We start from the raw sequence: 72,089 nt of genomic DNA, 5'->3' as shown, positions 1-72,089 counted from the left end.
GGAATTTATCTCGAGTGATCGTGAGACGGTAATATCATATAAGTCTTCAAACCTAGATATATGATTTGTTACTTATGAGTTGGTTATACATTTATTGTACGAAAACGCATTGGTAACTCGATGTTATAAAACGTGCTCTTGTGTATAGTTCAATGAGTAGTAGAACAAACATATGAGTCGAAGTTTATCTGTTCCTTCTTGGATTAGAAGCTGATATCTGGGCCCCTCGATGATTTTGTTTTGACCTATGTACCGGGCCCGGTCAAAACTAAGTTGATGTGTTCAATTGAGTTCTATGTCAAACAAATCGAAAATCGGGAAACAAACTGCTGGACACAAAGTAAGACACTGTTCCATGTATTTGCCCGGCTGATATCTAGAACAGAGGATTATATGATCACTTATCTTAAATGGCGTATCATCATCTTCTCAGTTCCGAGAGACCTTGAAAGAGCTACGATTGCCGATCGGTTCCTGAAGTATTGCAGTTATAGTTATTAGACTTTTCCAAGTGGGAGACTGTTGGATAAGGTGTCTAAGTCCATAACTATTTCTGGTATGTACTTGACCCGAACCGACATGGTCCATTTGGGTTGCATGGCACCATGCAATTGGATAAACTAAAATGAGAGAAATAACACTTATGGTTTATTAATATATTATAAGTTCTAATATATTAATAATATTATTTAATTAGTTTGATCAAGAGTTAATTAAGTGATCAAAAGATAACTAATTAAATATATGGGTAGATTATGTAAATCTTCCATATCTTATATAGTGGGCTAAGAGGCTCCATGGATTATCAAGTTGGGTTCCACCCATAGGATGCTCCATGGATGCTCCATGGGAGTTACAAACCCATGGGTCATGGAAATGAAGAGTCATGAGACATTAGGGTTTACATGGTGTAACCCTAGATGTGTCAACACTATATAAGAAACCCATTCTCCACCAAAAAATAGGCTACACATAAGAAACAAGAGGGCTAGAGCCGATTTTGCAAGTGTAAGATTCTCTCAAAGTTTACTCCTTTGCATTTGGTGTTGTGTGAAGCATTTGAGGCATCACACTTGGGGTGCTAGGCTCACAAGGTTTCAAGGATCATAATCAACAACAAGGTAAGTTATTCTATCTTTCATTCAAGTTAAAAATGTTCCCCATGTATGCTAGATAGGAATATAACCTTGGAATTCAACTTTGCATGATTATTAGACAAACATAGATCCAAGGTTATTAGGGTTGCATGTACACTTAGGAAGTGTTAGAATGCTCAAAACCCATCAATATGGGCCTTGGACTTATCGGGACCCACATTTGGGCCATTGGAATGGAATTGTAAATTACACCCAATCACACCATATGACTTATCTAGTAGAGTGATGGACTTAATGGATTAAGTACTTAATGGGTTAAGTGAGAAACACTTAACCCTAATTGTCATTTAATGTGAAACCCTAATTTTACTTGGGCCTTAAGTTGGGCATTTCTATTGGGCTTTGGTGATTGGGCCAATAATGGGCCATCCAAGAACAAGAAAATGGACTAGAATAATTTAATGGGCTTTAGGGTAAGGCCCATGTAAGGGGTTTGAACCCAATTTGGAAAATTGGGCCATAGATGGGCCATAGTTTGGGCCTTAATGATTATATAATATTAGGCCATTAGAGTGTCGAATGTTTGGACCGGACTAAATGGTTGGGCCTTGTGGTAAGACCTTCTAAAGGTCCAAATTGGGCCATATGTTGGGCTTTGACTCATAGTTGACTTTTGGGCCTTTGGATTGGGCCTTCGGCTTGAATAAAGCTAAGTTAGGGGTAAAGTAGTATTTACCCCAAGTATATACTTATGATTTTCGTGTTGGAACCCAATTATCAATTGGGTATTGTTTTGATATTGACAGTTCGGGAAGTTATCATCCAATATCCAGGGTTTTGTCTGCGGGACTTCAGCAGTGTGAGGTGAGTTACCTTCCAGTAGAAGTGGGTCTACGGCCACAATGCCAGCCCACTAGTAGGAGTTGGTTGATAGATGATTGTGTTTGTGATAATTATCTAGGTTTGCAACTACCTGATATGTTTTATGTTCTAGCATGATATGATGTTATGTGATAGTGGTAGTAGGGAATAGTCCCCGGTTACCGGTCGATAGGGCCGAAGGGTAGTTTAGTACCCAGCTATGCTAGACAGATTATGATATATGTGATTTGATATTATGTGGTAGTAGTAGGGGGTGAAATAGTCCCCGGTTACCGGTCGACATGACCGCTGGGCACCCCGGTATGCCTAACAGGGGTAGGTTGAGCACACCGGTATGCTCAACAGGATAGATCGGGCACCCAGATATGCCTGACATGGGGTAGGTCGGGCACCCCGGTGTGCCTGACAGTATGTGATTTGTATGGTATGTGGTATGATGGGGGAACTCACTAAGCTTCGTGCTTACGGTTTACAATTTTGGTTTCAGGTACTCGTTTTCAAAGGAAAGGAGTCGGCTTGATTGCAGCGCATCACACTATGTTTTCCACACATCAGATCTTTGGGATTACACTTTGATATGGTTTTACGATAATATGATTTGATTATTGACACTTTGGTTTTGACATGAGATATTATTATGAATGTTTTTATACTGTTGGTTTTATTAAATAACTTAATTAAAATGAAATTTTTGGTCTTGAATTTTGGGATGTTACAAGTTGGTATCAGAGCCTTGGTTTGAGGGATTCGGGCACACTCTCGGTTGTGTCTGAACTCAAACTAAGGACTTGGTATGAAAATTTTCAAAACTAAAATCATTTTATAAAAAGGAGTTTGAAAAGAATTTGAAAAGAGAAAAGAACTTTGAAAAGAACAAGATGTGTGATGCGTGCAATCAGCCGAGCTCAAGTAAGTTTTCCCCAAGATACCCAAACATGTTATGATATGTTATGTTATGATATGATTATAAGAACTGCATGCTAGATTAGGGTTGAGGATCTAGGACGATGCCTTATATGTCTATTGTATGTGCTTGTAGACTTGCATGCTAGTACTGATCAGTCTGTAGTAGGATATCCTGTTTCGATTATGCCTGATTTTATGAGCCTTTGAATTGCATGTACAGATTCCTGATTAGAGGATATAATGGTTTGATTGGAGTATGATGGTTAGATTTTCCATTGTCCGAATGTTGTTCGCTTTGTGCTTTGTGGGACTCTTAGTGATGTGAGTTAGCTACTAAGTGAATATGCTAAGTCACATGGGATACAGGCTGAATAATCTCAGAGTGGTGGACTTGACCCTATTGCGCAACTCTTGTTTGAGTCCAACCATTCTAGGGATGGGTCTTTTACTCGAAGGATTATATGATCTCTGTTGCATGTGGCTATATTCATGAGGTAGCTAGTTGACATTACTGGGAATATTTCAGCAGCTGAGGACTGGGTCGATTCGGGAACCTAGGAAAGCCTAGGATATGTTTCAGTGGGTTAGTAGTGAGGTTTAGTGAGACTTGGATGTATTAGTTTGAGGAAGTGACTTGGAGGATTCAGGAGGATTACAAAGAGAAAGTATGGATAGGTGTGGAAGGTAGTATTGGGCCCATACTACTGAAAGCACAGGATCCATACTCGAATCGGTGAGAGTCTTGGAGAATATGAGAAGCTTCGGGGAGGAGTTTATGACCCGGTTTGGGGACAGAGGATGTTCCAGCTGTTGCAGCTCAGCCATTGGCAAGTGAGCTAATGAGCGTGTCAGACCCTGGAGGATATGACTTCCAAAGTCTGAGGATGCGAGATCGATTTGGAGCACTATGATAAGAGAGGGTCGTTCCAGGTGCATATAGTAGAGGGTCCCGGGTAGAGACCCAAGACTTCTGATCATCGGGTGAAAGGCCAGCAAGGCCGGAGTCAGTGCAACATATGCGGGAAAGTACACAAGGGAGTTTGACATTCCAGGGGTTTAGGCTGCTACAAGTGTACCGGGGTTGGTCATGTCAGCAGACGGAGTCAGGTCCTGCAGTGTCAGACAGGAGAAGTCAAAACTCTAGCAGGCAATGTTGTGGGTATGTAACCTTGCCTTCTTTCAGTTTTATCTGCACATTGTTGTGGGAATTGAGATGTGGTTTGGGATACTGTAGCAGGATGAGTTAGTGTATTCCTGGTTTTTTTCTTTGCTCCTGTTGGGTTAGATCATCAAATATGGTCATATGCCAATTGCATACCGTGGAATTATCGGTGGTCAGTGTAAGATCGTTTCCTTTTTGATGGTTTGGGGTGTTCAGTGTTCTCTCGTTTCATAGTACAGATTTGTCACAGGGCAGTTAGGGGCTCATCTAAAGCCCAAAGCCTGTGAATCCTTAGAGTCCTTCAGGAAGGAGGGTCCTATTGTCAGTTCCTGTCATCAAGATCGGGAGGGAGTTTTGCACCATGATCTCAGGAGGGTTGAGTATCTCTGGAGAAGGTAATCAGGATTTCTCCAGATGTTGCGGGTATGTCATCTTCTACTATTGCTAGGTGGATGTCAGGAATTTGTACCACATGGGAATATTGATTGAGTTTGGACAAGTTAGGACTCGGGTCGGTTTCTACTATTGTCTGGGTTGTCAAGGATTTTTATATGCCATTCTGCATGCCGCACAGTCCTTGATGAACCTACAGAGGGACGTATCTTACGGAGTGGGTTCCGCGTGTACCGTTATCATTCCGGATCTTCGTCGGGATCTGTGCGGGGTATTATTTAGAGGATATTCGGTCAGGGTTAGAGCGATAGTTCTCTAGTGAAGTCAGCGTTTTGTGGTTCTACCATGGTTCTGGTATGGTCGACAATTGTTTATGGATGAACTTTGGAGTTCAAGGCACTACCGTTGCTAGGGAAGGACTAGTAGCATGAAGATAGCGGAGTTAGTTGCGAGTGTTAGATGCATGGGTGTTCGGTCATTTGATGTTCAAGAGAATTGCATTTCTCGCATGGGTTGTGTTCGGTCATAGTTCAGTAGTGCTGCGAGATTGGGAGTGGGAACGAGGATTCGTCAGCCAGAGTGAAGATTAAGGCCTTCAGTTGACAGCATGGGAGATGGATTGAGGTGTCAGACTGGACCAGATCTCAAGGGTACTCTGCAGGATTTCATAGGATGGGCGATCTCTGGGTTTAACTGGTAATTGATCGCTAGCATTGGTAAGCACAGATTTTCATCAGCAGGTTATTGGAAAGCAAGAAGGACCGGGGATCCTTCAATTCTCACGTGCTGTGAAGACTTAGCTGAAACTAAGTGGGGAAGAATCGATCAGGTACTCAAGAACAGAAATGGGTGTGAAACTAGGAGAGTTTCGCATCCCTGTTAGGGAGAAAGGCGGCTGAGTGGTCGTTCGGATTGAGGATTGTGAGTTGGGAGTTCGGAACACGTTCCAACATTTGGTTCATGCTTTTCCATGGCATCAGATAGCAGGTTTTGGGTACCAGGTTAGAGCTTCAGTTAGGACTCAAGTTCAGTTGAGTGTTAGGTCGAGTGCGTGTTCGACCCAGTATGGAAATTGTTGTAAGACTACGGGGGTAGATATAGCATTCACTAATAGTCAGATAGTATGGAAAGTGTTGTAAGACTACGGGGGTAGCCATAACATTCACTAACAGTCAGATAGTATGGGAAGTGTTGTAAGACTACGGGGGTAGCCATAGCTTTCACTAACAGACAGTTAGCATGGAAAGTTTTGTAAGACTACGGGGTTAGCCGTAGCATTCAATAGCGGTCAGATAGTGATAGAGTGTTGTAAGTCTGCGGGTGCAGCCGTAGCATTCACTAGGTCGGTAGATAGCATGAGCACGTTGTTAGGACGCGGAAGGAACAGTAGTACCCACCAGTTCGGGTGCAGCAGTGAGGGCGTGGCAAATCCACGTATCGAATTTCGGAATTACCCAGATGGACTAGATCTGGTTGATCCAGCGATAAGACTGTAGGTGCGCCAATACGTTATGGGATCAGGGAAGCAATGGACCGTATAAGGTCGTTTGTGATATAAGGCTACCATCGGTCAGGTAGCAATCACTTTTAGCCTTGGATTTGGTGACGTCAGGATTCGACGCATGGACGTGATCAGTTGGAGACGCGGGAGGTATCGGTAGATTTTGGAAAGCAGCCATGTAGCAACATACCGCTTCAGGCAGTTCAGTGTTCGGGCAGTTTCAGCGTTTGGGCAGTGTTAGTGATTGTGTTTTAGGTTGCAAGTACGAACATAATAGCTGGTTCATTGGGAAGTGACAAGTCACTCACAGCGGGATTAGCTGAGCCTTAGCCAAGTATAAGTGATCTGTAGGGATAATTAGATATGTGATCCTGTTTTATAGTGGGAACCTCGAGCTATTAGAAGTTGAGTAGCCAGTTGAAGGATAAGTGGACTGGGTTCAACAATGATGATCCGGTATGAGCGGTCTGCCAAGGAGTCAGATCACCTCGAGACTGCAGATTTCAGATGGACTAGACGCAATTTTGTTGCAAGGAATTTGTTCATCTGTGGATTTTAGGGCCTTGCAAAGGTTAGTCAATGTTACCCTTGGAAGGCTAGGGCGTGTAAGGAAGGGTGAGAAATGATTTCGAGGATGAAATCTAATTTAAGTGGGGGAGAGTTGTAACACCCCGTTTATTAAATAAATAAATAAATAAATTAATGAATGTATAGTAGCCTTCAAATCAAGAATTATATAACAAGGGATGGTCTCGAGGAGTTAATTGGCACAATTTATAAGTTGGGGGCTAAAAGTGTAAGTTTCAGATTGGTTTTGTAAATATTTATGGAGGTAAGGACTACTTGGTAAATTATTGGGACTTAACTTGAAAGGATTTAGAAGAATAAGGGCTATTTGGGTAATTTCAGATTTAATTTGAAAGGAAAAGAGGTGGAGGGGCTGAATATGTCATAATTGAGATATTGGGGGCTAAAAGGGTAACTTCTGGACTGGCTTTGAAAAAAACTCAAAAACGGAGGGCTGTTTGGTAAGTATTGTACGTGATTTATAATGACTTCTATTGCTGAGGGTTAAAAAGGTAAAATATGGATTTATTTTTAAAGAAATGGGGGAAGAAGGGACCATTTTGGTCATTATGGAAACTAGTTAAGGGGATCGGGTATATAAACCCCCCGTCCAAACCCTAACCCTAAGGGAGTGCAGCCGCCATCCTACCACCGACCGCCACCCTCCTTCTTCATCTCCGACGCCGTTACCACCTGACCCCCCCTCTTGTTCTCCGATCTGGTGAAGCTCTAGGCGACCGCCGACGTCCATGCCACTGTCCAGAGTTGTTGCTACTCCAGTCGCCGACAAGGACACGAACCGGCGCCTCCTTCTCCTGCCACTGCTGCTGCCGTCATGGGTTCAGCTCTCGTCCTCCGTCCTCGCTCGCTACGCTTAGCCACGATCGTCGACACCGTAGCTCCAAGCGACGCCATTCTTCAGCGCTCCGATTACCCTCCACCGCTTCTCTTCTACTGTTACATTGCTGCCTCCGACGACGCCGGCTGTAAGCGCAGCTGTTGCCGCCGCTCGTGCCCCGTCGTCCACCATATGTCGTACATGAGTGTATTGATATGTTGTCAGGCAGAATACGAAAAGAAACCACCGCCACCACGATGAGGTGGTTGTTGTCATCGCAAATCTCGCCGCCTGCCGCCATTCCTTCTACTTTCTGACGTCGCTGCTGTATCTTGACACCACCAGCCACCGTGAGAGGTGGCTGTGAGTTGTGTGGATGTGTGATTCTGCTTCTAATGTGTGATGTGTGTGTTTTGTCTAGCCGGAAAAACCGAGAACAACCACCTCCACCACCGTGAGGTGGTGGCTGCCACCACGTGCCGCCGCCAGCCACCGCAAGGGTGGTTGTGTGTTTATTTTAGTGAGTGTGTATGTGTCCATTTGGTATTTTCATTGTAATATTGTAACCGGAGCTAGAATAATAAAATGGAACTCAAAACCACCACCGTAGGGTGGTGGCTGCCGCCTCCTGCCGCCACGAGCCGCCGTGTTGGGTGGCGGTGTGCTTGTTGTGTTTGATTCGTTTGGGATGCTTGGACAAATGGACTAAAACCCTAATGGGCCTAATAAACCCTAATGGGCCTAATAAACCCTAATTGATCTAAGGACTTGGTTTTGGGCCTATTGGGCTATGAATGGGTTGGAAACCCTAATTAGGGTTTAGAAAACCCTAATTTTGGATATATGGGCCTTGGACTTATCGGGACCAACATTTGGTCCATTGGAATGGAATTGTGAATTACACCCAATCACACCATATGACTTATCTAGTAGAGTGATGGACTTAATGGATTAAGTCCTTAATGGGTTAAGTGAGAAACACTTAACCCTAATTGTCATTTTATGTGAAACCCTAATTTCACTTGGGCCTTAAGTTGGGCCCTTCTATTGGGCTTTGGTGATTGGGCCAATAATGGGCCATCCAAGAACAAGCAAATGGACTAGAATAATTTAATGGGCTTTAGGGTAAGGCCCATGTAAGGGGTTTGGGCCGAATTTGGAAAATTAGGCCATAGATGGCCCATAGTTTGGGCCATAATGATTATATAATATTGGATCATTAGAATGTCGAATGTTTGGACTGGACTAAATGGTTGGGCCTTATGGTAAGACCTTCTAAAGGTCCAAATTGGGCCATATGTTGGGCTTTGACTCATAGTTTACTTTTGGGCCTTTGGATTGGGCCTTGGGCTTGAATAAAGCTAAGTTAGGGGTAAAATAGTATTTACCCCAAGTATTAATTGGGTGTTGTATTGATATTGACAGTTCGGGAAGCTGTCATCCAGTATCCACGGTTTTGTCTACCGAACTTCAGCAGTGTGAGGTGAGTTACCTTCCAGTAGAAGTGGGTCTACGACCACAATGCCGACCCACTAGTAGGAGTTGGTTAATAGATTATTGTCTTTGTGATAATTATCTAGGTTTGTAACTACCTGATATGTTTTATGTGCTAGCATGATATGATGTTATGTGATAGTGGTAGTAGGGGGAATAGTCTCCGGTTACCGGTCGATATGGTCGAAGGGTAGTTTTGTACCCAGCTATGCTAGACAGATTATGATATATGTGATATGATATTATGTGCAGTAGTAGGAGGTGAAATAGTCCCCGGTTACCGGTCGACATGATCGAAGGGGTAGGTTGGGAACCCCGGTATGCCTAACATGGGTAGGTTGAGCACCCCGGTATGCTCTGCAGGGTAGGTCGGGCACCCAGATATGCGTGACATAGGGTAGGTCGGGCACCCTGGTATGCCTGACCGTATGTGATTTGTATGGTATGTGGTATGATGGGGGAACTCACTAAGCGTCGTGCTTACAGTTTACAATTTTGGTTTCAGGTACTCGTTTTCAAAGGAAAGGAGCCGGCTTGATTGTAGCGCATCACACTAGGTTTTCCGCACATGAGATCTTTGGGATTACACTCTGATATGGTTTTGTGATAATATGATTTGATTATTGACACTTTAGTTTTGACATGAGATATTATTATGAATGTTTTTATACCATTGGTTTTATATAATAACTTAATTAAAATGAAATTTTTGGTCTTGAATTTTGGGATGTTACAGATCACCATGACGTGACACACATTGGCTATGACGTAGCGATTCCCCATGTATAAAAATGAGTGCTTTGTATCATTTGGGGAGTTTTTGGGACGTGATCGGAGATGCTGCTCGGGAGCCGTTCTAGGGAGATTATACTAGAGATGTTATACTATTGTACAGTCGATACGAGGCTGAGTACGAGATGCGTTGAGATATCTTTTACACCGTTGATTAGTAATTTTGATATTAGATTATTTTTAAGATTTGATAAACCCGTTAGTAAGACTAGTGCGTCGAGGTGTCTTTTACCCCGTTATTTAATTATTAATGAGTAATGGATTGATATTACAAGGATTGATTATGATGAGAGCTTGATATATAATTGAAATATTAATCTTGATTGAGATATGAATCATATTAAAAGATAGGTCATGCCTGAGTAATTGTTGTAATTGATTTGTAATATTTATGATATATGTGATATGCGAAGTATGAATTATACAGAGATTTAAATAATTGATTATTGTTAAAAATTATTTGTTTTTATGAGTTAAATCATTATCGAGAATTACATTATATATGATAGATTAATTATGATTAATAGATAGATCATGATTATTATTCATGAACAAGGGATAGATTAGAATAGAGAGATAAATTTTCATTGAAAGAGTTATATCTTAATAGATAGATTTATTTAATATTGAGAAAGATAAATTATGATAGCGAGGGACATAGATAGATTAACTGTAAATTGAGAAATAGATCATGATATATATATATATATATATATATATATATATATATATATATATATATATATATATATATATATATATAGAGAGAGAGAGAGAGAGATAGAGAGATAAAGAAAGAGGAAAAAAGAGAAAAATAGAGAGAGATAGAGATACAGATGGATGGAGAGAGAGAGAGAGAGAGAGAGAGAAGGAGAGAGAGAAAGATATAAAGAGAGAGAAATAAAGGGAGAGATCAATGATTAGGAGAATAATCACGATTGAGAAATAGGTTAATGATAGAGAGATAGATTATTAATTGAGGATTAGATTCTGAATAAGAATTAGATTATCACGGAGAGGTTGGTTATGATAACACCCTTAATTAAATAAACTAATTGTTATCTTAGTGAGAAATCAACTATACTGTGATTTACAAGATTTATCTGATTATGTTTTAGTAGTTTTTATTCATTAAACCATGAGGCTTATGTTATTATGATGATTTGTTTTGCAGGTTCATATTTGTGACGCCCGGCTTGATCCTGTACTTGAGGAAGTACGTTCCTTGTGATAACTACTTGTGTAATGCCCGTGTTTCGAGGCTAAGCATTGATTCGATGATGTAATAGTAACAAAAGGAATTATTTGAGTATTATGTGCTTTATACTTGTTTATAATGATATAATAAATTAGGAATGAAAATAAGCATCATAAATAAAATGTTAGATAAACCCGGTATTTATGAAGAAAGTTGTAGTGGCCGTGACAAAGATTCTGGAGATATAAAGAATGCCGAAATCCAAGTTATAACGAAGAAGTTATGACATGTCGAAGTTTCTCGACAAAACCGACACGACGCTGTGTGACATAAAAAGTGAGTTTACGATAAAGTGCTTCTTAGCCTTAGCGATCTAAATGAAAGTCGTAATATACATTAAACCGAGAGCACGCATAAAAAGAACGTCCAAATCTGACTTCGTATGAGGAAGTTATGATTTTTCTAAGATTTGGCATAGCAGTGTACACGTCATCGTACGAACCCGCTCCTACGTGCTGCGTTGCAGGAGCGCCCTGTGCTCCGGAACGCGCTGCGCTCCTAGCAGGAACGCCCTGCATAGACCGAGGCTTCGGCCTATAACTAAAGGTGTGAGGTCAGCCAATTTCTCACATATTCCACTCATTCTTTCTCTCTCTACTCTCTCTCTCTAAACCTCCCAAACACCCCCAAGCCTAGGAAAGCTCCCTAGCACAAGAAGAAAACCCCGGAGTGCCCCAAGACTCCGAGAAAAAGAGCTTTTCAGTTCGGAAATCCCTGCCCCCGCAGAGCCCGATTTTCAAGCAAACCTCCCGGTTTCGTCGAAGCGAAGTGTTGTCCAAGTTGGAATCACTACCTTATCAAGTGAGTGCATAGTCACTTTCATCTTACACATAAGTATGAAGTATTGTATATAAATTACGTACTATGTGTGCATACTATCTGTTTAATTGAGATCTATGCTGGATGAAAGATTTAAACTTTTTTTTTAGATCTAAACAGTATATGTATTTTATATCTCGAAATCTGTGCTGGAAAAAAGATTTAAACTTCTTTTTTTTCATATCTAAACTATATATGTATTTTATAACTACAAATATGTTGGGTAAAACACGGGTAGATGAAATAGTTGATGTGTGATGAAATAAAATGATGAAAGGCCTCAGTTTAACGATGATCCAGTCATCTAGCGGAGTATGGATGACGACCACGGACTTTCCTAGACAGTCCAGTGGAACGCTAGCAGGCTCGCAACCTGTAGGTGTTTATTTGAACTACGTGCTCACCAGAAGTACTCCATCCCCCTCATGGTTGCCTTATTTGACATAAATTACTAAGGTATGCCTAAGCAGTGTTGTCGCCCCGATGAAAATCCTTAGCCTAGGTCCCTTATAATAGATGCCTTAGGGACGTAAAGAGAGGATAACGGGAACGGTTAATCGGGTTTAACGATTTAATGAGAATAATAACCTTATTTATTGTGGGTTGAAAACCCATGTGCTCACCAAGCTCCCCAGCCTGACGCACACAGTTTCTTATATTACAGGTAGTGACCCAAGAGCATAGATGCGATGATCTGATGAGAGATTATGGATTATAGGCCAGTAGAAATAAATAGAATGTTGAAAGGCCTATGTTGTTTTTGAGGCCAATTTTGTTTTGTGGCCTACGTTATTTTGTTTATGCTTTTGATCTGTATTGACAATGACATCCCGAGGTTCTGGTAATGTAATGAAAACACATTTCTTTGGAAATGCTTTGAGAAAATCTTTATCATATTTTCTTTTGTAAACAAATTCCGCAACATTTTTTTTAAAAGTATACTCTGATTTTCAAATAAAGCATAAACAAATCGGTCTTTTCTGGCCGTAAAATTGGGGATGTCACAGTTGGTATCAGAGCATTAATTTAAGCAAACTAGGAATTTGTAGGATTTCTAGACTTAAACTTAGAATGCTAAGTGATGATTGTGAGATGAGTGTCTTCCATATTTTAGACACGAGCACGAGTTTATTTTAGGAAAGATGCCTAAAATTCTTATATGTGCTTAATGCTTTATGTTTTCCTTATATGAATTTATTTGTTCAGATCTATGGTCTATTGCCGACTGGATCTGGAAACCTTATGTGTTCAGGATTCTAAGCGTTCGATTACGATATTAGAACTAGCATGTAACGTTTCGGAGTGATAAGGAGGATTTAAACGTCTATAGTAAGTAAAGATCTAAATTCACCTACTTTGGTGTATAGATCTACATGGTGGGAACCCGAAGTGAAGCCGGAAATGCGAATGGAAACAGGAATCAGCGACCTCAACCCCAAGTGATTGAGCAAGTGCCGATAGTGGAAGCTGCACCTGAGCCAGCCACGAGATCTGGAGTACAAGCCTTGATTCAGGCTATGATGGCCGAACAGAGGGAAGAAATGAGGCAACTATTGCTGAATAACAGGGATGAACCTTCGATGGCTATTGAACAACCAGAATTGAATGACGGACAGTCAGAAGAAGGGAACGATAGTAGGACCGTTGGTCAAGCCGACCTGCCAGTGATTCGGAGGAACAACCATGATGAAGGAGTCGAGAGGAACGAATGCAAGTATAAGGACTTCACAACTTGCAATCCATCAACTTTCACTGGTAAAGAAGATCCAATTGGAGTCATGGACTGGATATCGGAGATGGAGTTTGCCTTCATAACATGTGGTTGCATGGGCAAGCTACAAACCACATATGCAGTACATCAGTTCAGAGGTGGCGTTGTTCGCTAGTGGAACACTTTGGGGATGGCCATAAGCGCCATTGAGCCTCTGCAAGTGACTTAGGCAAAGTTTTTGGTGCACTTCAAGCGCAAGTACTGCTCGACCCAAAATCTGCTTGAGCTAGAGAACCAATTCCTGACATTGAAAAAGGGAAGTATGTCCATTGATGAATACACCAATGCCTTCACTGACAAAATGGAGTTTTCTTTGCGCATCGTTCTAGACGAGCTGATGAAAGTTGATAAGTATGCAAAGGGACTTCCATCGGAGTACGCTGTGCCAGTCTGCCAGGCACCTACTCTAGAGGCAGCTATCGGGGCTGCCAAGTCTGTTGAAGAGATGATCAAGGGAAGAGCCGCTAGTGAGGTTAAGGTTGGCGAAAAGAGGAGGTTTGAGGGATCTGCAAGGTCCAACAAGAAGAACAAGTCTGGTTCGAGGAAGTTTGGAGGAGGAGGAAACGAAGCAAAGTGGTGCGAGAAGGGGAAAAATAAACACTTCGGGAAATGTTGCGAGGAGGTGACCTGCTACAAGTATGGAAAGACAGGTCATTACGCTAACGAGTGCACCTCCAGCAAAAGGGTGTGCTATGGGTGTAACGAGGAAGGGCACATTTCGAAAGACTGCCCGAAAAAGAAGGAGGGTACAAAGCCCAATGTCCCACCGAAGCCGAAGGTGAGAGCTTTCCAAATGACCCTGGAAGCCGCAAAGGATGGAGCAGATGTCGCTTCAGGTACCTTTCTTGCAAATGGATTGGCTGCCAATATACTGTTTGATTCGGGAGCAAATTACTCCTTTATGTCGCATAAATTTGGTGGAAGACTAGCATTGTCTATAGAAAAACTTGATAATGCTCTAGTTGTATAAGTTTCCAGTGGCAAATTCATACATGTTAGTGATTGCATTAAAAACATCGTCATTGAATTGAACGGAAACGAATTCCACGAGGAGATATTACCCATTGAGTTGAATGGTTTCGACATCGTGCTGGGAATGGATTGGCTTAGCGCCAACGATGCCAAGATACTGTGCAAGAAGAATATAGTAAGAGTGAACCCGCCTGGAAAAGAGTCATTTATGGTGTACGGGGACAAACGCAGAGTAAATTCTGGAATCATTTCTCTGATGAAAGCTAAAAAATGTTTGTCTAAAGGATGCACATCATACATGGCATTTGTGATAGATGCAAAGAAGGAGAAGAAGGAGATGCAAAGGATACCAGTGGTGTGTGACTATCCAGAAGTCTTTCCTGAAGATCTTCTTGGATTTCCCCGTGATAGACAAGAAGAGTTTCGAATAAACTTGTTGCCAGGATCAATGCCAATAGCGAAAGCACCATACCGATTAGCATCGAAAGAGATAAAGGAGCTTATGATGCAACTTCAGGAGTTGTTGGACAACAGTTTCATTGGACCTAGTTCATCACCCCGGGGAGCTCTGGTGTTATTCGTAAAGAAGAAAGATGGAAGCATGAGGATGTGCATAGATTATAGAGAGCTGAACAAGGAAACGGTAAAGAACAAGTACCCGTTGCCAAGGATTGATGACCTGTTCGACCAACTGCAAGGTTCGAGCTATTTCTCAAAGGTCGATCCCAGGTCAGGATATAATCATCTGAAGGTGAGAGAGCAAGATATTGAGAAAACCGCATTCAGAACAAGAGACGGACACTATAAGTTCTTGGTTATGTCATTTGGACTAACCAATGTTCCAGCAGCATTCATGGATTTGATGAACAGGGTTTGTAAATCATTCCTCAATAAATCTGTGATAGTGTTCATAAACAACATTCTGGTTTACTCAATGAGCCAGCAGGAGCATGGAAAGCACGTACGAGAAGTGTTAGAAGTTCTGAAGAAGGAGAAATTGTACGCAAAGTTCTCCAAATGTGATTTTTGGATTCGAGAAGTCCAATTCTAAGGTTATGTTGTTAACCAAGAAGGAATAATGGTTGACCCAGCAAAGATTGAAGCTGTGATGAAGTGGGAACGACCAAAGAGTCCATAGAGATTTGAAGCTTTCTAGGATTAGGTGGATATTACAGAAGATTTATCCAAGGCTTTTCTTCAATAGCTGCTCCATTGACAGCTTTGACCCATAAAAGGAGCTACTTATACTTGGAGTGAGAAACACGAAGAAGCATTCGAGAAGTTAAAGAAAAAGTTGTGTGAAGCACCAATTCTTTCTTTACCTGACGGAGTTGAAGACTTTGCAGTTTATAGCGATGCATCTGGAGTTGGGTTAGGTTGTGTTCTGACCCAAAGGGATAATGTGATAGCATATGCATCAAGACAACTGAAAGAGCATGAAAAGAACTACCCCACTCATGATTTGGAGTTGGCAGCGGTGGTATTCACATTAAAGATATGGATGCATTATCTTTACGGCACGAAGTGAAAACTCTTCACTGATCATAAAAGTCTCCAGTATCTCTTTGATAAAAAAGAATTGAATATGAGGCAACGACGCTGGCTAGAGTTACTCAAGGATTACGAATGTGAGATACTTTACCACCCTGGTAAAGCAAATGTCGTAGCTGATGCTTTAAGCCGAAAAGTGAGCCTGGAAAGGATAAGGCCAAGAGCGTTAAGAATTGAAGTTGTCTTAACGATTGTGGAAAGCATCAAGAAAGCTTAGGAAGAAGCTTTGGAGAAAAATGACTGAAAGGAAGAACGTTTAGGCAAAACGTTGGTGTTCGGTAGAAATAATCAAGGATTGAAGGTATTCCAAGATAGGATTTGGGTGCCTAAGACGGGAGGAGTAAGAGATCTTCTGATGGAAGAAGCTCACAAGACCATGTACTCGATTCATCCCGGCAGCACTAAAATTTATAGGGATTTAAAACCCTATTACTGGTGGCCGATGATGAAGCTCGATGTTGCAAAGTATGTGGCAGATTGTGTAACCTGTGCGAGGGTTAAGGCACAACATCAGAAACCATATGGGAGTTTAGAACCTTTACCTGTACCCATGGGTAAATGGGAAGACATTACCATGGATTTTGTCACTAAACTGCCCAGAACGAAGGATGGTCACGACATGCTTTGGGTGGTCGTTGATCGGTTCACTCAGAGTGCACACTTCATATCAGCTAATGAGAAATGTTCAATGGATAAGCTCGCAAATGCTGATGTGAAGGAAGTAGTAAGACTTCACGATGTTCCTTTAACGATTGTATCATATCGTGATAGTCGTTTCACATCAAGGTTTTGGAGAAGCCTACAAGAGGAGATGGATACGAAATTTTGTTTAAGTACAACTTACCATCCACAGACCGATGGTCAGAGAGAAAGGATGATTCAAACACTGGAAGATATGCTAAGAGTATGTACCCTAGATTTCCAAGGTAACTGGGATGAGCACTTACTTCTGGTAGAGTTTTCCTACAACAATAGTTACCATTCGAGCATCAAGATGGCACCTTACCAAGCATTGTATGGACATAAGTGTCGTATGCCGTCATGTTGGCTTGAAGCAGGAGAAAAGCATTTTATGGTCCCCGGGATAGTCCATCAGACTGCTGAAAAGATGAAAGTGATTAGGGAAAGAATGTTAGCAGCTCAGGATCGTCAAAAGAGCTATGCTGACAAGAAGAGGCGACCGATGACATTCGAAGTTGGATATTCGGTTTTGCTTAAAGTCTCATCGTGGAAGGAACATATAATATTTGGGAAAAGAGGAAAGTTGAGTCCAAGGTTTATTGGACCATTCAAAGTTCTTCTGAGGATTGGGAACCAAACTTAAAAGCTAGAACTACCAGAAGAACTAGATGGTATTCATAACACTTTCCATGTGTGTTATTTGAGGAAATTCACTGGAGAAGTTCCCGACATAATTCCAATTTCTGAGTTAAGGATGGATGAAAATAAGAGGCTAATTAAAGAGTCGGAGGCGATTGTTGACCGTAAGACTAACAAGTTGCAACGCAAGATGGTCGACTTAGTGCTTGTGCCATGGAAACATACGAATGGGCCAAACCTCACCTGCGAAATAGAGAGTGACATGATGAGTCGCTATCCGCATCTGTTTGCTGATGCATGATTCCAGGACGGAATCATCCTAACGGGGAGAGAATTGTAACGCCCGTGTTTCGAGGCTAAGCATTGATTCGATGATGTAATAGTTAGGCTCAACAAATGTAACTCATTTTGAGGTAATAAAAAGGAATTATTTGAGTATTATGTGAATTATGTGAATTTATGTGCTTTATACTTGTTTATAATGATATAATAAATTAGTAATGAAAATAAGCGTCAAAAATAAAATGTTAGATAAACCCAATATTTATGAAGAAAGTTTTAGTGGTCGTGACAAGGATTCCGGAGATATAAAGAACGCCGAAATCCGAGTTATAATGAAGAAGTTATGACTTGTCGAAGTTTCACGAAAAAACTGGCACGACGCTGTGTGACGTAAAAAGTGAGTTTACGATAAAGTGCTTTTTAGCCTTAGCAATCTAAATGAAAGTCGTAGTGTACGTTAACCGAGAGCGCGCATAAAAAGAATGTCCAAATCTGACTTTATATGAGGAAGTTATGAATTTTCTAAGATTTGGCATAGCAGTGTGCAGCCCGGAGTTCAAATTTTAGATCGAGCGATTTTTAGCCGACACAACCTAAACGAGAATTGAAGATCGAGTTAATAGGAGCTCAACGATAAAAGGACAGACGAAAACGGACGTCAGATGACGAAGTTATGAATTTTTAACGGACTTTTCTTGTCCCGGCCTGTTAAAAATATAACTTTAAAAATAAATTCAAAATTAGCTGACGGAGTCTAAACGAAAATTGTAGAGCATGTCTCTACCTACGCGTGGATATAAATAACGTCGAAAACAGAGCTTGTATGCGAAAGTTATGAATTTTAGAAGTCGAGGGTGTAACTTGCGAAGCTGTGTCCGAGGGAACGCCCCACGCAAGAAAAGGGAACGCCCCGCGTTTGCAAAGACTTGGTCTGAAGAAAGCCACGTCGCACCATCCGGAGGTTGACACACTATCGTATGAACTCGATCCTACACGCTGCGTTGTAGGAACGCCCTGCGCTCCGGAACGCGCTACGCTCCTCTCAGGAACGTCCTGCGTAGACCGAGGCTTCGGCCTATAAATAAAGGTGCGAGGTCAGCCAATTTTCTCACATATTCCACTCGTTCTTTCTCTCTCTACTCTCTCTCTCTCTCTCTCTTAAAACCTCCTAAACACCCCCAAGCCTAGGAAACCTCCCTAGCACTAGAAGAAAACCCCAGAGTGCCCCAAGACTCCGAGAAAAAGAGTTTTTCGGTTCGGAAGGCCCTGTCCCCACACAGCCCGATTTTCAAGCAAACCTCCCGGTATCGTCGAAGCGAAGCGTTATCCAAGTTGGAATCACCAACTTATGAAGTGAGTGCAGAGTCACTTTCATCTTACACATAGATATGAAGTATTTGATATAAATTATGTGCTATGTGTGCATACTATCTGTTTACTTGAGATCTATGCTGGATGAAAGATTTAAACTTCTTTTTTATCAGCTCTAAACTGTATATGTATTTTATATCTCGAGATCTGTACTGGAAGAAAGATTTAAAGTTCTTTTTTCAGATCTAAACTATATATGTATTTTATAACTACAAATATGTTGGGTAAAACGTGGGTAGATGAAATAGTTGATGTGTGTTGAAATAAAATGATGAGAGGCCTAAGTTTGAAAATGATCCAGTCATCTAGCGGAGTATGGATGATGACCACAAACCTTTCTAGACAGTCCAGTGGAACGCTAGCAGGCTCGCAGCCTGTAGGTGTTTATTTGAACTACGTGCTCACCGTCAGTACTCTATCCCCCTCGTGGTTGCCTTATTTGACATAAATTGCTGAGGTATCCCCTAAGCAGCGTTGTCGCCCCAATGAAAATCCTTAGGCTAAGTCCCTTATAATAGATGCCTTAGGGACGTAAAGTGAGGATAAAGGGAACGGGTAATCAGGTTTAATGATTTAATGATAATAATAAACTTATTTATTGTGGGTTGAAAACCCTATGTGCTCGCCAGGCTCCCTAGCCTGACCCACTCATTTTTTTGTATTACAAGCAGTGACCCAAGAGCATAGATGCGATGATCTGATGAGAAATTATGGATTATAGGCCAGTAGAAATAAATAGAATGTTGTAAGGCCTATTTTGTTTTTTAGGCCAATTTTGTTTTGTGGCCTATGTTTTTTTGTTTATGATTTTGATCTTTATTGACAATGACATCCAGAGGTTTTGGTAATGTAATGAAAACACATTTCTTCGGAAATGCTTTGAAAAAATCTTTATCATATTTTCTTTTGGGAACAAATTCCGCAACATTTTTTTTTAAAAATATACTCTGCTTTCAAATAAAGCATAAACAAATTGGTCTTTTCTGGCCGTAAAATTAGGAATGTCACAACTTGTATTCCAAATTACAAATGTATACCAAAATTATTGCAAACTTTTAAATGATAAATGAAAATTTTTGGGTGTACTTGGTATGAAATCCTGGGCATTACAAGTTGGTTGCCCAGGGTTTCATACCAAGTACACCCAAATATTATCATTTATCATTTAAAAGTGTACAATAATTTTGGTGTACATTAGTACTCTGGAATACAAGTAGTTATCACAAAGATCGTACTGTCGTCAAGTACCGGATCGAGCCGGGCATGAAAAATATAAACCTGCCAAACAAATCATCATAAGAATAAATAATTTCTTAACAATAATAAATGATCTAAATCTCTGTATAATGCATACATCGCATATCATATATATCATAAATATACAAATCAATTACAGTAATTACTCATGGATGATATATCTTTTAATATGATTCATCTCTCAATTAAGATTAATATTTCAATCAGATATCAATCTCTCATAATAATCAATCTTTCTGATATCAATCCATTACTCATTAATAACTAATCATTTTAAATCATATAAAGTATATCACAGATAACACATTAATGGATGTCAGAGTAGTGTTACTCACCTGGTTAGTCAGCAGACTTATTCTAGTTCCGAGTTCAATCCTTTACTACCTATTAGCTCATCATATGGTAGCACCTAATCAATATATAACAAGTTTCTCAAAACTTGTCATAAATCACTACTATCTACCCTTGGGGGACCTCTTGTCACCAAACTAATCAAATCTCATAATATTATCAGAATAGGCTTAACCCATAAGCCATTAGCTAAATCTATCATAACACGTATTTCACAAATATTAGGGTATATAACCCTTACATCTTGACTAAATCTTTTAATTGTAATATTTAGTCACTGGTCTTACTAACGGGTTGGTAACAACACAATATCACGGATACCCATAATTCACTCGGGTTTATCAAATCTTATAAATAATCTAATATCGAAATTAATAATTAACGGATTAAAAGATACCTCAGCGCATCTCGTACTCGTCCCCGTACCGCCCTTACAAATAGTATAACATCTCTAGTATAATCTCCTGAGAACGATTCCCAAGCAGCATCTCCGATCACGTGCCAAAAACTCCCCAAATGATACAAAGTAATCGTTTTTATACCTGGGGCATCGCCACGTCCTGGCCAATGTGTGCCATGTCGTGGTGATTAAATGTAGTCTACTTTCTCCATGTGTCACACTCTCCCGCCACGTGTCTTGGTGACTCGACTTGTGCTATGTCGTGGTGACTCTGTTACCGCGTTGTGGGGATCAAATTGCCACGTGGCGCTCTCCGATTGACACATGTTGCGATAACTCACTCATTTCCACGTTGTGGCAAGTGTACCACCATGTCGTTGTGGTCAAGAGTTGACCGTTGACTTGACTTTCGTTGACTTTCTCGAAATAGCAACGTACTTTCATCTAAACTTCAAACGGCCATGACTTTCTCATACGAACTCCGTTTTCGATGATCTTTATATCCACAAAATGCTCTCAACGACATCTACAACATTTCTCAATTATATTTTTCTAAATAGCATTTCTCAACTTAAAGTAACTCCACACTCTATTTCTCCTACTTGCCTCATATCATTTTATATCGTTTGAAATGATACTTGGTTACGAAAGACAAGTATTACAAATTCTCTCCCCCTTAACATATTTCTTCCTCGGAATCTCCCTAAGTAAGGGTATATCAACTAATTCTCTTTTATTATATCATGAAATACTCGTAAGTATTTTAAATTAGTTTTTCTCTTAAATCTTTTACAATAACTCATCAGTCAAAGTTTCAAAATATTATTATTTATTCATTTCAACTCATCATATATTTGGACACTTCTTCCGTATTTAATTTACTCTCCATTTTCTCTATCACTTTGGTAATGATCGATTTGAATTACTAGGGAAAATAGTTCGACCATTACAAATCGATACTCCTTTTAATCATTAACATTTTTCTCAATTATCAAGATCAATCAATATTCCTATTAGTATTCGAAATATTAATCATATTATTCTCAACCAGTAATAGTTCTTGTATTTTTTTTACACGACTTACAACTCATTTCTAAGCTACGCGGGTATCACTAATTATCAAACATGTAAATTCAAAATTTTTTAAGTCTATCACATAATGAATCTCGATTAAACACTTCACATATTGATCCTTAGTGAATCACATATCAACTGCTATCACTCACTTCTCAATAGTTCTACTAGTTCTCATAATACTCAAATTAATCTTGTTATCCCCTACAGTACCTACAATGTAGTTAATTCACTCGAATATATATATATATATATATATATATATATATATATATATATATATATTATGTGATAATAATAATAGAAGTATTATTATAAAGAAAGATAAAAGTATATTAATACCTAAATACACTGTGTTAGATATATACACTAAATTAGGATAATGTTGTCTAAACAAAGTTGGTATTGGGAACCTAGTAGTTTTGCCCGTTAATGAGATAAGACTTATTGTAGATGCCTAGTTCAATTAAGTTTAATATTAGGTAGTGTAATTTGGAGTATGTATGTGTTGGTTAGGAATGGAGAGTAGAGTTCTATTTTGTGACGCTTTCGGGTGTTGATGGTACAAAAATATGTACTAGAGTACAAATAGTATTCCTTTTTGGATGACCAAAAATGGTGGGTCCAAATCACGCAACTGTAATAATATGTTTGGTCATCTCCCAGAGTAAGATGACAAAAATTGATCATTCTAGACGGTCTTGTGAATTATGTTGCTATTGTGGGTTCATCAAATACTCTGATGGCTCGAGTGCCTTTATACTTTCACTAGCCAAGGATGCCCTTAGCCGTGTAGTGAAACCCTTACTTTGAAGCGATTTATCGTCATTATAATCATGGACTAAGATCTATGAGGATCGATTGGGAGTGAGTATGTATATGTATGAGGTTTTATAGATATCCAAGTCGGAGATATATCTAGATGGTGTTTGGTAACAGTTCGTTTTGCAGGATTAAGATATATATATATATATATATATATATATATATATATATATATATATATATAATAATAATAATAATAATAATAATAATAATAATAATAACATTGTGGGATTGAAATCCATATGTATCTTACCAGGTTTTCCAACCTGACTCACTTAGTTTGTATGCATCACATGTATCAAGATTTAAGCTACTGAAACTTGATTAGGATGTTGAGTGATTAAGAGAAATCATATAATGGTGTTTAGGACCATTAGGTGTTTACGCTATAACTTATGTATCTGTATTGATTATGACATCCTTAGGATTTTATTTGAGACAATCTTGTACTCAAAAGATTTTTGTATACTGAGATTTTCCACAAATGAATTATCATGATTTTTAAAGCATAAAAAAGTTCTTTTTGGTTCTGAAAATTAGAAGATGTCACAATTGATATAACTTTGTCCGGAAAGAAGACATGGTGTTAACATAAAATAGCAATATTTATAAATTTTTTTAATACGATCTTCTATCTTAAAGAAATCCAATATTCTTGATAGTTATATTAATATCTAAATAGATTATGTTGAAAAAGAGTCGGAATATAGTCATTTTATTTCGAAAAAAGAGAAAAACATCTATATAAAAAAATTCAATAAAGATCAAAAATGCAAATTCAGTTGTATTGTAGGACGAAAAATGCAATTTGTTACAAAAAAAAGGCTTACTTGATCAACATGGATATATGAAAAAAAAACGAGCTCCATTATAAAAAGGACACGTACTACTTCGTTTGATTTGCATTACAATGTGATCGTGCCAAATGTTATCAAGACAAAATGTATAAGTATTTATCACATCCATAAAAGTGGGACAAGTACTCGATGTCAATCCCTTGTACGTACAAATGACATAAAATTTATATTTATCTTAAAAAAACATAGCTCCACAAAAATTGTCTACTTCAGTCTTGTACCGTATGATAAATGCAATGACGGGAGCACAAAAACAAACCGATATTCTAATTAGAATATAAGCTCGACTCAACGTCGTCGTGTATTATGTAAGAAGACAATGTTTAGATGAAGTTGTTATGGTTGTTTAGATTAAACAAACTATAATTTCATAAAGAGGAAGAAAAGAAAATAAGAATATATAATGCTTAAACATGCAAACATGTGTTGCTATAAAACATTTAGTATATATCCTAAAGTGTAATGCCCTAGTTACAAATAAATGGAAGTACAATGATAATGCTCTATCATAAGAAAAAAAATGTAAGATGATATCATAAAATATGAAAAATACATTCTTATTTCTTGCATTATTTTTTCTTTGCGACTCTCATGTTTTTAGTTCGCTTAGCAACTTCGTCATGTTCTTCAACAAGTCTTCCCAACCATTGCTTTGTAAACCATCTAATAACACAATGCTCGATTGAACTATTTTTATGTACAAGATGTCAGAGTTTATTGTAACAAAATACTACTTAGACCAACAACAAAAGCAAGGAACTAGGCCAAACAACAAAAGCAAGGAACTAGGATGGATAATAGGTTTTCCATAGCACACGGTGTGTGGGTGTGTGTACTCCAACTTTTAAGTCCTTGAGAATACATACGTTTTATAATACGTCAAAAATAATGTTGGTGAGTCCCGCAGGTTTTGACTCTGTGCTATTTTTATAACCAAAAGTATGTTCTATATAAATATGATTGATTATCAGCTTATATAAAAAGAGTGTAATTTTTCTAACCAAAATGTATAAAAAATAATAGTACAAGTATTTACCTTACTTATATGTATACATACTTGTAACCCCGTACAAGTGTGTGTATTGTTTATATTAATTAACTTATGAAATTTAAGGTTTTAAACAATAAAAGTTCATGTCGTATCATTATTAAGTATTTATTTTACTTTAATAATTTACCGACATTTATTTTGTCTTTCCAAGTGTTCATGCTATGGGGCTATCATGAGCCTATAACCGAGCTAAATGACGTGTAAGCCTCTGTATGCACTGTAAAGGGTCATACTGAGAACATCACCAATGCTATCAACGTCATGAAAAAGTTATAGAGAATGAAGATTATCATTTGTTTCGACTCGTCAGACATAGGTTGTAGCTAGCAGCCACAGGCAGGGAGGTCACCACGTATAGATCTATACAAAACATTCCAAGCTCCTTACAAATTAATGGTTATATCACAGATGGATTTACTCAGTTTTTATGTTCTGGTTGATAAAGAGTACAACTTATATAGAAATCCATGACATCCCCTATTTTTCAGAACAAAAAATTTTTTTACGCTTTAAAATCATATATCATTTTTGTTTGCGGAAAATCCAGTATAATAAAACATTTTGAGGAAATTGTTTCGTTTTTTTTAAATATATTTGAGTAAAGATATTGTTTCAAAATACAAAAAAAACTCTAGGGATGTCATAATCAATACATAACATTATTATAACGTAAAGACCTAATGGTCTTGAACACTATTGCAAGTTGTCTCTTAATCACTCGACATCCTAAATAAGTTTCAGCATCTTTAACCCTGTTACATGTGATGCATTTAAATTGAGTGGGTCATATTGGGAGACCTGGTGAGACACATAGGGTTTTCAATCCCAAAATATTATTATGATAATAATTTATAATTATCAAACCTGCAAAACCAACTGTTACCAAAAGCATATAGATATATCCCACAACTTAGATATATATGAAACATTACACCCATACATACCCATCCTAACCGGTTCTGACAAATCCTAGACCACGATTATCAGGAAGAATCAACTCACATGATGAATCATTTAGAGAAATGGCTTGAATACATAACTAGGGCTCCCTTGGCTGGTATAAGTCATAAAGACACTTAAGTCATCAGAGTATTTGATGAATATGGTATCTCATTTCATCTACGTTTATGTGTAATGAGCCCACACTAGCAACGTAATTTAGAAGACTATCTATAATGTCAAGTGTTGTCATCCTACTATGTTAGATGACCAGACATACCCTTTGGTTGCCTGATCGGACCCACCATATCTGGATATCAAAAGGAACACTATTTCAAACTCTGGTACGTAAACTGTAGATCAACAGGTTTCATTGAACAAAGTTCTACTCTCCATTCATATCGCGTACGCCCTTAATATGATGCTACCCATATCCAAACTTAATTGAGCTAAGCATTCCCTTAAGTCCTAGTATATGGCTAGACAATTGAACTAAGCATTCCCTTAAGTCCTAGTATATGACTAGACAATACTACAAAGCCTCTAATCAACACAATTTCCTGTCTATGTAATATTTTTACAATACAGGGTGTAACTAAACACTCTTTTCATTTAACTCGAACTAAGCATCCTTTGTAAATCTTATTTTATTACCAGGTAAGACTATAATGCTTAAAATGGATTTTCAAACCATTTTCATATTTATGCCATACTATCGCAATACAGTATATGACTATTCTTTTATCCAACTTAACTAGATCTAAATATTATTTATATGGCGTAGTTTAGAACTTAGACGAAACTACAATACTTGTAATCGACTTTCAATATTAACCCTTGTTTTAACGACACTTCTCGTAACCTAGTGTATATTTTTAACACATAGTATACTTTTAAGTAATAGTACTTATTTTTAAGATTATCACGTAATAATATCATATAAACATTTTAACAAATAATTAAAAACAACTGGTTCACACAATGCATGTTGTCAAATACAAATTTAACGAATAGTCCAGATAATAAACATTAAACTCACATATAAACTTTCAACAAATATTTAATACTTTTTAATAACTACTATTATTATATTATGTTCATGAAAGTAACTATACATTCACCTGATGTAGGGGGAAGACTCCTGGGAAAGTTAGATCTTTGACCGACACTTCAGATTTCCCTTTAAAACGACCTAAATATGAATATTACTTAGCCTTAGTGTTTGTATTTATAAATTTTAAGCGTATAAGTTTTTATCAGATTTATCTATAATCCCAAATGAAACACAAACATATAGATGATAAGAAACAACCAGGTAAGATCATATCGGGGGTAGTATCCGTTTGGTATATAAAGATATATTGTTTGGAAAAGCCACTTGAAACAACTCACTGATCTAGTCTTGTCATCATTTCCGTAAGTAGATTGGTCAGTGTAACGACTGGTATTACCGATAGATCTTATTTATATGGACATAATAACAATTATGAACATAAATATAAGTTATACTTAAAGCATGGTAAGCATAATTCAACTTACAGGATGTTTGACGAAAAATCGGACATTACACAGACATAACTTCAAAACTAAAAGCTCCATTTCTCGGGGCTCTCTGGCACTCTAGAGTTTTGCTACTAAGATCTAAGAACTACTAGAGTTGGGCATCGATGCCTCGGGAAAGTTTGAGAGAGTTTGGAAGAGAATTGAACAAGAAATATGCAAGAATTCGAAACTATATATAGACTTTTTCAGGGGGCGCGTCGCGGCTAGGCGTGTCGCACCCTTCCACATGTCTTCCACAGCTTGTCCATGTCGCTCAGCTTGGGGAGGAAGGGTCTTACCAGATTACCCCACGTGTCGGTCATACGGTGGAGCCACATGTCGTTCGCCGGTGGTCCGAATTTTACCTATTTTTTAAAATACATAACTTTCGCATACGGGCTCTGTTTTCGATGTTTTTTATATCCACGAATAACTATTGACGAGTACTACAACTTTAATTTAGACATCGACGACTACTTTTCATTTTATTTTTCATTTTACGTTCCGAGAAGGATTAGACTATAAATAATACTGTGAAAACCATAACTTCTTTATACGAGCTTGATTTTTGACGTTTTTTATATCGTCAGTTTTATATTGAAGAGTACTACAATTTTCCTTTAGATTGTTTTGGCTAACAATCAAACGATTTCCATTATGATTTCTGTGGCGTACACTATTGTACTATGTCGCACTCGAAAATTTGAAATATCATAACTTCCTTATACGAAGTCAGATTTTGGTGTTCTTTATAACGATGTATTCGTATCGACTATTACTACTATGAATTTCCTTTAGATGACTTAGGCTAATAAGCAAGCTATCTCCGATTCACTTTTTATGACATATACACCGTATCGTGTCGACACGAAGCTTAGATGAATCATAACTTCTTATATGAAGTCAGATTTAAGTGTTCTTTATATACACAAGTTAATGGTCATGACTACTACAACTTTTATTAAAATTATTTATTCTAAATAATCTTTTATTTTTAATCTTTATTTTATCGTTAACGGTAATTTTAATATTAAGATTTTATACAAATATTATATAATCATAATATTTGTCCATTTAACGTGTACATTATAATTATTTATTATCTGATAACACATATGAAGAACAATTACTTTAATCAAGGATTTAATTGTTCGTTAAAAATTACAATAATCATTATTATACTCTAAACGTCTAGCCCAAATTTGTGGGCGTTACAAAATCCCAAGTTTAACAGATCTAAAAGTGTGTGCATTCGTGTCGTAAAATTTGGTTAATTTTTTTTTACTAGAATACTATTTTTTCACTGAGTTCAAATTGTTCAAAATGTAAGTCTGTGTCATAAACCTTAAACCATAAAGTTTACTAGACTTTAATGTTTTAAAAACAATATTAACGTTTTCTAACAAAAATCGGGTTGCATAATAACTACGTTTTGACAGAACCAGATTTCACCAATTGAGATACCAACAAAAAACATAGCAAATATACAAGTCATTAAAGCAGTAAATAATATATATCAAAACGACATTTTAACAACTTTCTTTTACCCGTTACGTTAATAAACAAATAAATGATTATTAATGTTTATAAATATAAAAATACTATAATTTTACTTTTTTAAGACATAAAAAATGTAGATCTTTACGTTTTGTTCGTGATAAGTTTATATTTAATCTAGTCGTTTTTAACAACACAAAAAATAAACTTGACGTAAATAAGAAACCTATAATCTTTTAACAACGATAAACAGTCTATAAAGACGTAAAGTCGATATGTGCATGTAAAACCTCCCAAAAACATAAAAAACTTAAAAGGGGTTGTAGAACTCTCCCAGTATATGGAGATTTCATTGGTGAGATCAGGTTTTGTTTCACATTTTCCAACTTTTTATCGGAAAACGTTTTAGATGAACCGACATCATAGGCTTGTAGATCTACTCATTGGGAACAAAGAAATGTACTTTTCAAGCCGATCGGACCTTGTCTGGATTTTCGCCGAAATCCGACAGGAGTGAAGAAATGAGAAAAATTCAGTAAACCTAGACTAGAATAGTCCACATGTTGAAAATACTGAAACAGAGTTTCAGAATCGTCAAGTGGCAAGTAATGCTAGAAAATAAAGAGTTGTGAATCACCAAACTAATGATAAAAACGTTTTTTATATGTTCAAGATCAGTGATTCAAAAGTGTCTCATATTCATCAAGATTCAGTTACAAGTGTTTGAATGGTAGACAAGCTAAAACACTCAAGTGGCTCTCTAAGAACTAGTCTAAACAACAATTGTGCAAAATTAGCAGGAATGAGCAATGAAGAGCAACTTTATAATGGATCCTAAGGGGCCTATTTATAGACTTTGGAAAAGCCCATGACATGGCTTGACCAATCAGGTGTTGACACGTCATCATGAATTAGTCATTAGTTGACACCTTTGCCCTACTTAACTGAGAATGGATGGAATATTCCAATTCTGTTAGTATTCCGTTAGGGTTCCATCCAAGTTATGAGTCTTCATAATTCTTGAGCCTTCTTGATCAACATTGAAAATATGATGAGAAACATGAGCATCATGTTGCTGAATTGTCTTCTGAGATGTCATCAACTTCTAGAAGTATCGTTGATCAAGTTGAGTTGTTTCTTGAATGTTGGAATTTGTCTTGAACTTGAAGATGTACAGCTACGTGTTCATGATGGACCATGGACGAAATTCATGTGCCTTTGAGCATTTGGACGTGCCTCCATGGTACATGATGTGCCATGTGAAACCTTGTTGAGCTATCAATGTGATCACGTTGATCCATTGACTTGAGTTGAGCCACCAAGTATTCATGTTGATCCATCAATGCCTTGTTGGGCCATAAAGTTGTGGATGAGCCAACAATGTTTTTGATGAGTTATCAATATTCCAAATGATCCACCAATATCTTGATGCTCCATACATGATCTAGATGTGCCATCTGAGATCATGATGCTCCAACTTGCTTTCAACAAGTGCTCCATGTAAACTGCAAGTGCTCCATGTTCAACAAGTGCTCCATGTTCAGAAAGTGCTCTATTTTAACTTCAAGTGCTTCATGTGTACATCAAGTGATCCATGTTCACTTCAAGTGTTCCAACATCCAATTCTTCAAACACTTGTTGAATCTTCAGGATCTTTTCAACCTAAAACATTCTGATAATGTTTGTTAGAAAATGTAAATCAATACTCAACTTATTTCAAGTGACAATCACAAAAAAATATTTCCAATAGTTCCCCCCTATGTGATGGTTACTGAAATAAGGAGTTGTAAAAAGTGTGCAAAAGGAAAAATATTGATTTAACATTTTCCCCCTCTACTTCAAAAGAATTTTCTGTTGAAGCAGACACACAAAAAAAACTTTAAAAATTATTCGAGAGAATGTGTTCCTCGAACTTGAAAGATTTTGTTAAAGAAAATTTTAACTGTCAAAATGAAAAATGAAAAAAAAGTTGGAATTGGTTAAAAAAATGTTCGAATTTGCGCGATCTAGACAAAAATTTGTTTTGTCAAGATAGGAAAGTAAAGTGACAGATATGAATAACTTGCAAACTCGTGTTGTGTTTTATGTAGGCCGGAAGTTTGAAAAAATATCAAGTGTTGAATAAGAGTGAAAGACTTGATCTTTTTCTACAAACTGAAAAATAAATAAAAACTTTGATACTTTGTTAACTCATATCAACGAGTGTTATGATACAACAAAGTTGCTTAGTCTTGACCTTAAAAGACTTGTAACATATAGTTTTTTTTTATCACAAATGATATTTTCGAAATATGTTTGGAAAAAAAATTATGAATATCCCTTGAATATCAGATTAAACGCTAAGAATCCGATAAAGATGAGAAATTTAAACTAGGATATTGTTCGTTGATGCCTTATATAAGAGTTAGCAAAAAAATAAATAAATAAATAAATAAAAAGAAAAAAATAGTAATAAACAAAATTGAAATAAAAGAAAAATATAAAAAAAATAAAAGAAAAAGAAAAAAAAATCATGCATGTGTGTGAGAGTGTGTGAACAAAAAAAAATTGTATGAGTTGTTTGTTGGAACATGCTTTGCTTATGATCAAACATACATGAACATTCACAGTAAAAGCAAAACAAAAGATCTCAAGGTGGGACAATTTTTTTGTGTATCACTCATTCATTATAAAACAGAAAATACATACATACACGTCCTAAGAAAACAGAAAAAAAATTCTAGGAGATAAACCCTACTCTATTTATACTAATTAACATCCTAAGAAGAAGAATAACTATCAGCTAAGAAACCTTAAAGATAGGACTACTAAGTCCACGTTAGTAAACCCCACCAAACCAGGTCTTCTTTAGACTAAGTCTTTATTATTAAGGCTGTGCATAAAGAACTTGGACTGGCCCACTAAAACCCATAACCGTGATCCAGCTTAACTTGACTTGAACCATCAAGATTAACCCAACATTCACCCCCTTAATCTTGATGATCATGATCTTGCTGCTCTTGCTATAAGAATCTTTTCAATTCAATCTTGGTACTTTCTTTAAGAATACAAAGTTCTTATCTCTTGCTCTTGCTAAACTTTCTATTTTCTTGCTCATACTTCTCATGCCTCTTGCTTCTTGCATTTTGTTTTTAATTTGCTACTTGCTACAAACCCGAAACTTTCTTCTTGCTATGATTGTCTTGCCTACTACTTGCTACAGACTATGTGACAACCCTTCTTGCTTGTTACAGTACTTGCAATTGTTCATATAGAAAAATTATGCTGCTTCTTTCTTCTGATCACCAAACGTGACCTGACTTGCTGCTTGCTTTCATTCTTTCTTCGTTCTTTCTTTCTTTATTTCTTTCTTTATTTCTTTCTTCTTTCTTTCTTTCTTTCTTTCTTTCTTTCTTTCTAATTTGCTGCTGTGCAGGCTTTCTTCATGCTTTCTGCTTGCTTTCTTCCTCTCCATTTGATTACATACGGTTGTAATCAGCCCTTTCTTTCTTGCTATGAACCAGGTATGAACCTGGAGGCTCTTGCTTACGAGCCAAAACTTCTTTTGATCTCCCTACCACAATTCTTCTCCTGCGGCATTCTTTCCACCGGTCATTCTTGCTAAAGTCTCTTTCGGGTCTTGCTATCATCCTCCGAATCATGTTGTCTCCTTCATCGATTTTTTCTCTCTTGCTTCTTTTCTTTCTTTCTTGATCAAATATGTTTGCTTGCTGCATGCTTCTTTCTGCCAATCACAACTTGATTAGCCTTTCTACTTGCTTTCTGCTTATCATAAACTTGTTGCTTTCATGAACATTTGATCAACCCTTCTTCTACAACCCACACTATGAGCCTAGGGCTCTGATACCAATTGTTGGAACATGCTTTGCTTATGATCAAACATACATGAACATTCACAGTAAAAGCAAAACAAAAGATCTTAAGGTGGGGCAATTTTTCTGTGTATCACTCATTCATTAGAAAACATAAAATACATACATACACGTCCCACTACAGCTAGGAGATAAAACCTACTCTATTTATACTAATTAACATCCTAAGAAGAAGGATAACTATCAGCTAAGAAACCTTAAAGATATGATTACTAAGTCCACGTTAGTAAACCCCACCAAACCAGGTCTTCATTAGACTAAGTCTTTATTATTAAGGTTGTGCATAAAGAACTTGGACTGGCCCATTAAAACCCATAACCATGATCCAACTTAACTTGACTTGAACCATCAAGATTAACCCAACATTGTTATCACACCACCACTTGGGTGTACCTTTTGTGACACCAAAACTGTCAGAAAAGCTTCATGCAAGGGTCACGAAATTTTTTTTTGTAAAAAATGTGAATTCTACTTTCTTTCACGGCACTTTGCTGGGTGTATGTATGATTAAGAAAGATCAAGAGTGAAAGTATTGTGGGTTTAAAATACTCTCATGAATGATCTCGAAAGTAGGTCTTGATCAAGAACAGTTTATTGAGGATTATTGAATACCCACAAATGTCACACAACATTTTTGAAGCCTTGTTTGTTCACAGCAAGGGCTGCTTTGTGTTTGGCTTCAATGATCACTTCCACATAATGTTTTGTGACCAAGAGAAGCTGCATGTGAATGGCTTTGGTGAGAAGGGACACATTGTGCATGCACTACAAATAAAATGACATTTAGTGGCACAAACCTTTAGTGACACTTTTTTTTGTGCCACTATAATACATTTTTAGTGGCACTTTTTATGTGTCACTATAAAAATTAGGGATTTAATGGCACTTAATATTTAATGCCACTAATGTTTCAATTTAATACTAGTAAACCTTTTAAAATATAATTACTAAAATATATTTCTATAAATATTGTATTTATTGTTTTTAATAAATATAAATCATAATAAAAATTAATTGGCTTTTCGCTCCTGATCTAAATGAAAATTACTCGAATTCCGTGTCTAAAATTTTTCCCTCTATGCCTTGGAAAAGTTCCCACCATAAGCTGAAAAGTGAAAAATCCTTTCTCACTTCCTCTTCGTTCCTGGCACTACAACAACATAGATATATAATTTTCTTCTCTGTTCATTTCCGAGTTTCCATCTCCATCGCCATCACCATCTTACCTCCTACACCAAGTTTCTTCCACGATTCTTGATCATTTTAGGGTTTAATAGGTTGGTTTTTATTTCCCCCTAATCTTCTCTTCTCCCATCCCCTGTGCAATTAAAGTTATGTATGCTATTTTACATGTGCTTATTACTCGATAAGTGTTTATTTAGGTTTAGATTTCTTAGTTTCTTGGTTAATTGATGTTGTGGATGTTTTCTCATATGTCATTATTCAATAACAACTTATTAGTCGGCCTCTCTTCATTCTAAAGTTGTGTGCGGCTAGTTAATTACATCAGGTTCCTTTGGTTTGGTTGCAAATGGGTTTAAATATTTAGTATATGGAATTGGATTATTGGCTTGTAATTATACTGATACTACTACCAAAAAATTTATATTTATGAAATCAATGTTAGACCAGGTGCTTACTAAAAGTGGATACAACATAATCAAATTTTAAACTTTTGATTTCTTGGTCATCGATTGGTTGTGATAGTAGTTAAAACATAACTTAATTGTAAAAAAATATCTTAATATTTTAAATAACTTAATATTTAAGTACTTAACTAAGAAAACAACCTACTAGTTGACTAGAAAAAATAGCTATAAAAACAGCTTAATATTTAACAGAAAAAATAGCTATATTTCTTCAAACATTCTAACAGTTAAGTGCTTAACAGAAAAATTAGCTTAATATTTGAATATGTATTAGTTACTAACCTATGCATCTGACACTTTTTGTTAGGATTAAATATGGATAGATCTTGGATGTATCTTGCACCTAGATCTAGTGAATTATTCATTAGTGGGGTGCAATTTTTTTTTAAATTTTGCATTTGAGAAATCAAGTGTTGAAGGAAAAATATTATGCCCGTGTTCACATTGTCTGAATATGTATTATTTAACAAGAAGAGATATTGTTGATCATCTTATATGTTGGGGCTTTCGTATATGACACAGATGGAGGAAGGTTCATCGAATGCATCTTCATATATGACGCAGATGGAGGAAGAAGTGATATTTCTGCATGACATGCATGGATTGTTGAATGAGGTAGTTGGTGGAGACCAAGTAGAACCAAGCGAGGATAATATGAAAAATGGTCAAGAGGCGAACAATGTAAGAAGTAAATTTCATGATCTATTTAAGGAACCCGAAGAAAAGGTTTATCCGAATTCCAAATACAACAAATTATCATGTGTTGTTCATTTATACCATCTGAAGTGTCTTAATGGGTGGAGTAATAAATCCTTTTCCATGCTGCTAGTGTTTTTAACAGATTTGTTACCTAAAGGAAACTTGTTGCCTAAAACAACTCAACAAGTGAAAAAAAAATTGATGTCAAGACTAGGACTTGGATATGAAAGAATCCATTCATGTCCTGATGGTTGCATGTTGTTCTGGGAGGATAAAGAGAAAGATGAATATTGTTCTATTTGTGGATCGTCTAGATGGATAGTTCCTGAAGATAATTCATCTAACGAAATGAGTCCAACAAAGAAGAAGGCATCAAAAATATTACGTTGGTTTCCTTTAAAGCCTAGACTTCAGAGATTATTCATTTCATCGAAGACAGCTAACTTTATGAAGTGGCATCATGTAGAATGTGTTAACGATGGAAAACTACGACATCCTGCTGATGCTTTAGCTTGGAAAGATTTTGATAGGAAGTTTCCTGAATTTGAAAGTGATCCTCGCAATGTTCGTTTAGCACTTGCAAGTGATGGTTTCAATCCATTTAGGACAATGAACACAACACATAGTATTTGGCCAGTCATCCTTATTCCTTATAATTTACCACCATGGTTGGTTATGAAACAACCTAACTTCATTCTTTCTTTAATCATACCTGGTCCATCAAGTCTTGGAAACAAGATAGATGTCTACATGCAACCTTTAATAAAAAAATTGAAGGAGTTGTGGGAGGTGGGAGTTGATACATTTGATGCCTCAACGAAAGAAAATTTTCAATTAAAGGCATCAATTTTTTGTACAATATATGACTTTCCTGGTTATGCTAACTTGTCTGGGTGGAGTACCAAGGGAAAATGTGCTTTTCCTGTGTGTGGATTTGAAACTAATTCTAGATGGCTATCCGAAGGAAAAAAGTGGTGTTATATGTGTCATAGAAGATGGCTTCCGGTTGATCACCATTGGCGTAAAGACACTAGATCCTTTGTTGAAAAAACAGAGGTAAGAGAAACTCCTAATCCTGTTACTGGTGAGGATGTTTTCCAACAATTAGGTGATAATGAATTTCTTGTCCATTGTGTTGATGATGGTCCTTGGAAAAAGAAAAGTATTTTCTTTATGTTGCCATATTGGAAACATTTGTTGTTACGTAACAATCTTGATCCGATGCACATAGAAAAGAATGTTTCTGAAAATTTTACGGGCACTTTTTTGGATCAAGATAAGAAATCGAAAGATAATTATAAAGCAAGACTTGATCTAAAACTACTTGGCATAAGAAAAGAATTGCATCCAAAGAAGCGACCAAGAAGCAATACTACTTTCTTGCCGAAAGCATGTTATCAAATGACTCGGACTGAGAAATCTAGGTTCCTGAAAACCCTTAAGTCAATTAAGCCTCCAGATGAATTTTCATCGAACATATCTCGATGTGTGCAACTTAAAGACAATAAACTAATTGGGCTAAAAAGCTATGACTGCCATATGTTGAGCAAGAGTACTTACCTATTGCATTACGTGGAAGCTTGCCAGATCATGTAGTCTCAGTTATAATTGAGTTGTGTGATTTTTTTAGGATCCTTTGTTATAAAGACCTATCTCCATTTGATCTTGAGTTTCTCCATGCTAAAGTTGTTGTCACTTTATGCAAATTAGAGAAGATATTCCCTCCTTCCTTCTTCACGGTGATGGTACACTTGATAATCCACTTAGTTAGAGAGGTTGAGCTTGGAGGCCCTGTTGCTTTTCGATGGATGTATCCTATCGAAAGGTAAAGCAGTTTTTTCTTTTAATATTTCAATTTACCTATACTTTTGTAAGTATTTTATGATGTTCGGTTATCTATGAATACACAGGAGCCTTTCAACATTTAAGTCGTATGTAAACAATAGAGCTCATCCTGAAGGCTCAATTGCTGAAGGTTATTTAGCTCAAGAAAGTATAACATTTTGCTCTAGATATTTCACGAGAGTAGAAACAATTTTCACTAGACCAATTAGGAATGATGATGAAGGCCACCAGAATGAGATTGAAGAATCTAACAATCTTTGTCCTGGTCGTCCACTGGGTCGTAACGTCTATTCAGGATCTTCGTTTAAAAAACGAAGAACAAACTCAAATATTGTCTTGGATGAGATGTCGCTTGCTCAAGCACATCGCTATGTGTTATTTAATGTCGAATCAGTTACTTCTTTTCGAGAGTAAGATCAACTATGTTTCTTTATGTTTTTTATAGACTTCATGTTTGGCCTGTAGTTTAAAAAAAGTATGCTTTTATGTTTGAAGGGAACACGAAAGGCTAATCAAGGGACATAATCAGTCTCGTCGAATACCTGAGTATGAAATTGATAAGATTCATTGTCAACAATTTAGTGATTGGTTTAAAAAAAGGGTAAGATAGGAAAAAAAGATTGTGTGTATTATATCTTGATCTTTGAAATTCTAACCTAAACTGAAAAAATAGGTTGCACGCATGGAAGAGCAACGAGATGAAGCTGTTATCGAAGAAATAAATTGGCTTGCTCGTGGTCCATTGAATATTGTACAACGATACTCAGGTTACCTTGTTAAGGGATACCGGTTTCATACTATAAAACGTGAGGAATTTCTAAGAACACAAAATAGTGGAGTAGTTGTTACTGAACATGGTGCAGAGTTATGCCAATAGTCGAGATAGAAGGCCTGTCGAAGGTGTGGTTAACTACTATGGTAGATTGAATGACATTATTGAGTTAAACTACGCTGGTTTCATACGAGTAGTTTTATTCAAATGTGATTGGGTTGACGTCAATAGGGGTTGCAAGAAAGATAATGGTGTAACTCTGGTGAATTTCTCATACAAGACAGATACAGGTGCTAATTTAATGGATGATCCATTTATTTTGGCCTCACAAGCTGACAAGGTGTTCTATGCAACTGATCCTAAGAATGTAGATTGGGAGGTCGTGAGACATGTAAAAGTAAGAGATCTATTTGACATGGGTGGAGTTGATGATCAAGCCGCTGGAAATCCATATGATGACACATTTGATGTGCCAAGCTTACATAGAGTAGGAGATGATGGAGATGATGGAATGGATGTTACACCAGAAATGGAAGTTGAAGGCGAAGATAGTGAAGAAATTGAAGATGACTAGATTATTTTTATGGAATATAACGTATATTCTTCATTGTAGTTGTTTTTGATATTATGCATATGATAACACATTTGATGTACCAAACTTTTTTTTTGATACCGACTATAATATATGATGGTGGCTGAATTCTCAAATTTATCTATCATTGATAATTTAAGTTACATTGTTTTGTAAATCATAGGATGGCTAGGCGTAAAAGACTACGCATGACATCTACTGAGGACCATGTTGAAGCACAACATCACAACAAAATTCTCAAGGTCCAGACGAGACTGTCGATCAACAGCAAAATTCTCAAGGAGAAAATCAGACTATCAATCAACAATCTGTCCAAAATGAGATATCTGCTAATATTGATCAACATTATGTTCAACAAAATTCTGAACATGGATCTGATCCAGGTATATTGTAAAAGTACATGAATCTGAGTTTTTAGTTAGCACATTTTTGCTGCATTCAAAATATTCCTTTTAAAAAATGGTTGGTTAGTAGATTATGATGAAAGTCCCTTGTTCTAAATAACATTTTACTTCTAGTTTTTTCTTATAAAGGCATCATACTTTGAAAGTGAAACTAGGATTAATATAACTGCTGAATTTTGAAACAGTCCCGGTGGCAGTAGATTATTTGGTCTATTTAACTTCAATACACATCATGCTCACTATTAATTAGTAAAATTTAAATTCATAAAACTGAGAAAAATCAAATAGAAGTCAAAAGAGGGAAAATGGCCCTGTGGCAGTAGATTATTCAGACACGTTGCCCATGAGTGCATATTTCAGCTTTTATTTTCTTGGACAAGCATGCCTTTGTGGCAGCTAACAGTTACAAAAGTGGCCATGTTGCAGGAAAAACATGGAAAAATGCTCCCTTAAAAGAGCTGTTACAGATATGGTCCCTATGACAGTAATATATTACATAAATGGTCATGTGACAGGAAAAACATCAAAAAATGGTCCCTTAAGGATTTGTTAGAGAAATGGTTCATATGGTAGCAATATATAACAGAAATGATCCTTATAGCATATAATAATTACGAAAATGATCATTGTTGCAGGAAAACATGGAAAAATGGTCTCTTAAATAGTTGTTATAGAAATGGTCCTTGTAACAGATAATTGTTACAAACTTGGTCCCTTCAAAATCTATTACATGTATACTCACTATTTCCTTTTATTTTTTTGTATCTGTTTTTTAGAAGGAATTCAAAAGAAGGTTAGAGGTCATACTGTAAAATCTGCTACGTGGAAAATGAGTGGCGATACAAAAATAGTAGTGACATTTAACAAGTTTGGAAAACCAGTTGGAGAAGAAGGAAATGAGCTAACGTAATTCCTTGGGACACTTGTGAGGATGTCTGATCATGTTGGAATACAATATGATGACCGGAGAAAGGTTCCCATACAAAAAAAGGAGGATATGTATTCAATTGTTAAGGTAAGTGCAAATTACATTATTCGAAGTTCTTTTATTATTATGTGTATTTGTAAATATATTTAAGTTTAATTTGTCGTCAAAATTTGTTATTCATCCTACCGAAACAACTTCTATAAAAAAATGAATATTTTTTATCATGGGGAAAAAATGGAGTCATTGGAAAGATTTACTAAAAGCACGTGCATATGATCCAAGCCTTACGGTTGATGAAATTGTGGCACGACAAACAGATAATGATAGTCGAGTGAACAAATATCAATTTAAAGAACTGGTGACTCGTTGGTTCACTCCAAAGTATCAGGTAGCAATTTTTCTTAACTTATATTTAATGCTCAAAGTATAAAAACAATTGTTTAAATCTAATTTCTCAATATTTGTAATTACAAAGACGACATGTGATGTAAAAAGAGTTAGTCGCGCAAAGATGCAAGAGCCTCATGTTACGGGAACAAAATCATTTGCCCGACTTGCTCAAGAAGAGGTATTATTCTGGCTATTACATCGTATATGGAAAGTTTTTTTATTTACCAATTATTAAATACACTTAATTTTTGTTTTAGGCAATGGAAAATGATGGTGCATACCCATCACGAGGAGAATATACCGGATAACTCGTACTCCTAAAGATGGAAGCATTGTTAATGACAATGTTGCCCAAATTATGGTAATGTGTTTTATCACTAATAATAAGTTTGTATAGTAACAATAACTTGTATTATAGCATGTTTTATTTTGTAGTATATTGATAATAACTTGTATTGTAACATGTTTCATTTTGTAGTCTTCCCTACAAGCTGTTTCAAGTAACTCGACAAACACACAACATAATGAAGATGATTATTTAAATGATGACTATTCGAGAGTTAAGGGTCCAGAGAAACAAGGGTACATTCGATGTGTAGGTAGGATGCCGGCTGTAAAAGACAATGGTGCTTCATCTTCTACTGATCCAGAAACTGTTCAACAACTAAACGATGGGTTGAGTCGCACACAAAATGCATTAAGCATTCTCATCAATCTCGTCAATGATCATATTCCAAATGTAAACATATCAGGAATGCTTAACAATTTGAACTTACAGGTAATTATATATAAATTATTGATTCTTATATTAGTACTCTACGTGTTAATGTAAATATTATTCTATATTTTATTCAGGTTCCTGATAGCTTTTCTGTGGTTCCTGATCACTCTCCTCTAGGAAATCAAAGATCCTCATTTGAAAGTCATCATAACAATGGTAAGTACTTTGAACTAGTATAACGACGTGATCCATGATTTATTTATGTGTTGTGATTATTGGTGATATGCTTACATATTTTTATGTGATTTATTATGGTTTATATCATAGGGAATCATTCGTAAGTTGGATAAAAAAGAGAAGCAAGTATGCAAAGTTTATCTTCAAGTCAACTTTCGTGTTTCTTCCCGAACTAATATCTAGTTTGATAGTTTAATGTTTCGAGTAATTACTAGCACAATGTTTAGACTTATTAATCATTTTGGAATATTTTGTTTTAAATGTCAAGAATATTGTTGTAAGACAAGTTAAATTTTAATTTAATTTTGCTTTTGTGTTTTGCACTTATTATCTTAATTGGATTTTTTATTATTTTATTTTCCATTAAATTTATTAAAAAAATCGGAAGATGCGCCAGTGAGATGAACGAGAGCATAAAAGCTGTTTTTATTTAAACAAGTATATAGTGGCATAAAAAATAGTGCCACAAAAGCCAACGGTGTTGTAGTGGCATAAAAAAAAGTGTCACTAAACCAAAAGGGCTGCAGCGACACAATCGAAAAGTGCCACTAAAAGCCTTTAATGGCAGTGCTTCTAGTGACACTTTTTTTTTTGTGTCGCTGATTTCCGGGGGTCTTTAGTGACACTTTTTTGGTTTTTAGTGGCATTTTTTTATGCCACTAAACCTCATTTTATTTGTAGTGATGTGTGTGTACAACGTGATCAAGGCATCAAACCAACAATTTGTTCACTTGTAATTTTGAATTTCTCTGTGACATCAGATCCTACAGAAAGATAATCCACCGCCAGTGGATGCTTTAACATGGGTCCCAATGCAAGTTCGTCAAACACAAAACGCTCCATGTGAATGTACATGGGTGAGTAAGGATGTGTTTCCAACTTCCACGTACTGAGCAGAAGATGCGCCAGTGAGATGAACGAGAGCATGGATTGAAGACCAGCCAAAAAACTTGACAACTGATCTATCAAGCTGTGATGGTCAATAGGTGGATGTTCACTTGGTGGGTTTGGCAAATCTGATCATGCGCACAGGATATTTCACCAAGTGATGTTGCTCCAAGGGAGAAAAACAACACTAGATAAAAAACATGATGCTGAGAGATGGAGCAGCAGGTTTACACTAAAAAGAATTAAACATAAGATCATGCTCATGGATCGGAGACCAACAACTAGGGTTAAAAAAACTTGATACTCCCCAGGCCTTAGGTATGAAGGATCGATCTTGCCACAAAAATTCAATATAACACACTTGATTATCAGGCTAGGTTCAAGAGTAATGATCCAAAAAAAATCATGATTTGAGTGCTCACAGTGAACATATGATTCTTGTAGACAAGATGCACAATCACTGATCCCACCGGAAACCTGATCTATCAAAGCGTGATGCTTACAAATCGTGGATGGTGATGAAGTGGCACACTTGGAGTAGTACTTCGATGATCCAATGGGAGGATTTTGTCGATGTTCAGTTGATGTTCCAAGGTGGCGCTGTAGGTTTGAGAGTGGCGCTAGGGTTGAGTAGGGATGGCGCAAGTAGAGATGGATGATGAAATTAGAACTTGCGCAAGATATAGAGGGAGATGGTTGATTAGGGTTGATGCACTAGAGACAGGAGATGCGCCTGGTACTTACCAAACAGATGATGCGATGGAGAGGAGCCAGAGTGAAGACAGAAGCGCCAAGTGATAACCCGTAAAGCGCCAAAGGTTTTATTCACGATGGAAGTTGCAAGCACAGAAGATGCGCCAAGGACTTTTGTATATGTGGCGCAAGAAGGTGTTGGCGCAAGAAGTAAATGGCGCAAGTGGTGATATGATGCTCACAAAAAAAACTTTGGATGATCAATAGGAAGTTCATAATGCGCCAAAGAGATCTAACTGAAGAGAAAATGGTGTGTGATTTTGTGATCTTGTGGCTCAAGGAGAAGTGTGGCGCAAGTAGTAGATGTGGAAAATTAGGGTACAAATGCGCCAAAGAGATGATCTATTGGAGGATCTTGAGCCAGGATGTGTTTGGGCTAGAGGATCTTGCGCCACTAGGAGTGGTACCAAAGTTGTACAAATATCGTTTGATCTTAGATGGGCCAAGGTTCTGATGTTGTGCCATGATGAATATGTTATAAGTGGCGCAGGTAGGTATGTTTGTATGGATTATATGATGGCGCAAGATGTTTGAACCTTATTTTGGCGCAAGAAGGGAGGATGGCGCAAAAAGAGGGTGTGGCGCAAGAGTGGATGCATTGAGAAGAAGAAAAAAAGAACGTGGTGTTGCGCCAAGTGGGATTTGAATCACGAACAGATATGCCGGACCCAAAAAAATTGTGTCGATCTTGCACCAAACAAAATTTTGTTGATACACCAATCTCCGAAGTTGCGCCGATTGTGTCGATCAGATGATGCTCAGGATGAGGTTTTTTTTAATGCTCCAATAAAAAAATTTCTAATGTTGCTCCAAAAAAAATTGTTGCTCACGTGGCTGTTGATGGTCACGAGGGTTGTTGCTCACGAGGGCTGTTGATGGAGCAAGAGAAGGATCAGGTTAAAGGTGTATGGCGTACAAGGAGTTGTGGAGCAAGAAGGGTTTGTGTATGCTTGGTTCTTGCTTGATGATCACAATAAAAAGATGATGGCGCAAGAGGAGATCAGGGTTGAGTGGGGTGCAAGAGGAAAATATTGAGTGAGAGGCAAGGGAGGCTTGTGGTGCAAGAGAAGAAGAAAAGAAGAAGGATGGCACAAGAGGGGACTTGTGGCGCAAGAGAAGAAAAAAAAGGAGGATGACACAAGAGTGTGATGGGTTAGCGCAAGAAGGGAGCGAGGCAAAGGTTTATGTTGCACCAAAACGATATGCGAGGCCGAAGTGCTCCAAAGTCTTGATCACCAAACGAAGTGCGCAAGAGGAAGTTGAGATTTGAGAGTTGGTGCGAGAGGGGTGGAGTTGGATGACGCAAGAGTGAGTGGAAGGTTGGATGGCGCAAGAGGAAGTTACACAAGAAGAAGGCGAGACCAAAAGCGGTTGTTGCACCAAGGGAATGTGTGAGGCCTCAGTTGCGCCAACCGATGGTTGAAGCTTTCGCGCCAAGGAGTTGCGAAGGGGATGCATGGTAAAGATACATGTAATGCGCTTTTGCTAATTGATCTGGAATGTGGTCTCATGAACTCACATGCATTAAAAAACAAGTTGTTCCCATGAATGTACTTAACAAAAAAATCTGGAATATCCTTGAACTGTGAAAGGATGTATGTGAGTGTCGCACCTGATATGTGAGAGGATGCACCAAGGTGGGATGATGATGCATTTGTTGGAGATCGTCAAGCACATGTAGACGCACACAAGAGATGATAATCGATGTTGCGCCAACATTGAGTGTGATTGATATCGATGTTGCTCCAAGGGATTGATATAAGATGCGCCAAAGCAAAAAACAAAAGGCTTGATGTTTTGCCAAATGAACAAACAGAAAAAGGAACTTGATGTTGCGCCAAGGACTTGATGGAGGAGATGTGCCAAAGAAAAATCTAGTCACGTGAGCAAGTATCTGATGAGCACAAGTGGCTCAAGAATTAGGGTTGGCGCAAATAGGGTTTGTTCACCTGATGGAAGTTGCAAGCACAGAAGATGCGCCAAGGACTTTTGTATCCGGCGCAAGTAAGTGCTGTGTCGATGATGCGAGATAGTCAAAGGTATTGCAAGTTACGGCAAGAAATCATCAGTTGGTCGAGGTTGCACTACGAAATCGTAGCAGATGGCGCACGATGATCTCATGGTTATCAGACTTAATTGAAAAAAATGTGGGCAAGACCTGTTGATCACGAGTCAATGCTTGATGATGTTGCAATGACTCATTGTGCCAAAGGAAAGAGGCGGCACTAGGTTTGGCGCAAGAGCTATGGCTTCAGAATTAAAGGCGTAATAGGAGTTGTATCTGGGTTGGGGAGATGCATCAAAAGAGGAGATGGCGCAAGTAGAGTTTTTCCTGGGAGAAGTTGCGCCAAAAGAGATTTTTTAACAGAAGCAAGTTGCGCCAAAGATAAATCAATGAAGCATGGTGTATCTGAGTGTGTGTCGCATGATGGGAATGGAGCAAGAGGGGAATGGCGCAAGAAGTTATCGTGCCAAACATATGATGCGCCAAGGGTATGTTGGGCAAAAAAATGATGAACGAGGTTGCGCCAGATGCTAATGTTGCGCATATATATATATATATATATATATATATATATATATATATATATATATATATATATATATATATATATTAATGATTCTAAAAAAAATCTTTGATGCTAAAAAAAAATTATGACGTTGCACACAAGGGTTGTTGATGGGCAAGAGAAGCTTGTTGCTCACGAAGACGGTTTCTCACAAGGGTGTTGCTCACGAGGCTGTTGCTCACAAAGACTGTTGCTCATGAGGCTGTTGCTCATGAAGACTGTTGCTCACAAGGTTGTTACTCATGAAGACTGTTGCTCACGAGGTTGTTGCTCATGAAGACTATTACTCACGAGGCTATTGTTCATGAGGTTGTTGCTCATGAAGATTGTTGCTCACAAGGCTGTTGCTCATGAAGACTATTGCTCATGAGAATGTTGCTCATGAAGACTATTGCTCATGAGGCTGTTGCTCATGAAGACTGTTACTCATGAGACTGTTGCTCGTGAAGACTGTTGCTCATGAGGCTATTGCTCACGAAGCCTTGTTGCTCTCAAGGCTGTTGCTCACGAAGCTGTTGCTCACGAAGACTTGTTGCTCATGAAGCCTTTTTGCTTACGAAGCCTTGTTGCTCACGAGGCTGTTGCTCATGAAGCCTTGTTCATGAAGACTGTTGCTCATGAGGCTGCTGCTCATGATGACTGTTGCTCACAAGGTTGTTGCTCACGAAGCCTTGTTGCTCACGAGGCCTTGTTGCTCACGAATAAAATTCGATGTTGCTCCAAGCGAGTATGAGAGTAAGAATTTGTGAGAGAGTGAAAAACAATGAGAAATAGAAGTAAAGTATTTATTGGTGAAGGTTGCTAGGGTTTCTCAATGGGCCAAGATAGGGCTTGCATGGGCCAACTTGTGGGCCCAGAAGACTTGCATGGTACTTAAGTATAAAGAGGAGAATGTCAACTTGAGTCGCGAGTGCGAGAATGATACCTTGAGAATCAAGAAAGAAAAGGTGGTGCATGCATGGATGTTATCTTAGAGACGTGCATGGCACCTTAGGAATGTTCATGACCTATTCGAGACGTGCATGATCTACTTGAGACGTGTAAGTCCCTAATCTGCTTGTGTATCAATCAGATCCGTTTGATGGTGTGGAATCCCGATCAAACGGATGATGCCAGATCAAAATAGAAGAGAAGGAGAAGAAGAATAACTTGAATCTATGATGTATTCAAGATTGGAATGATGAACAATACACATAAGATTCTCTCACACACACTATTTTTCTCTCTAAGTTTCTCTCTCTACAATATGCTCTCTCTCACTAGCCTCTGCCACTCCTCACCAACCTAACATCTATTTATATACTTATGGGGAACATGGGCCTTAGATGGGTTCACGGCCGCAAATATATATTACATTACAGAAAAATATATTTTCCTAGAAAAGTAAAGTATAAACCAATATGTTAGACCCAACAATCTCCCCCTTGGTTTATAACTTTCTTTTCTAATTGACCCAATAAGCTCCCACTAAAAAGTACCTGGCTTTTCTTGTCAATCTTCATTTGGAGTTTGGCTTCAGCTTTAATCTTCGATATCTTCACGACTTCAAGATGAACATATGAATCTTCAATGAATGACTTCATCTTGAGCAGTTGGGCTTTCAAAATTTGACTCTGAAAGCACGTTGGGTTAGGAGGCTTCTTTAAAAAGATTTGAAAGATGACGCTTTCAGCTTGAGAATCTTTAGAGAGAATATCAGAGAGAAATAATCTTCTTGATCACTTCAGCAGGTTCAAGAATAGCAGCAAATTGATTGAGGAGGCTTCAATGCAATTTGTCACATAATCTTCAAGTCAGCTTCACCTTGCTTCTGGGGTTGAAAGATTGAATGTTGGAAGAATAATCTTCATTTCTTGCTCCTTCGAATGAGAATTCTTCGATGATCATGGATGAAGCCTTGGCTTGGAAATTTTCGATTCAGTCTCCATGAGTCTCATCTACATCTGAATTTACTTTTCAAGACAAAACAAAACTAAAAGAAACTTAGCACACAATATTTTTGTATTTTTCATATTTCTAAAACAGAAACAAAAATATTTTTGGATTTTTGATTTTTCTGAACAAGAAATAAAACAGAAATAACACTATTTTTGGATTTTTGATTTTCTGATTTTTGTTTGATTTTTGAATTTTCTGATTGTTGTTTGATTTTTTTTTTAATTTTTCTGATTTTGGTTTGATTTTTTGATTTTTTGATTTTTTTTAATTCTCCCCCTAAATTTGTGCATACAGGAAAACTATGAACAAATTTAACAAAAACAAAAATATTTGGGATCAAAGTTGTCAAGCAATCCAAGATCGTTTATCAGCACACGTCTGCATGTCTAGATCTGGTCAATCACCAGTATTGTGGTCCACTTAAACACAAACGATGTTGACAATTTGGACGGATTATAAGTGACAAGTCATTGTGATATATATTCCTAAATGGACATTTAGCTGACGACGACCAAGGATATTGTTGTACACTTAAATTAAGCAGCAAGATCTACAGACAACCTATTAAATGGTTCAATTTTAGATGTACTAGAACATGTTTCCCACTTCCCGATATACCCCGGTAATCAAGAACTTCCAAAGAACTCCTTACTTTAGGTGAGTATTCAATCATTAAGAAAGAAGTCAGATATAGAAGTGCGTATGTTGTATCCCAGGTCGGATGTCTTCCAATCACACAGAGGGAACAACATATGATTAACATAGATAGGGGTTTAGAGAGATAGTAGAGTGCATACGCTGTGTCCCAGGTCGGATCTTCCGATCACGTAGAGGGAACAACATATAGCTAACAGATAGAATGAATTTCATAGATATGGAAATGCATAGAGATAGAGTTGCATATGCTGCATTCCAGGTCGGATATGTTCCAATCACGCAAAGGAAGCAACATATGACTGACAGATAGAAAGCAAGAAAATAATTTCCTACAGACCTACTTTATCAGAACCCCCCAGTTGCCCTATCAATACCGGAATTAAGGACATGAGTCCATACATCAAGGAAATGTTCAGCCACAGTTCTAGATAATTAACTTTTAGTGTATCTCGTGGGTTCCCATGTTTATCTCACTGCTCAATCTACCCGAGCGTCGTATGGTCAGTCCAAATGAAACTATCTAAGTTCATATTAGTCAAGTCCTTTCAATTTTTCAAACTGAGTCTAGTCCTTTTGAATCCTTTGTGCCTACCAGCACATTGAATACCGAGTCTAGACAATTCGGCTTTACTGCATTACAGGCATCATAAATTGCCCTTTAGCACTATACTTCATATCACTTCCCAAAACTACCTACTAAAGAAAGACATATAAGGAAATTAAAGAAAAATGTCTTTGAAATGAAACAATGTAAGATAAACTCAGGAGTATCGAGAAGAAAAATCAAACCGTAAGTCACCGATTGAATTTGCGTCCAGAAGGTCTGAGAACAACACGCATAGTCTCAGAACAGATCCGAAAATTCTTCATGTCATTAAGCACAAACCCCATGTGTGATCCCTTCCTTTCTTTCTTTTTTCCCGCAAAGAACACAAACTCTCAAACAAAGTTCTGAGTGTTGTACAGTTGAGAGATGCCTCCTATCATGTGCTTGGAACAGCCACTACCAACAAACCGAAGTCTGATGACGAAATATTAGAATCATTAGAATCATTAGAAGATTTGGGAGTATGAACCTTTGGTACCCATCTGTAGTCGGGTTTAACCCATTTCTTGATCGCTCCGATGGGTGCCTTGGTACTTGTTTTTGAGCTTGATGTCGGCCGTTGAGATGACTTTGACCTAGCCGGTCTTGGTTTCACTGGAGAATCTCTTGGATTGGACTTTTTGGCCGACTTTTCCTTCTTGTCCTTGGGATTTTGATTTTTCGCCTTCTGCGCGTTCCAATTACCCTTGCGTGATTGTGACCTTGAAGGGATGATTTTGGCGTATCTCCCTCTTGGCGTATTCTACTAGCCTTGTGCGTAGTAGGGAACATATGCGCGATTTGGACAGTTTCGGGCAATGTGTCCAGGTGTTCCACAGTGAAAACATGTCTTTTTCTTCACTAGGAAGTTATTTCTCCCTACCCCTGGTGGCGTGTCTTTGCCTTGTCGCTGGTTGTTCCCACATGCACACTTGCAACAGGCACTCTGTTTCACTGGAATTGGTGGCCTGTATTTCTCAAACGCAGGTTTGTTAGGAGTAAGTGAGTTAGAAGCAATAGATTCAGAGTCTAAGGAGTCATTGGATTGTTCAAAAGTGTTCTCTTTGTTCTCTTCTTCCACTACTTTACCTGCACAAGAAGTAGAAACATCAGTATTTTTCATCTCAGCACCCTCAGTTGACCCTGATTGTTCAGTCTTAACTGAAGCTGAAGCAGGGGTTGGCCATACTTAAGGTGTGCTTCATTTTCAATTTCTTCTTTGGTTAAAGGGTTAAACTGATAAGTGTGATTAAAAGGAGGAGGAACTTTATCATACCCTTGACCCTTTTGTTGGTTATCCTTAAATTTCATACTATGTTCTATCATGGACGCAACCACCTCACTTGACACATCAAATTTCTTGAAATTAAAATCAACATTTTGAAAACGGGTTTTCAATATGTCAAGTTCTTTGGTTACAACAATAAGTTTGTTTTTTATGTGATCATAATTCTCATACTTGTTGCTGTAATCTTCTTGCAGTTTACTAAAATCATTTGTTTTGGCTTCTAATTTTTCTTGTAATGGTTTTTGTCCTTTTCTGAGTTGATATCCTTCGTATTTTAGGTCCTCATTTTCTCTCTTAATCAACTCGATTTGGTCACGCAAAAATTTGACAGTTTTAATGCAAGATTGAGAACAAGAAACTTCATTGACCGGGATGTTTGAGGAACTCATTTTTTATAAAAAATATGCCCTTTGACTTAAAACTCAAAAGTCAACCTTAAAAGTAAAATTTAAAAAGTCAAACTTAAAAGTCAAACCGAAAAGCTAAATTTGAAAATTTAAAACTTAAACGAAAAAGTCAAAGTTTAAAGTCAAAGGTCAAACATTAAAGACAAAGTCAAAATTCTAGGAAAAAGTCAAAATTAAAAGTCAAAAATTAAAAACTAAAATTTTTGGGTCGAAAATGGAATTTAAAATTAAAAGAAAATTGATTTTGGGGTTAAAAGTGTTAAAAATGTGAAAGTAGGAACCGGAGGTATAATATTTGAGTTAAGAAGGGAAGGAAAGAAACATCTAGCAAGGTAGATCAATCGGAAAAAGTCGCTGGGGTGTTAAACCGAGGCACCGAGGTTCGAATCCTGGCAGCCCCAAAATCGTTTCCTATTTTTTCAGATGCGCATGCGAGATGCGAAGATGCGAGGCCGAGATTGCTATGCGAGGACGAGGCTGAGCCGTGAACTCCAAAGTGTGGCTGGCCGTGAACCGCGGGCCGTACACATGACCGAACACGCCTTGACCGAACATGTGCGAGGCTGGCCACACACCGAGGACCGTGAACTTCCAGCCGTACACGGGTCTACGGCCGTACACCTCGCAGATACGAAAAAAAACAACGATTTTTGCCCCTTTTTGCTCCAAAACTCGATCCAAAACTCGTTTTTATCAAAAATGCAAAGAACAAACCCCCACTAATTTTCAGAGATCTATCCAAAAACGCAAAAATCCTTTAAAAATAAGATCAAATAAGCTCCGGATCTGGAAAAATTGATTGATACAATCGAAGCTCTGATACCACTTGTAAGTCCCCAATCTGCTTGTGTATCAATCAGATCCGTTTGATGGTGCAGAATCCCGATCAAACGGATGATGCCAGATCAAAATAGAAGAGAATGAGAAGAAGAATAACTTGAATCTATGATGTATTCAAGATTGGAATGATGAACAATACACATAAGATTCTCTCTCACACACTATTCTTCTCTCTAACTTTCTCTCTCTACAATATGCTCTCTCTCACTAGCCTCTGCCACTGCTCACCCACCTAACATCTATTTATATACTTATGGGGAACATGGGCCTTAGATGGGTTCACGGCCGTGAACAGGTTTACGGCCGTGAACACTCACTTGGTCGTGAACACAGCCGCATATATATACTACATTACAGAAAAATATATTTTCCTAGAAAAGTAAAGTATAAACCAATATTTTAGACCCAACAAGACGAGCATGGCCTACTTGAGACGAGCATGGCCTACTTGAGACGTGCATGGCCTACTTGAGACGTTCATGGCCTACTTAAAATGTGCATGGCTCATTAAAACGTGCATGGCTCATTAAAACGTGCATGACCTATTCAAAACGTGCATGACGCATTTATTATTCTCTATGTGGACACAATGATCCATATGGAGGTGATGCACCAAGTGGTTGAAGATGCTTCAAGTTCTTGATCATGCTCCAATGTTCTTGAACTTGCTCCAAGTAAATGAAGATGCTCCAAGATGGTCCAAGATGCCTCAAGATGATCAAGGTGAATGAAGATGCTTCATTCATTCATGTAGTTGGTCCAAAGCAAAGGAGATGGTCCAAGATGGTCCAAGAGCATGCAGTTGCTCCAAGTTGGTTGAAGATGGTCCAAGTGATCAAGATCATCAAGTTGGTCCAAAGAAGAGCAGATGGTCCAAGATGGTCCAAGAGCATGCAGTTGCTCCAAGTTGGTTGAGGATGGTCCAAATGATCAAGATCATCTAGTTGCTCCAAAGTACTTCTAGTTGGTCCAAGTTGATGAAGTTGCTACAAGAGAATTTAAGATGCTCCAAGTTGAATGCAGTTGCTCCAAATTTGGTCATTGTACTTGAAGTTGTTCCATGTTGGTCCAAGAGCATGAAGTTGCTCCAAGATGCTTCCAGTTGGTCCAAGATGGTCCTTTAAAGCTTTTGATCTTTTCCTTCTACACTACATATAAGAATGCTCCATGAACCAAGACAAGCACATATGGTTTTCTTGAAGAGGATGGTTCACTTGTCATAAGATGATCCACTTGGCTAAGGATGTTCCATGATCAAGTAAGTGATATTTTCTATCTAACTTAGATGCTTTACCTAGATTCTAAGGCATGATGTAAACAGAAAGTGTGCAAATGCAAACACTAAATAATCTATCTTTAGGTGTGATGTGTGTGCATGTGGATAGAGAATCTGAGATGGGAATAGTGAAATCCAGTGAAGTGTGTGCATGTGAAAAAAAAAACGTTTAAGGAAACACTAGAACTTAGAAGGATGAGTGATTTAGAAGCAAATTGTGGATTATCTTGCTGTCACTTACAGATTTATCAAGAAACTAAATTATGTGTATGATCCTTCACTTCACATTATAAAGAATTTCCTTTGTTGATTATTACTTTTGAATTCCTTAACATCACACAGAATAACCCGATTTATTGTAACATCCCAAAATTCAAGACCAAAAATTCCATTTTTGATTTAACGATTCATAAAACAATTTATAGAAAACAACATCAAGTTATCTTATTTCATAAAAACCATAGATCATATGTCTCAAAAGCATGTCATCAGATAGTAATAATGTCAGAGTACAAATCCCACGAATCTCATATGCGAAAAATCGTGTGTGTGATGCGCTGCTACCGTGCCGGCTCCTTTCCCTTCGAGAAAGAAGGACCTAAAACAAAAACTAAACACCGTAAGCACAAAGCTTAGAGAGTTCCCCCATCATACCACATACCATACATAACATCATAGCATACTATCACATAAACATAACAGATAGCGACATACCAGATAATTATCACAAAAACAATCATCCCTACTATAACACTTACTAGTGGGCCGTCCTTGGAGCCTGAGACCCACTTCTACTGGAAGATAACTCACAACAATGTCGTGCAGTAGCTGAACTGTCCTCGGCTCTGGAACCAACTCTCCTCAAACTCCTACACATAACATATCTTTTATTTACTCTTTCATACTCATAACCCCTTTAAGGGTGAACTCTGGTCAATGGTCAAGGTCAAAGGTCAACTCTCTGGTCAAAGACAACCTTCTGGTCCAAGTCAACCTTCTGGTTGACTCAACTCCCCGAGTTGCTCCATCAACTCGTCGAGTTCTTCCATGAACTCTTCGAGTTCACTTTCATACAAGTCGAGGCATTTCACTCATAACTCCCCGAGTTCGTCCTTGAACTCGTCGAGTTCTTCTTCAAGTCCATAAACACATCCAACTCGCTGAGTCATCTTCTAGACTCAACGAGTTTTCTCAGTAATAGAAAGGGGAACCACGACCCAACTCGCCAAGTCGTATGAACGACTCGTCGAGTCCCTCAAATTCCAAATCCATACAGTCGTTCTTTGTCGGGCTTAATGCATCCAAAACATAGATCTGGCCTCCTAGGGTCGATATAACACGTAAAGTTACAAACTTTAGGTTCATGTATGGGCTATTTAGTGCAAAAAGCCCTAAAAAGTGGTTCATAGGATGCATGCGACTCCCGTGGCCATAAAGTGGTTCTTGCATCCATGAAGGGTTCCATATTATGCTCCAAAAAGCCCAAAAATACCCCATCAAAAGATCTAGTAAACTAATAGACAAGGTATAGACTTTATACCTCAATTGAACTAGAAATGAAGCACAAACTCTAGATCTACTCACTTCCTCTTGAACCCCCAAGCTTCCTCTTCCTTCTCAAGCTTTAAAATCACTAAGAACACACAACAATGGCTCAAGAACACTCACAATGGGTTAGGGTTTCGTGACTAAGGTCTGTAGGTGATGGAGACTGTAGTGGAGGCCAGATTCAGTGTTTAAATAGGGTGCAAACCCTAAAAATTAGGGTTTCACTCTGGTAGACCTACTCATCGATTCGAGGCCTCTCGACTCGTCGAGTAGACTTCAAGTCTCGCGTCCCAAAAATCCCATTCCTACTTGATGAGTTTGGGGCCTCTAACTCGTCGAGTCCCTTTGCAAAAATGAATAATTCTTATTAAGATATATACCAGTAATCGAGCGTTACAAATCTCCCCCACTTATTTTAGACTTTGTCCACGAAGTCTGTTGTATCTGGGAATAGCTCGGGGTAGTGCTCCCTCATCTCGTCCTCCGGCTCCCAAGTCCATTCTGAGCGCTTAGGGTGCTGCCATTGCACCTCCACCAACTCGACCTTCTTGTTCCTCAGATACTTCGTCTTCCTGTCGAGGATAGCTATCGACCGCTCGATGTAGATCAGGCTGTCGTCCACCTGAATAACCTCTAAAGGTACTACCGCGGAGTCATCTACCAGGTACTTCTGTAGCTGGGAGACATGAAAGGTACTGTGGATCTGACTAAGCTCGGCTGGCAGATCCAGCCTATACGCCACCTTGCCCACCCGGGCTGCAACCCTGAAAGGACCAATGTACATGGGGCCCAATTTTCCCTGCTTCCTGAACCGGATGACACCTTTACAAGGTGACACCTTCAGAAGAACCATATCCCCGACCTGGAACTCCAGGTTCGAACGGCGGTTGTCGGCGTAGCTCTTCTGCCGACTCTGAGGAGTCAGGAAGCCTAATCCTGACCTGTTGTATCCTCTCCGTCGTCTTGAGTACCACTTCGGTACTCCCCATCACCCTCTGTCCAACCTCACCCCAACATATCAGGGTTCTAGATTTCCTCCCGCATAACATCTCGAAGGGAGGACGGTCGATACTCGCGTGGTAGCTATTATTGTAGGAAAACTCTGCCAAGGGAAGGTAGGTATCCTAGCTACCACCAAAGTCTAAAACGCACGCTCGTAGCATATCCTCCAAGGTATGGATGGTCCGCTCGCTCTGACCATCAGTCTGTGGGTGAAAAGCCGTGCTAAAGTGTAGACGAGTACCCAACTCGTCATGAAATTTCTGTTGGGTTTTAGTATACTACAACATCCTATGGTGCACATACAACCCTAAATACCTTGGATCTATGTTTTCTCTATTATACATGCAAATATGAAGTTTCCAAGATATTACCCTATACTAGCATACAAATATCATATACTTGGGTAATAAAATAGATAGAATACATACCTTTTTTTTTATGTAACTTGTCTTCATGAAGCTTGAGTGCCTAGTGCCCCAAGTGTGACACCTCAAATGGTTCACACAACACCATGAACACTTGGAATAACCTTGAGAATAAGGATACTTTGGTTCTCTCTAGTGAAATCGGCCTTGCCCTTTTTGTGTACACACACTAGTTCCATTTCACCAACCAAGGACATCTTTATATAGTGTGGAGATTAGGGTTAAACCCTAATACCCATGACCTTTCATTTCATATGATCCATGGGTTAAACACTCAATGGAATATCCATGGAAGCTTAGCCCAACCTAAATGAACTTGGCCCATCACACACATATATCTTAGAGTCCATATTTAATTAGTTCCTTTTGATCACTTAATTAATTATAAATTAATTCTTGATCAATACTAATTAAATAATATGATTATATATTAATATATTAGAACTTATAATATATTAATATAAATCACTAGTATCCTTTTTCCTCATCTTGTCAATCCAATTGTCCCGATGCCATGCAACCCAAATGGACCATGCCGGGTCGGGTCAAGTCTTACCAATTATAGTTATGGACTTAGACATTAATCCAACAGTCTCCCACTTGGATAAGTCTAAAACTATTATTGAGTATGACTTCAAACCCTGACTAGCAATCGTAGCTCTCAAAAGCTTCTGTCGAACTCTAACCTTTGTCAATGACTTGTCCATTAGATAAGGGATCATATATTCCTCCATTCTAGATATCATATGGACTTATACATGGATTATAAATCATTCTCTCTGTCCATTTGTTGTTTCCCAATTTCTGATTCATGATGACTGACTGATTGAACAAATCAAATCAGTCCTGTCTTGGCCAAACACTCACATGTCTCATCACTAAATCATCGAGGGGCCCACATATATCGCTTTTATCCCGAAGGTAAAAGGAATGGATAAACTTCGACTCATATGGCTTGTTCTACTACTTGTTGAATCATACACAAAGGCACGTTTTATAACATCGAGTTACCAAATGCGTTTTCATGCAATCAATGTATAACCAACTCATAGTAACAACTCATATCTCTAGGTTTGAAGAATATAAGATATTATCGTCTCATGATCACTCGTGATAAAATCCATGAAGTGATTCAAATGAGCGCGGGTTGAATCCAATACTCAGAACTTATGAGCACTCATGAGTGTTGTAGCACCACTTTGTCCACCAACTTGGACCTCTACAAACCAACCCATGACAGTCTTGATTCATATCTACTTCCAACATATGACCGACTGTGGATGGTTTGAATAACTTAATCATTCAGGAAGAGCGACTTAGTTATTCTGGAAGTCAAAACATGCAAAGTGAAACACAAGAATAAATGAATCAAATATGGTATCAAACCCTATGAATATAAATAAACACTTTTATTTATCACCATACTGATTGCTCATTATTCATTGTTTCGGTTTTATCAAATTTATACTAGAATTAAAAACACTAGTTGTCCCATGCTCCAAGCATGTACACTATGTTTTTCTTAAACAATAGCTTTGCCATACACCAAGTATGCACTCTATGTTTGTCTATGATCCTTACTTTGTGAAATAAACCAATTGAACATAATTTCAATGATTCTAATTTCACACTCCCAAATCCTTATCGAAAAATATGAGAATTTCAAATTCCTATCATTTATTGAAATCTGTTTAGATTTTAAACTTATATGCACTGACCCTCCTGTAATGAATATGTACAAAGTCACAAAGACTTGTCAACAGTCATTATAAGGTATTCCAATGGAGATCAACTCCATGGAAACTAAGTCTCATATTCAAAGTACATTGCTTTGGACATGCTTCTTGCATTAAGTTTTCTAATCTTACACAGATAACTTCCACCTATGGAGACAACTCCATATTCTCATTTTGACTATCACTTCTGAATAAGAGATGCCTCTTTTCAGAATATGTCAATATGGTCCTTCCAAAATTAGCACTATACTTCCAACTGTCCCTGAGCAACCAATCTTTGGTAAACCTCAGATTGTCCTCAACAATTGCTTAATCATTTTAGTCATATCCAATTCTAGACCTTTTCCCTTCTTAATGCCTCTGGGCATTTGGAAAAGTTTAGAAATGAAAAATATTATAGCACATGCAATCGATCCTGTACCCAAAGCAAATGGTACACGATTCATGATGTCTCACATAAAGACATGATTCTAGACCAGTCTTTTGCTACAATATTTTTATTTGCCATGTTTTCAAAATTTGACTATGAAGAGGGATGCCGTAATCATAATCGAATTTTGAGAACGCAATATATAGAATTTCCTTAAGTTGAACCAATCCAACATGAAATTCATATATATATATATATATATATATATATATATATATATATATATATATATATATATATATATATATATATTCTTGAGTAAAGATGATTAAGGTCTCAATCTAAGCCTTTAGAATTGAAATGAAGTATATCCTCTCCCTTAATTATAGCAAAACAACTTTTTCAATCCCTGCGGCCTCACGAATTGAAACTTTTGTTTTCTATAATTAACATTGCTAACTTGCAACACTAACAATAATTATCATGCTCCCACTAACATGATGATTATTAGCATAACACTTATGCTCCCACTAGCTTTGACATGTACTCAGAAATCAGCTGGACTTCTAGAAATCAATACTTTATTGACTTTCTTACCAAAGTTCAGATTTCTAATACGAGATGCTTTGATAAAACTTTATCAAAATCATACACCTTACCTTAGATAGCAGGCATGTGTGTCTAAACAATTTCAGGACTATGAAAAGGGATGCCGTAATCATAGTCTCAATTGTTTAGACCTTTTTCCATCTGCTTCAAATCTACTTGGTGGAAGTGTTTCCTCACCATCATTTTCATGAATCAGAGAGAAACCTTATGACCCTTAGATTTTATGGTGTATGTGTTCTTATCCATGTGAATCGTCAAAACCATAGTCACAAGACAAGGATAATGACAAATCCATACTCATATGGACTGAACTTATGCAATCTTAACTTCTTGCCACCTGGCAGTACAGGGCCTGTCATTGCTTCCAAGTTGTTATGCAACCAATTGAGAACTTTCAGAACTCCTATGCAAAGCCAACTTTAACTGGAATGGGCACAGAAATAGAAGTATGTCAACACAATAGGTTATAAACCTCAAGTCGTGTGCTAGTGAAGAACCTCAGGTTTTACTCTTGATTAGTTTTTGAGACTTTCAAGACCTTTAAGACTCCCACTGTCCTCTTGACATATAAGACTCTCTTGTCAAATATTCAAGGGATAGTGCGGATTCTATATCAAGACAAACACTTCACACAATTGGCCTTAGTTGGTCTTTGTTTAATCCAAAACATCACAACTTACCAACTTCAAATGTACAAGAGTAGGACACTTTTACTCTTACATTTGACAAGTGTTATAAACCTTTCTTTAAGATATGTCACTCAATTTATAGTCTTGGAGTATGACTCTAAGACTTGTTTTGAAACGAAGTATGACTTATCTTCTTGATTTAACCATTTCAACAATTCATGACTCCTCTTCTTAGTCATAAGAATGCACTAAGATGTCCTTAGAAGACCAATTGTGATGTGGTTCTTAAATCATTAAGATTATCACAAAACATGATACTAAAGTACTCTCCCATCTTTTCAGATTTGAGAAAACTTTTATCTTTCTGCCTAATTTGATTCTTCTCATTCGTTCTGCCATACATTGAGACTTTTCCAATGTTTCAGAATTATACTTAATCTTGTAAGTATAACTATATTTACTAAACTTTAGTAAATCATGACAAATAGTCTTATCGATCTTTGTGGTGGACTTGAACAGTGCACAAGAATGTGTACTCGATCCCTTTAGTCCTTTACTTGATTCAAACATCCATGTGAACAAGTCTTAATTTTCCAATGCTTGAAAGTTCACATTCATCATACTATTCAACTTGCATGATTCCAAGTTTCTATCCAACTGAAGCCTTGGGAATAAGAATCTTTCCTTATTTGGTAAATTATGACACTACCACAAACGAAAGAATCAAGTCCATTTTTTTCTAAATATTGCTATTAATGGAATCATATAAACAACCATTTTTCACAAATGCCACTTGTAAGGATATTTTAAAATAAATATAAAATTAAAACCTTTTATTTTATTTCAAAACTTTGCGGAAAAAACTTATCCTTATAGTGCAAATGCATATGAAAATCTTGTTGTTATCTATTCCTAAGCAATATATCATAACTCCTAAGTAACAACTTTAAAAATTCTGATCACTGAACCATGCGATTGAAATCCATCTTCGCGATCAGAATCAGCATATACTTCCTTTAAGTTTCTTCACTTTTCTTTGATTCTTAAAACATCAACATGTGACCCAGTCACATCATGTAATAAGAATCTCAAAATAGAAACTTAACAAAGTTAGATAGTGGACTTTTACCTAAAGTAGAGTCAAACTTCTTGACTTGATCAACCTTATGATCTTTCAGGTAAATAGGCAGCTTCGCAATCAATGCCCTTTCCTTTGGCAAGATAAACATATGGACTCTTTGGTAATGGGACTATCTCAGACTTAGCCTTCCTCTTTACCATTTGGTCAACCGGGTTGACTATGGCCAATCCCTTTCCATTGGGAAAAGAATGCTTTTTCTGGGTATCCAACGTTACCATTGTTAATGTCCATTGAGAAGTTGATCTCCTAATCAGATTTGCTCTGCCAGTGCTCCAAATCATTGCTGATTAAGCACCCTAAAGCAAATAGATAAGATCATTCTGGGTCATGTCATAGTCCTCTACATGGTAGTTCATAAGGAACTTACTATGTGACTTAGAAAGTGATTGAGCATCCAACTTTCTCAAGACTTTGACACCCAACTCTCTCGGCTTGTCAATATGTGACTTCATCTCCAAGATGTGATCACACATAGACCTTGCTTGCCAATAGGGCTTGAGTGACCTTAAATTTTTCAAGAACTTGTGGGTTAGGGAGAATAATTGGAGGAGGAGAAGGAAGTGAAGTTTCAAGAGATTTGGGAAGATCATAGATGTCTGAACTAGACATCTTTTGGGAGATATTCAAGATAGTTGATTTAAGTCCTTAATATAACACTCAATATGAGATATTAAGGCTAGGACCCAACACAATATTTTATAACTTGGAAGAGGGATGCCGTAATCCAGGCTATAAAATATTTTAAGGTAGGTGAATGACGATTCACCAATTTCCACCACGAAAAACGAAATGTATTATTAGGTTTTAATTGGATTTGAAACTCCTAGATCTTTTGAGATTCATTGAACTTTTCAATGGCATGTTTCAATCTTGAGTGTGTCCTTCAGGTTTTGTGACTGGGATGCCGATGATCACAAAACAAGGTGTGAAGTAACCATGCAAATTACTTGGTACCCTTAATATTTACCCCTCAATCGATGTGCCGGTTAACCACACACGCTCCAACGATACTATGATAAACATTAAGTTACCCTTTGCCTACCTTGTTAAGTCCAGGTTAGAGTGCCGGTTAACCACACACGCTCCACTAACAGCTTAAACAAAGTGCAAAGTGTAATTTCATGGATTAGCACCTTATTCACATTTTCCTAAGTAACTAAGATTGGGAATTTATAAAAAGTTTAGTTACTTAGTATTTATCATTAATACTTTTAATGAAGGGAGAACTCTAGTCCTTGTCCTACCCGTTCGGCTAACGACCCTCCACCGGCCAAGGAAGCGGTGGGTGAGAGTGGACACCCATTAAACTGCCATTTTATAGGCAGTAACCTTATACCCCCCTTATAGACCAGCTTCGTGAATGAGGCCTACTAACGGTAAGACTGACTTTACTCTTATACATATATATAAATATTATTAACTTATAATATTATAAAGTATATGGGTTGAATTTTAACTTTTAAAATTCTAAGGGCTAACTTGGAATTATAGTATTCATAAGTGAAAACTTTTCAAATTCCAAAACTTGAGGTCAAGTTTTGAAACTATTCAAAACTAATTAATTCCATAACTTATGTGTTTAAAGTAGTTTTAATTAAAAAACTCTTCAAGTTCCATAACTTGAGGACAAGTTATGGAAGACTTTAAACTAATAAAAGAATGTAACTTTTCTTTATTTTGTAACTTATGGAAATAATTAAGGTTACACATTTTATTACTTAATGAAGTGACTCTTGAACCTCCATAACTTGATGACAAGTTATGGAGTCATAAAACCATTTAATGAGGGCAAAACTCTTCATTTTGTAACCTATGACAATTTTTATGAGGTTTAAGATTCATAAATGTGACTTTTCATATAACTTGAGGACAAGTTACAAAAACACATTTTATGAACTATTTCTAGATCAATTTGGATTGAAAACAACTAACACACAATTTTTTTCATTAATCTAAATTAACTCATAAAACAAGGTAACACAAAAAAAAACTTTTCATGTTCCATAACTTAAGAACAAGTTATGGAATTCTTTAAAACATTAAGACCAAGTTTTGTAACTCCATAAAAAACTTTGAATCAATTTTTTTTAAAATTGACAAACGTCATGTTTTTTTTTCTTTTTTTTTTTCAACTTTGAAAATAAAACATTTGCATCAATATAACAGAAAACAACCCATGGCTCTGATACCACTGTTGGGTTTTAGTATACTACAACATCCTATGGTGCACATACAACCCTAAATACCTTGGATCTATGTTTTCTCTATTATACATGCAAATATGAAGTTTCCAAGATATTACCCTATACTAGCATACAAATATCATATACTTAGGTAATAAAATAGATAGAATACATACCTTTTTTTTATGTAACTTGTCTTCATGAAGCTTGAGTGCCTAGTGCCCCAAGTGTGACACCTCAAATGGTTCACACAACACCATGAACACTTGGAATAACCTTGAGAATAAGGATACTTTGGTTCTCTCTAGTGAAATCGGCCTTGCCCTTTTTGTGTACACACACTAGTTCCATTTCACCAACCAAGGACATCTTTATATAGTGTGGAGATTAGGGTTAAACCCTAATACCCATGACCTTTCATTTCATATGATCCATGGGTTAAACACTCCATGGACTATCCATGAAAGCTTAGCCCAACCTAAATGAACTTGGCCCATCACACACATATATCTTAGAGTCCATATTTAATTAGTTCCTTTTGATCACTTAATTAATTATAAATTAATTCTTGATCAATACTAATTAAATAATATGATTATATATTAATATATTAGAACTTATAATATATTAATATAAATCACTAGTATCCTTTTTCCTCATCTTGTCAATCCAATTGTCCCGATGCCATGCAACACAAATGGACCATGCCGGGTCGGGTCAAGTCTTACCAATTATAGTTATGGACTTAGACATTAATCCAACAATTTCTTCAAGAATCTGGAAGTAAATCGCACGTCTCGTTCAGAAATCACGGAAATTGGCACTCCGTGACGAGCTACTACTTCTATGATGGAGATGTCGGCCAACTTCTCAGCCGAAATGCTCTCCTGGATCGGAATGAAATTTGGCGCTCTTGGTCACCCGATCCACGATGACCAAAATGGAATCCACTCCTCGTGCGGTCCTGGGAAGCTTCGTGATGAAATCCATAGTAATATCTTCCCATTTCCACATAGGGATATCCAATGGTTGTGTCTTTCCGTGAGGTCTATGATGTTCGGCCTTGACCTTCTTGCAGGTCAAGCACCTCTCAACGTACCAGGCTACATCCCTCTTCATGTAGGGCCACCAGTAATCAGGACGAATATCTATGTACATCTTCGTCGCCCCGGGATGGATAGAAAACCTGGATTTGTGCACCTTCTCCATCAACACCTGGCACACTCCTCCATGATATGGAACCCACACTCTACGGTGGAGTGTCAACAACCCGCGGCTATCATAGTCGAAGGAAGAAACCTGACCCACAATACGCTCTCTCTTCCGATGTTCCTTCTTCATAGCCTCCTGCTAGGCCTCTCGGATCTGCTCCAAAAGCGGAGTCACCACAATCATCCTTAAGCAAATGTCTCTGATCGGGGATGCCTTGTGGCTAAGCGCATCGGCCACAACATTGGCCTTCCTTGGGTGGTAGAGGATCTCACAATCGTAATCCTTCACCACGTCTCCATCGATGCTGCCTCATATTTAGATTCAGCTGATCCATGAGGAACCTCAAGTTTTTGTGGTCCGTGTAAATGGTACATCGAACCCTATAGAGGTAATGTCGCCAAATCTTGAGGGCGAAAACAACCGCCCCTACTCCAGATCGTGCGTCGGGTAGTTTGCCTCATGAGGCTTCAGCTGCCTCGAAGCGAAGGCTATGACGTGCCCTCTGTGCATCAACCTTGCGCCCAAACCTGAAATGGGTGCATCACAATATACTACAAAATCCTCCACGCCCTCTGGCAGAGCTAAGATTGGCGCTTCGCACAATCTCTGTCTCAACGTCTCGAATGCCGCCAGCTGCTCAGGCCCCCCAACAAAATACAACTGCCTTTTTCGTCAACCGGGTCAAGGGTACTGCTATCTTGGAGAAGTCCTGTATGAATCTCCGGTAATATCCTGCTAACCCGAGGAAACTCCGAATCTTAGATGGAGACTTCAGAACCTCCCTTCTCATCACGGCCTCCACTTTGGACGGGTCGACCAGAATACCGTTCTGGTTAACAAGGTACCCCAGAAACTGCACCTCGCACAACCAGAGCTCGCACTTGGAGAACTTGGCGTACAAGCTCTCCTTCCTAAGGGTATCCAACACCTCTCGAAAGTGCTCCTCATGCTCCTCCTGCGTCTTAGAATAAACCAAAATGTCATCAATAAAGACTATCACAGACCGATCCAGCATCGGTCTGCATATGCGGTTCATGAGATCCAAGAACGCGGCAGGGGAATTGGTGAGCCCAAAGGGAATCCCCACGAACTCGTAGTGGCCATAGCGAGTTCGAAAACCAGTCTTCTGCACATCCTCATCTCTTACTCGCATCTGGTGGTAGGCTGAATGCAAATCTATCTTGGAAAACCCAGATGCCCCCTGTAGCTGGTCGAAGAGATCATCAGTCCTCGGGAGTGGGTAACGATTCTTCACCGTTACCTTGTTCAACTCCCGGTAGTCTATACACATCCGATGCGACCCGTCTTTCTTCTTCACAAACAGGATCGGGGCTCCCAAAGGTGAATTGCTCGGCCTAATGAATCCATTGTCTAACAGCTCCTGCAGTTGTGTAGACAACTCATGCATCTCGGGAGGAACCAACCGATATGGTGCCTTGGCTATTAGAGCCGCACCATGGACTCGCTCGATCCTAAACTCCACCTGTCTCTCTAGAGGTATCCCAGGAAAATCCTCTGCAAATACGTCCAGGTACTCTAGCACCACCGACACATCACTCACGGTCGCCTTACCCACCTCCCGGGTATTCGTAACGTAAGCGACATACCCTGCGTAACCCTGTTGGAGGTAGCGCCTAGCCCTCGCTGCTGAACACATAGATGGTCCATGTTGTGGCCTCTTACCGTGAATTACCAGCTCTCCCCCACTTGGGGTCCTGACACGTACCAAGTGCTGTGCACAGTCGATCACCGCCCCATTAGGGCTCAGCCAATCCATGCCGATGATAACCTTGTTCCCATGCAACGGAATAGGAACCAAATCCACGAGTTACCGCTCGTCATATAATCTGAAAACGCAATCTCTGAAAACCTCTGATGCCCGGACAGATCGGTCGTCCGCAATCTCGACCTCTAAAGGACAATCCAACATCCCCGAAGACTCAGAAAACCTATTGCTAAGTGCAAGAGAGACAAATGATCGGGTAGCCCCCGAATCGAATAACACTTGAACTTGGATACCGTTCACATAGAACGATCCTAAACAACACATAAAACATAGCACATAAATATCATAACCGACATGTAATAAGAGTTAGGGAGAAGAAAATATACCCGTTACCACATCCGGTGTGGCACGCGCCTCGTCGGTGGTCAGCTATAAGGCTCCGATCCTCACTAATGGAGCATCTGTCTTGCCCTGTCGGCCGTCCATGATCCGCAGGGTCACTGGAGCTGGCGCCGTCACTGGCGCTCCTGATGTCAACCTCGGGCAGTTGGCATTTTTATGGCCCTTCTGATTGTAATGGAAGCAAATCAGGCCTGACGTCTGAAGGGTGGGGGTAGGGGCAGTACAATCCCTACCAAAGTGCCCAAGCTTGCCGCACTTATAGCAGCCCGATGATCCCAGTCTACAAACTCCCTCATGAGTCTTGCCGTATTTCCCACAGCGGCTCCGGCCCTGCTGGCCCTTCGACCTAGTGTCGGATCCCTTGGGTTTCTTCCCCGAAACCCCAGTAACCTGCCGAGCCTCCGCCTTCCTCTTCGGATGTGCTCAATATCAATCTCCCTCTCTCTCGCCCTAGCTATCATGTCCTCCAAAGTCGGGCATGCTGAGTAGCTGACATGTTTTCGGATTTCAACTCTCAACATATCATAGTACCGGGTCTTCCTCATCTCCTCATCCACCGCGTACTGAGGTACCAGTAAGGCCCTCTCCCTAACTTGGCGGTAATCTCTGCCACCGACTTAGTCGTCTGTCTCATGTCAAGAAACTCCCTGGCTAGTTGCTGAATCTCTACAGCTGGCGCAAACTCATCCCTAAACTTGGTCAAAACATCTGAACAGGTTATAGCCTCAATGGCTGGGGCTCCCAAAGAATCACTGAACGCCTCCCACCAAACTCGAGCTCGGTCTCTCAAACAACCCGCAGCATACCGGACCTTCGACCCCTGAGGGAAGATGCTCGTCAACTGAAAAGACTCGATGTCTGCAATCCACCTCCTGGAAACAATGGGGTCCTTCACCTTGTAGAAGTCTGGTGCACCACATCCACTGAAATCCTTGAAGGAGAGTGTGTGTGTCCCTGACTGGCCAGATTCCATATCGCTCCTGAATGCCCTGAGGCGCTCATCCATCAGCTCGATGATCCCTTCCTTGATCGACCCGAAAATCACCGGGGTCGCGTCAAGGATGCCTTTCGTGATCTCTGACGCGATGAACTCGCGTAGTCCGTCATCAACTGGCTCGGAACCTCTACCCGAACCAGAACCTGATCCTGACCCAGACTCTGAACCTCCCACTCCGTGCGTGTCACCACCATTCTGAAACAAAACATATAATCGTCAGGGTCATATATAACCTCGAAAGGTCTCACACATTCTACAAGTTCCCCGGTTCTATCTTAGCCCTCCTTGACTCGAGTACGAATCCTCTGCTTTTAGTAGTACGGTCCTATAATACCTTCCACATCTATCCGTACTTTCCTCAAGGATCGCCTTGACTTTATCAAGTCCCTTATACTATTACTACTCGATGTACTAATGTCATCCTAGGCTTACCCTAGGGTAACTCTCCAACCCACTCTCCGCCATCAGCTGCATAAGAAATCCCTATTACCTTTACCTAACCAGCTCGTGAATACCATTACATATCACTAAGACCAAATAATTCTTCGAACAAGAAGTACTACCCTACAACGGTTGGACTCAAATAAGAGCTACGAAATAGGTCTAGACCTAACCTTCTGAAATTATTTAGTCTTCGCAATATGTAACTTAACATATTCGTTTACTAGTTAGTTAAAGGTAACTAGATCTCCTAAAATCACAAAGCAAGCAGCATTCGGGCATCGAGTAACCCAAACCAAGCATATCCTACTCAAGCCATCATATCACTGACTAATTAGTTCTAGCATGAAGTTCAATAAGCACATATAGCAAGCACATAAGGTATCTTCCTAGATCTTTAGCCCTAATCTAACATACAGTTCTCATACATATAGCAGGCATATAAGGCATCCTTCCTAGATCCTCAGCCCTTATCTAGCATGCATTCATCATAATCATATCATATATCATAATAAACATGTATGGGTATCTTGGGGAAAACTTACTTGAGCTCGGCCGATTGCACGCATCACACACCTTGTTCTTTCTCAAAACTCTTATTTTAATTTTTGAAAAATTATCTTCTTGTAAAAATCTTTCAAACCCTCGATTTGAGTCCAGACACCCCCATAGGTGTATCCGAATCCCTCAAACCAAGGCTCTGATACCAACTTGTAACATCCCAAAATTCAAGACCAAAAATTTCATTTTTGATTTAACGATTCATAAAACAATTTATAGAAAACAACATCAAGTTATCTTATTTCATAAAATCCATAGATCATATGTCTCAAAAGCATGTTATCAGATAGTAATAATGTCAGAATACAAATCCCACGAATCTCATATGCGGAAAATCGTGTGTGTAATGAGCTGCTACCGTGCCGGATCCTTTCCCATCGAAGAAGAAGGATCTGAAACAAAAACTGTAAACCATAAGCACAAAGCTTTGTGAGTTCCCCCATCATACCACATACCATACATAACATCAAACTCCTACACATAACATATCTTTTAATTACTCTTTCATACTCATAACCCCTTTAAGGGTCAACTGTGGTCAATGGTCAAGGTCAAAGGTCAACTCTCTGGTCAAAGTCAACCTTCTGGTCCAAGTCAACCTTCTGGTTGACTCAACTCGCCGAGTTGGTCCATCAACTCGTCGAGTTCCCCGAGTCCATAAAACTCTAAAGTCTCGATCCTACTCATCGAGTTCTTCCATGGACTCGTCGAGTTCCCTTTCATATTTCACTCATAACTCACCGAGTTCTTCAAGTCCATAAACACGTCCAACTCGTTGAGTCATCTTCTAGACTCAACGAGTTTGCTTAGTAACAGAAAAGGTTGGGGAACCACGACCTAACTCGCCGAGTCGTATGAACGACTCGTCGAGTCCCCCAAAGTCCAAATCCATAAAGTCGTTCTTAGTCGGGCTTAATGCATCCAAAACATAGATCTGGCCTCCTAGGGTCGATATAACACGTAAAGTTACAAACTTTACGTTTATGCATGGGCTATTTAGCTCAAAAAGCCCTAAAAAGTGGTTTATAGGATGCATGGGACTCCCATGGCCATAAAGTTGGCACCTTTATGCCATGGAGTCCCTCAAAGACTCTAGATCTGAAGTTATTACCCCAAAACATGCTTGCATCCATGAATGGTTTCATATTATGCTCCAAAAAGCTCTAAACTACCCCATGAAAACATCTAGTAAACCAATAGATAAGTTATAGACTTTATACCTCAAATGAACTGGAAATGAAGCACAAACTCTGGATCTACTTGCTTCCTCTTGAACCCCCAAGCTTCCTCTTCCTTCTCGAGCTTTAAAATCACCAAGAACACACAACAATGGCTCAAGAACACTCACAATGGGTTAGGGATTCATGACTAAGGTCTGGAGGTGATGGAGGCTGTAGTGGAGGCCAGATGAAGTGTTTAAATAAGGTGCAAACCCTAAAAATTAGGGTTTCACTTTGGCAGACCTACTCGTCGAGTCGAGGTTTCTCGACTCATTGAGTAGACTTCAAGTCCCGCGTCCCAAATATCCCATTCCTACTCAACGAGTTTGGGGCCTCCAACTCATCGAGTCCCTTTGCAAAAATGAATAATTCTTATTAAAATACGTACCAGGAACCGGGCGTTACATTTATACTCACCAATTATGTTTCACCGCAATGCATATATTTGTGTCTAAGGCCTTGTTACTTCCCAAACCCTAAATACTGACAATCCTCATAAACGTTCCCCACTTATTTGAACAACATTCATTTTTGGCATTCCTACCACCTATTCCTTTTTATTGACCCATTTCGTTTCGAAAGGTATCGCTAAATTCCAAGTGACACAACTTTAAAAGAAAAATACTATATATAATAATTGACCTAAGAATATAACTACGCTTTTTTGTTTTTTATTTTTTATTTTTTTTGATTTTTTTATTATCTTTTCTTATAACTCAAACTTTGACAAAGTACACAAGAAAATAATTCCTATCTTTACTTCTATTTGTACTTTAGTTCGTGACTTTCTAAGAAATTCATTGGAGTGCTCGGAATCGCTTAGGTCACTAATGGAGTCCATGACTTTCTATGAAACCCTTTTAAACAATATTTCTTCCCATCCATCCAAGCTTTTATAATTAGGTGGATAGATATAAATATATTTCTGGGGGGAATACTCATCGGGTCCCAAAGGTCACAGATTGACTCCACTCCTGAACTATAACTTATTGCATATATAACTAGACTCAAAGTGAAGAAATTAAACAGATCAACTTGGAACTTTACTCGCTTTGTTTTAACTAAGAAGCTTTTTATTAGGTATAGATATTCACAAAACAAAACTTTTTATGTCCCTCAAACTACACAAGTTCACATTTTTGTCTCATAAGTTCACTAGGACAGGGAAGCCACAAATATACTATAACACATTGGCTTAACTAAACCTTAGAGTTCGCCTCAAATTATCCCACATAACATTAGTACTTGATGCATGTTGTAACTCTAAGTAGAGTATAACAATGAAGCTTGTTAATGGTCACTAAAGTACCAATATTAGTTGTGCATTGAAGCAAACTGAAGAACCACATAATTTAGTATTTTGAAAAATCATTAAAGTGTGGAGCAACTAGCCTTCTTCATTTGCATAGTTGTGATAACAACTTGTATTTTCCTAACAAAAGTAAAAATAAAATCTTTTTGGTATTTTCTTTTGTTTAAAGTAAAGACAAAAGATAGAAAATAATTTTTTTTTGTTGTTTTCTATTATGTAAAGTAAAAATGAAAGTAAAATCTTTATGGAGTTTTCCTTTTGTGTAAAATAAAAAAAATAAAGTAAAAATGAAATGTTTTTGGAGTTTTCTTAAAAAAAATGAAAAAGAAAAAAAAATCAAATGCCTGGAGAATCTGGATTAAGCATGCCAAATCGTCCTAGAAAGTGTAAGAACTTGGATTCATCCTGAGCTTTTGTGAACACATCTGCAATCTCTTCATCTGTAGGAACAAAATGAAGCTCAATATGACCTTTTTGAATATTATATTTTAGAAAGTGATACCTGCTATCAATGTGCTTGGTCATTAAGTGGTTGACTGGATTGTGAGAGATAGCAATTGCACTCTTAGAGTCACAATAGATTGGGATCTGTTGCATTTTGAATCCATAATCTCTCAGTTGTGTTTGCATCCAGAGCACTTGAGAACAACAACTGGCGGCAACAACGTATTCAGCTTTAGCAGTAGAGGTTGAAACACATGTTTGCTTCTTTGAAGTCCAACTGACCAATCTTCCTCCTAAGAATTGATAGCTACCAGAAGTGCTCTTTCTGTTGAGCCTGCATCCTCCATAATCTGAGTCAGTAAAGGCTTGGAGATAGAAGTGATGGGTTTTGAGCATTCTAACACTCCTATGGTGTACATGCAACCATAGAAACCTTGGATCTATGTTTGACTAAGATACATGCAAATAATTATTTTTCCAAGGTTCTTATCCTAACTAGCATGGCATGGGGTACTTGAATCAAATAAAACTAGTAGAATTACTTACCTTGTAGTAGTAGTTGATTGCTTGGAGTTTGAGATCCTAGCACCAATAATGTGGATGCCTCAAATGGAAGTCACAAATCACCACAAACTTGGAAACTTGAGAGAATAGTCACAAACTTCTTGAAATCGGCCCTCTTAGTTTACACACATCAACTAGTGCAATTTCAAGAACCAAAGCCTCCTTTATATAGTGTGGTGGATTAGGGTTATATCCATGTAAACCCTAATACCCATGTCTTTTCATTTCCATGAGATCCATGGGTTAAAGCTCCATGGAGTATCCATGGACTTTCCATGCAAGCCTAGCCCATTCCAAATAAGCATTAGCCCACACTATATAAATACAAGAGCCCATATTTAATTAGTCATACTATTGATCTCTAAATTAATTCTAAATTAATTATAGATCAATACTAATTAAATAATATGATTTTATATTAATATATTAGGACTTATAATATATTAATAAATCATAACTTATACTATTCTCAAACGATTATCTATAAATTGTTCGGGTGAAGTGCAACCCAAATGGACCATGCCGGGTTGGGTCAAGTACATACCAAATATAGTTATGGACTTAGACACTATATCCAACAAGAAGTTGCCTTTAGCAAGGTAGAATAGACCCAAAGATGCAGTTCCTTTCAGATATTTGAAAATTCTTTTGAATGCTATGAGGTGTGATTCCTTTGGATTGGCTTGAGTGTGTGGACATAGACATGTTGAAAACATGATATCTGGTCGACTAGTTGTAAGGTACAATAATGAGACAATCATTCCTCTGTAGTGTTTCTTATCTACAGATTTCCCATCAAGGTCTGAATCAAGCATATAAGATGTAGACATAGGTGTCTTTGCAGTTGATGCATTCTCCATGGAGTATCTATTCAACAGGTTTTTTATGTAGTTCTCTTGACCAATAAAGATTCCCTTAGGAGATTGCCGAACTTGTAGACCTAGGAAGTAGTTGAGCTCACCCATCATACTCATTCTAAACTTGCTTTTCATCAACTCAGCAAACTCATCACTAGGATCCTTGCTAGTTGAACCAAATATGATGTCGTCGAGGTAGATTTGCACGACGATCAGATGGTTGTTATGGATTTTCCTAAAGATAGTGGGATCGATAGAACCTCTTTGAAAATTGGGGTCTTTCAAGAATTTGGATAATGTTCCATACCATCATCTTGGGACTTGCTTAAATCCATAGACAGCCTTTTGAAGCTTATAACAATGGTTGGGGAACTTTGGATCATCGAATCCAGGAGGTTTTTGAACATAGACATCCCTATCGATTTCTCCATTCAAGAATGCACACTGCACATACATTTGGTAAACCTTAAAATTATTGTGTGCAGTAAATGCCAATAAAATCCTAATGGCTTCTATTCTTGCTACATGTGCAAAGGTTTCATCATAGTCTATGCCTTCCTGTTGCGAGTAGCCTTTGACAACCATTCTGGCTTTGTTCTTGATGATGACTCCATCTTCATCACTCTTGT

The 72,089-nt window shown here is 38.1% G+C and overlaps 1 protein-coding gene across 1 annotated transcript; it reads left to right on the top strand.

Annotated features, from left to right (window-relative positions):
• Positions 1-13,082: 13,082 nt before the first annotated feature.
• On the top strand, positions 13,083-38,180 carry LOC145122434 (uncharacterized). The gene is made up of 7 exons (XM_079058041.1): positions 13,083-13,373; positions 34,813-36,413; positions 36,620-36,814; positions 36,900-37,244; positions 37,330-37,435; positions 37,508-37,585; positions 37,698-38,180. Exons 1-7 carry the CDS (start codon positions 13,083-13,085, stop codon positions 38,178-38,180), a joined length of 3,099 nt encoding a protein of 1,032 aa, XP_078914167.1.
• The last annotated feature ends 33,909 nt before the right edge of the window (positions 38,181-72,089 follow it).

The sequence above is a fragment of the Lactuca virosa genome, chromosome 6, assembly GCF_052849685.1.
Source record: "Lactuca virosa cultivar CGN04683 chromosome 6, Lactuca_virosa_CGN04683_v6, whole genome shotgun sequence".
Lineage (NCBI taxonomy): Eukaryota > Viridiplantae > Streptophyta > Magnoliopsida > Asterales > Asteraceae > Lactuca > Lactuca virosa.
The sequence above is the reverse complement of the archived record's forward strand: the minus strand, read 5'-3'. Positions and strand labels throughout refer to the sequence as shown.

Excerpts from the sequence above, each read along its gene's own strand:
- LOC145122434 (XM_079058041.1), top strand. The coding sequence starts at position 13,083 with ATGGTGGGAACCCGAAGTGAAGCCGGAAATGCGAATGGAAACAGGAAT. Across the intron at positions 36,815-36,899 it reads TGGATGTATCCTATCGAAAG|GAGCCTTTCAACATTTAAGT; the intron begins GTAAAGCAGTTT and ends ATGAATACACAG. Across the intron at positions 37,586-37,697 it reads CTCGTGGTCCATTGAATATT|AGTTATGCCAATAGTCGAGA; the intron begins GTACAACGATAC and ends AACATGGTGCAG.